The sequence below is a fragment of the Mustela nigripes genome, chromosome 10 (assembly GCF_022355385.1).
Source record: "Mustela nigripes isolate SB6536 chromosome 10, MUSNIG.SB6536, whole genome shotgun sequence".
Classification (NCBI taxonomy): domain Eukaryota; kingdom Metazoa; phylum Chordata; class Mammalia; order Carnivora; family Mustelidae; genus Mustela; species Mustela nigripes.
Window position 1 is genome coordinate 32330573 of NC_081566.1, and position 71808 is coordinate 32402380.

Here is a 71808-nt window from a genome sequence, read left to right on the forward strand (position 1 = left end):
CAAATGCTCCGGAATTTAGAGAGAAAGGGACTTGGGCATTCTGAGCAATGGAATCCTTGGGCAAGATTGGCCCAAGAACCAATGGGAATTGACATCATTTTTGCCAAGATATACCTTAGTATAATCTGTATACTCTGTGATTAGAATACCCTAGATAAGTATATCAGAAATGGTTCTGCTCAGTCCAGGGCCAATAAAATTGTATGCATTCTTTTTTTTTTTTTTTTGGAAGATTTTATTTATTTGACAGACAGAGATCACAAGTAGGCAGAGAGACAGGCAGAGGGAGTTGGAGAAGCAGGCTCCCTGCTGGGCAGAGAGCCCGAAGTGGGGCTCGATCCCAGGACTGTGGGATCATGATCTGAGCCAAAGGCAGATGCGCCCCTGCATTTTTTTTCTTTAAAGATTTATTTATATATTTGAGAAAGAAAGAATGCACATGGGATCTCAAGCAGACTCCCCACTGAGCACGGAGACTAAAATGGGGCTCAACTCCAAGGCCCTGAGACCATGACCCACGCTGAAATCAAGAGTGGGACACTTAACCAACTTAGCCAGCTAAGGGCCACAAAATTGTATGCATTTAAATACTTGCTTCCATCTGTACCAACAATGGAACTGCTTTGCTGGATTTAGGGTCAAACAGACTCCTGACCTTACCATTCACTGGTTTGATGACCTTGGTCAAGCTACTTAATCTCTTCAATCCTCTGTTTCCTCATCTGTAAAGTGGAAAATACTTTCTCTCTTCCTCTCTCTCTCTTTACTGTTTCGTGAGTGTTTTCTATTGCCAGACACTACGCACTCTACATAGAAGATCTTTACTCTTCACCAGCACCCCAAGAAGTAGGTATTCTTACTGTCTTTTGACAGGTGAGAAAAATGAGGCTTAAACATGTTGCCACAATTTGTCCAAGGTCACTTAGCTGGGAAGTGTTAGAACTGGAACAGACACTCGGTGTACCTTCAAGAGCCCACAGTCTCAAAATGGGCGGCTTTGCCCCTCCAACTGTTCTAAATCATGGAGCTGAATGAAGGTGGAGAAACTCCACCCTTCTGTCCCAACGGGATGGAAAGAGCACCCTCCTTCCCCATCACAACCAGATCTGCAAAAAGGAAACTCTCTCTTCTTCCCTTCCTTCTCTTGCTTATTTTTCAGTTACCAAATGGCAAAGGAGATTTCCTTGTTTTTGTTTTTGTTTTTTTCTGCCTTAGTGGTATCGAATGATCCTGAACCTACAGACTGGGAAACACAAATCTCAGCCCCCAGGTCTCGAGTGAGCAGCTTTCGTATAAGGAACTGTCATTTATCAGTTTGCCTCGCTCAGTACCCTCCCCAGGGTGAAGGCATTGACAAAACATGGTCCTTGTTTCTGTGGACTATCAGCCGCTGCAGCCTTGGAATTCAACCTCTCTGGCTTATTAGAACAACAAATTACCCAACATGAGAACTGCAGTGAGCATTCAGATGGAAAACGGTCTCTTTTTTATGAAGTGATTTAATTAGGAGCCATTTTCCCATCAGCTCAGTTGTCAGAGCAAGGCTGGGGCAGCCCCTGAGAAGAGCGTTTGGCCTCTGCCTTCCTGGCTCCCTTCTATCTTGCTGCTGCCATTTGGTAGAGGAGGAAATGGAAACCCCGCTAGGAAGGAGCCGTTGAAGCAGGGAAAGGAGACAGATCAGGCCCGAGGGCCATTTTTTAAGATCTTCAGTGAGTCCACCCACGGTCTCAGTCTCGGGCTGTGATTCCTCAATTTGTAGCCTGAGTCTCCAGTACAAGGATTTTTTTTAAAAAAAAACCTTTTGCTTCTTGTGCTTCTTCCTTCTGCTCCTTGCCCCTAGCTATGACCTCTTGCAGCCCCAGTGGCTAAGAACACAAAATGAATTTCAAAGGTATCCTTGCTGGGAGTGAAGGACTCTGAAGGGTGTTTTGTGGTGGAGGGCTAGCAGGAGGCTGAATCCAGCTGGGGCTGTGCTGTTCAGGGCTGAAGAGTTTCTAAAATTGCACTGGAAATCTAATTATGTATATTTTTTTAAAAGCCTGGGTCCCATTCTGGAGCAGCTTGATTTTGACATTTTGGTTGCAATCCTATTTTTAGCATTCAGATAAACAGAATTTTGATCTGTATGGGTAACATGTCATTCTACACCATACATAGGAGCTTCCATCCCCACTCCTAGATTTGGGACTATCATGGCAAGAGTCCCCCAGGTACCAATAAGAATTTTTTTCCTGGGGTGCCTGGGTGGCTCAGTGGGTTAAAGCCTCTGCCTTTGGCTCAGGTCATGATCCCAGGGTCCTGGGATGGAGCCCCACATCTGGCTCTCTGCTCCACGGGGAGTCTGCTTCATCCTCTCTCTCCTCCTGCTTCTCTGCCTACTTGTGATCTGCATCTGTCAAATAAATAAGTAAAATCTTTAAAAAAAAAAAAAGAATGTTTTCCCTATTTTCCGAGAAGGAAAGGGGTAAGGATGAGGTTTATGATTAGCAATGGAATATATTGCAAAAATGCATATCAGCATTGAGAGGCTCAGAGCTCGATGAGTTGAGACTAGAAAGAATTCATGGAGAAAGTGAGTTCTGAACATGGTTTGAAAATATTTGACAGATCTGTAACTCCCCTAATGCATATTTAAATTGTTTTCTTTTGCCCAAGAAAACCAAATAAATAGCTACAAATTCTTTCATGAAAAGTGGCACAGAAATGTAATCTTTCAAAGGGAAATATTTGTTCACACTGTTGTAAGAAAGCATTTCTGTCCATTTGGTGTATGGTTATGAAGGCAGATGAGTAACACTGTCCCCTTAAAGCAGTGTGTATCACAAACTGAGGTGGGCTGGAATCTGTAGTGGATTGTGAAGTCAATTGAATGGGCCATGACCAGCACTTCAAACGGCTATAATTCAATAGAAGAGTAAAGAACAGAAAACGCCAGTTTGTGATTGTAGGTGTGCTTTTGCACACACACTGAACCACAATGTAAAAGGTAGTCCTTACTGCGGCTCATAGAGCTCTAACTTCGGCATCAGAAGACCTCGGTTCTAATTTGCGTTCTCCCATGAACTATGTAACCTTAAGTAAGTTCTTAATGTCTCTTTTCTAAACTTTCCTTTCATAGCATCTGTAAAATGAAGGGGCCTGGTAAAATCCCAAGCTTCTGTGATTCCACAAAATAAGAAAAATAAAAATTTACTCTTGCAAAACTGTACTATGTCCCAAATCAACTAGAAATGGGTTGAGAGTGTTTTGAATTAACTGCATCCATGTAGCTATTCGAAATTTGACTGAGAAAATCCTCTCCATCCACTAGCCATATGGTCAAAAGGACTTCGTGTTTACTGTAGGTTTTATGGAAAGGGTATATCAAGACATGATGACATTTTAGAAATAAATATGTCAAAGACCAGAAGCTAGGCATAAGGACTTGCTGGTGGTAAAGTATCTCCTCTACCAATCTCCTCATCCTCCTAAAAAAAGTAATCTAACAAGAAATACAAAGCTTTGTGGAGCTTGGGGCCATGCGTGTGAATGTTACAACACGGCTCTCCCTGGCCTTTCCCGTTCACATGGAATGTCCTGTGCCACGTTCCAGAACCAACGCTCTCTTCACCAGTTCTGCTCCACAAGCTACTCCTCACTTCTTTGCATGGGAACAAAAATCTGACTTTATAAAAAATGGCCACCCCTCCATCCTCAAGTGCACTCTGTCACAGCATTGCTCCGTGGACCAGCCCCGGTCTGAGTCAGAACTTCTCTGAGGGGTCACAGCCATCACTCCTCATAGAAATGCACTTTCCGATGGCTCGCCCAGTGTTCTGTATAGCCTACACATGTTACCCCGCAATGTCCTTGACCCTGGTGCTCTCTTGCACTTGAAATGGGGATGTAATGGGACTTAAATCTTAATAATTGATTATGGTACGATCATAGCAGTTATTGTAATGTTTTTGTAATTATGTCATTATTTGCATGCCTCTTTCACTACACCGTGAATGACCTGAGGTATATGATTTAGTCATGAGTATTGTCATGGCATATTCTAGGCCCTCCGTAGATGCTGAAGCTAAATATATCACTGGAGAAGAGAGAAGAAGTGTATCATCTAAAATAATGACTTAACTACCAGTGTTATAATATTTGGGATTTTCTATTTAAAGGTACTGTATGTGTACTATCAAAGAAATTCACTTCTAACCTAAGAAAATTATTGAGACTTTATGGGACTTTGGAGATCATCTAGACCTGGGGTCACAAACTATGGTTTATGGGCCAAATTCAGTCCACTGCCTATTTTTATAAATCAAGCTTTACAGAAACACAGCAATGTATTTTCTATAGCTGCTTCCATGCTACGACGGTAGAGCTGAGTAGTTGTGACACAGACCATATGACCCCACAGAGCCTAAAATATTCACTCTCTGGCCCTTGACAGAAGAGGTTTGCTGACCTCTGATCTAGAGAGAGCACCACTCTGATTTTATATGTAAGGTAAGTGAGGCCAGGAAGAGGAAGTGACTTGCCCAGGCTCATGAATGATACAGCTGAGATGGTACAGTAAGTCCTCACTGTCCTGCTTCTCTTCTTGAATACCATCCTTTCTTCACCTGAATAACAAAAGCTCAGTCTGAAGATTTGATTCAGAAGAGCCAGGAAACCATCTCCTGGGATCCTCTGCTTTGCCAGATCCATCTTCGTGAGCTCCCTGTCAGAGATGATAGGCAACGTCCTGTTTTTCCATGTATGTCCCTTTGAAGGAGGGGCAGGGTCTCAGCTGGGACCTAAGCTTTGTTCCTCTTGCATTCAGGCATCCTGGGGCACGTTTGGAGAATCACAACATGGGCCTCCTAAGGGGCTGTTCCTGTGGGCCTTCAGGAAAGAGTTCACTTAAGGAGCAAAGGGTAGAGTGGCATAGATCTGGGGTCACGGGAGAGGAGCCGAGAAATGCAGGCGGTCCTCCCTCCAGGCAGTAAGTGCCTGAGTCCTAGAGAGGGAGGGCTGCAATCAGGAAAGAGTGAAGACTCAGTGAGTGCAGCAGGGGCATCCACGGTCTAAGACAGCACGGGGGACTTGTGGCCCTGGTGCTGGTGGCTTTGGCACAATGCATGGTGTTCTGTGGTTGCTCCAGAGGACTGCTCGGGCATGTGGGACCTTTCTAATGAACCCAGCCCAGCAAGCTGGGGCAGGACTGGAGATAAACAGCAGATGCGAGTGAAAAGTCAGAAGACTATGCTACACACCCACCCGAAATGCTCGTTGGGGTCCCCTGGAACCAGCAGAGAGGACTCCGAGGGGGCTGGAGGGCTCCCAGTAGCAAATGGGGCTCAACAACAGAAATGTTGTTTGCTTGTTTGTTTGTTTTTCATCCCCAGCTGGAACAGCAGGTAGCATTGACAAGTGCCAATCTTCTCCCCGCCTCTGCCAGTTTGAGAGTGCCACCAAGGCGAGTCTGGGCTCGTCCCCAGCCAAACCCCCAAAGGTGGACAGTTAAGCCTCCAAAGCTCTATTGCTGAGTTTATTAACCCTGGTTCAGTAGGGCAGGGATGTGCTCCAAGTCATTCAGCAAGCAATTCCCTCCCTGTCAGACATCGCCAGCCCATGAATACAGCCGCCATCGTGGATGGCTTTGGCACAGCCAACCTGAACTTGAGTGGGGTCCAGAGAAATAGCTTTTGGTTTCTGAGGGACAACACAAAAAGAAAACAAATGCTTGCTTAACAACTATGATTTGCGTTCACGCTAGGAAATACTGGCTTGTAAATCTAGGGCTTAAAATAAGTCAGAAAGGTAAATCCATCCATTCCATGCAGGTGGTTGTTGCCCCGCAACTCAAGTACGTGGAGGAAGGTTCAAGATGGCGAAGTAGAGCAGGGAGGAAAAGCAAGCGGGGTGTGTGGTTTGGATGAGAGAACTTCTGACAGCCCTCTGCTGGTCTTACACATCATCCTGCATGGCGACTTGGTTACCCGCAAATAGTGGCTCAAAAAGAGTGAAGCCGTGTCTTAAGAAAAATCATCCAAGGGGCACCTTGTCCTAGGATTGAGCCCCGAGTCGGGCTCCCTGCTCAGCGGGGAGTCTGTGTCTCTCCCTGCCACTTCCCTTGCTTATGTTCTTTCTTCCTGTCAAATAAATAAACAAAATCTTAAAAAAAAAAAAAAGAAAGAAAGAAAAGAAAAGGAAGAAAGAAAGAAAAGAAAAGAAAGAGAAAAACATTCAAAACTTGGAAATAAGACCAGAATTACTGTGTGTGCCCTTTGATGTCATGCCAACCCATTGTCTCACAAGCCCACCTGAGTATCACCCACTGTGCCAGGGAGGAACTGGGATTTACTAATTGCTAATGCTGAAAGCCAGGACTCTGGGAACTTAGATGTTACCTGGAGAACACCCAGAGTTGCAGATGACGTTTATTCAGTAGAAATGCAGATGAAATCCATCCAATAGCAAACATAACCCCCAAAGGGTCTGATCTTATCCCTGCTAGGATGTTAACTAGTTTTATCTAACATTCTTTCTTTCAGTGATCATAGAAAAGAATCTCTCCTATTCTCCCTTGATTTGGCCTTGGCATCCTGCTGGTTCCCTCACTAATGAATTGAATAAATCTTTGACTCCGCGTCTGTGTGAGAATCATATTTCTAATGTTTTACAGAAACCCCTCTTCTAAAATTCGCTGTGGGCTTCCCCGTCTGTAGTTGGCTATCTTATTTTCCATGCACCATAATAAACCGGACTCATCTGGCTTTCATTTCTCGGCTGACAGATTAGACAAAGTCTCCGTTTTAAAAAATGAAAGGTCCTTTCATTTCTACTTCGAAGCCAATTCACTTGAGCAAGTTGGCTGATGACCTTTGGGGCCCAGCGTTGTGCTGGTTAGTCCATGAATAACAGAAGAAAGGTCACAGCCCGTGTCCTAACATATCTTCCAGGCCACCTGGGGAGATGAATCACATGCATTTTTTAATAATAGTCATCTGTGTTGAGACACTGCCATGGTATGCTCAGACCGGTTAGCGTACCTGATTTTATTCTAGGATCTAGAAGAAAAGGTAGCAAGAAAGATGACTGTGGCTGGAACAAGTTTCTGCCTCTCTTGGCGCTCACCCAAACTAATCGGCCTGGGAGATTGATTTCCCCTCCAGCCAGCATCTTGTTCAGCATTTCTGCTCATCATGCTTCTGGCATCGCTCCCTCAGAGGACTGTCCATCATTCCTAAACTCTCACCGCCCCTCTTGATAAATTAGCAGACAGATGTTGGGGATGCAGAATGGAAATTCAGAAAATATACCCGATACACAGACTCGTTCCTTTCTTCTTGTTACCTTTTTTCTCATATAAGAGAGAAGCATCGGGCAGTATGGCTGTGAACCAGGAGGAGTGTGTGTGTGTGTGTGTGCATGGGTGTGTGTGTGCGTGTGTGCACACACACGTGTGTCCGTGTGTGCCTGTGTGTGTGGGGGGAGCACCCAGAGTAAAAGGAAGAAGATTCCTGGGATGAGTTTGAGGGGAGAAAGCTCCTAAACAGGCCCATCTTTGAGGAATATTTGGGAGAATAATGCTGATTTTACGGCCTCTTCAAGGTCAGAGGAAAAGGCCAGGGGATACAGTGTTAATAGAAAGAGACAAGGGGGAATGCCAGGGGTTTGGCACCTACATGTTTGTTTGGATAAGAGACTAAGAACTGAGTGGGCTAAAGTGAAGAGGAGGGTCAGAGAAGTCCACCACACTTCTGTGAAACTATTTCACAGATGAAACCCAGTTGGGGTCTCCCAGCCCCTTCATATCCAGATAAGGTTTGTTTGAACTGTCTGGATGATTCAAAAGCTAGAGCCCTCTTCCAAATTTCTGTGAATTAGTAAGGGATCCACATGATCTTGTTCCGCCCTGGCACCAACGTTCTGCCCCTCCTGAGTTCTTGCTCTCTGCGCTGTATCTTATGTCTGTTCCTTTCTTTCCACCCTGGCTTTAACGCAAGCATGGGAGATCTTGATCCCCTTTCCACAAAATAACCATTCACACATGGAGATGGAGGAGATTTATATGAAGCAATAGAAACAATTTAGAATCGAATAGTAGAAATGATGCTGGGAAAACTGGAAAGCTACATGCAAAAGAATGAACCTGGACCACTATCTTACACCATACATAAAAATAAACTCAAAATGGACTAAAGACCTAAATTTAAGACCTAAAATCATAAAATTCCTAGAGGAGAGCACAGGCAGTAACTTCTTTGACATCAGCCATAGCAACTTCTTTCTAGATAGGTCTCCTGAGGCAAGGGAAACAAAAGCAAAAAGAAACTATTGGGCCTACATCAAAATAAAAAGCTTCTGCACAGTAAAGAAAGCAATCAACAAAATTGAAAGACAACCTACAGAATGGAAGAAGATATTTGCAAATGACATAGCCAATAAGGGATTAGTATCCAAAATATATAAAGAACTTTTAAAACTCAACACCCCAAAAACGAATAGTCTAATTAAACAATAGGCAGAAGACATGAACAGACATTTTTCCAAAGAAGACATATAGATGGCAAACAGACACATGAAAAGATCACTTTTCATCAGGAAAATGCAAATCAAAACTACACTGAGAGGCACCTGGGTGGTTCAGTGGGTTAAAGCCTCTGCCTTCGGCTCAGGTCATGATCTCAGGGTCCTGGGATTGAGCCCCACATCAGGCTCTCTGTTCAGTGGGGAGCCTGCTTCCTCCTCTCTCTCTGCCAGCCTCTCTGCCTACTTGTGATCTCACTCTGTCAAATAAATAAATAAAATCTTTAAAAAACAAAAACAAACAAACAAACAAAAAAAACTACACTGAGATATCACTTCACACCTATCAGAATGGCTAAAACCAACAACAAAAGAAACATCAGGAGTGCCTGGGTGGCTGAATGGGTTAAAGCCTCTGCCTTTGGCTCAGGTCATGGTCCCAGGGTCCTGGGATCGAGCCCCGCATCGGGCTCCCTGCTGGGCAGGGAGCCTGCTTCCCTCTCTCTCTCTGCCTGCCTCTCTGCCTACTTGTGAGCTCTGACTGTCAAATAAATAAATAAACTCTTAAAAAAAAAAAAAAAGGTCCTTTGACCACTCTTGGGACACCTGAGTGTCATTAAGCCTCTGCCTTCAGCTCAGGTCCTGATCCTAGGGTCCTGGGATCGAGCCCCACATTGGGCTCCCTGCTCATCAGGAAGCCTGCTTCTCTCTCTCCCACTCCCCCCACTTGTGTTCCATCTCTTGCTGTCTCTCTCTCTGTCAAATAAATAAATAAACCTTTAACAAAGCAAAACAAAATAAAACAAAAGTCCTTTGACCACTCTGCCTCCTGGCTCTGCTCCCGATATCCTCTCGTTGTTTTATACAAAGGCAGGTGGAACAGCACTTAGGAGCGTGGAAGCCAACCCCAGGGTGCGTGTTCTCAGTAAGCCTCCTCAGCTGTAAACCTAAGGTAAGCCACTTCACCTCTCTGTGTCTTATTCTTCTCATCTGTAAAACGGAGGTAATAACCCATGTAGGTCACGAAGTAGCTGTGAGCTTAAATACCCAAGCCAAGAGGCACACTGAAAGCTGTTCAGCACCATTAGTCATGGAGGAGATGCAAATCAGAACCACGAGGAGAGGCCCCTTCCCACCCGCTAGGTTGGCGAGCATAAAAAATTGAGATAATAACAAGTGTTGGTGAGGATGTCAAGAAATCAGAACCCTCCGATTACATTACAGCAGAAATGTAAAATGGTGCAGCTGTTTTGGAAAACAGTCTGGCAGGTCCTCAAATGGCTAAATATAGTTTCCCTATGACTCAGCAGTTCCAGTCCCGGAGACAGGAAAACATATGTCCACATGAAAACTCCTACCTGAATAGTCACAGCAGCACTACTGGGGGCAGCCAGGAGGTAGAAGGGGTCACCTGCCGAATGGGTACGCGAAAGGCCGCCCTCCCATGGCACAGAGCACTACTCAGCCACCAAAAGGAATGGAGTACTGATGACTGCTATCCTGGGGGAGAATCCTGTAAACATTATGCACGACAGAAGCCAGGTGTGAAAGACCGCATGCTACACCAATTGGGCCGTGCGCAATGTCCAGGATGAGGCAACCTATAGAAAGTACATTAGTGGTGGTTAGGGCTGAGGGGCAGCCAAAGGAAATGGAATTTCTTTTTGAAGTGATGAAAATGTTCTAAAATTGACTGTGGTGACATTTGCACATATCTGTGAATATTCTAAAAACAACCGAATTCCGGCACTTGGGTGGCTCAGTCAGTTTAGCGTCTGCCTTCCATTCGGATTACAATCTGAGGGTCGTGGCATGGAGCCCCAGATCAGACTCCCTGCTCCCCGAGGGAGACACAGCCTGCTTCTCCCTCTCCCTCTGCCTGCCGCTGCCCCTGCTAGTGCTCTCTCTCTCTGTCAAGTAAATAAATAAAATCTTTTTTAAAAATTAAATTGTATACTTTAAATTAGTGAATTGTATGATAGATACATTGTATCTTAGTAGAGCTGTGTTTAAAAAACAAAACAAAACAGAAGATTTATAACAATGCCTAGCACATAGGAAAGTTCAGGGTCCTGAGGGGAACAGATGGCATATTTAAATGAGTTGTTAAGGATAGATTAATTAAAGGTGTCTATTCACAAAGGTGTAGGCAGGGTTGGGGAGAACTAACAAGGTGGAATGCCCCAAGGGCAAGGGGAGGGAATCCAAGGAATGGGGTGCAGGAGAAGGGGGGCATGAGAGAAAGCAGCCACGGCCTACCCACACCGAGAGGGAGGAATCAGAATGAATGCCTCCTGGCGATCACTCCTCATCTACCAAGACGCCCCATCATGAGAAACTGGAAAGCCTGAGCCGCCCACTGAGGAAGCATAGATGTAGTCCATACAAGTCAGCCCACTGGGCAGAGGCGATTATTATTCTGTGGGCCGCAAGCCCACCCTATCTACTAGGGCCAGCTTTTCCTACTAAATGGTCTAACAAGGTATTTTCTTAAAGATCATTTGCTTATTCAAAGACTTGGGTGTTTTTATGTTGCAAAACATTTGCAGCCTTTGGCAAAGACACCCCACAAACATCAGAATGTTTCTCCCAGGCTAGTAGGAATGGGCGGGTGGAGACACACAGAGCTGACTTGTGGGACGACACCTTGTCTTCTAGCCGGCCGCTGGAAGTAACAACAGTGCATGTTCAATAGAGATGGATTATTCTGATTCCTCTCTAGTAACCATACCTGCAGCAGCCTGAATTCATTCCTCCAGAAGTTAGTTCCTCCTGCAGGTGTGGCTCCCTCTTGATAAACTGGTAAATCCTTATTTGGATTAAGGTCTGAGCAGAAAGGGAGTATGGCTACCTGCTATGGGCCGAATGCTGGCTTCCCTGCCCCCAAATCATATGGTGAAGTCTTAACCCCCAGGACTCCAGAATGTAATTAATTTGGAGATAAGGCCTTTAAAGAAGTAATTAAAGCAAAATGAGGTCATGAGGGTGGGCCCTAACTCATTATGATTTATGTCTTTGTGAGAGATGAGGACACAGACACAGAGGAGCGACCATGTAGACACAGAGGAAGTGAGCCTTCTGCAAGCCAGAGAGAGAGGTCTCAGAAGAAACCAACTCTGCTGACGTAGTCATCTTGGACTTTTAGCTTCTGGAATTGAAAATAAATTCTGTTTAAGTGACCTAGTTTATGATGCTTTATTATGGCAGCCCTAAGCAAATTAATATACTCCCCATTCCAGAATGTTGTCCCACTTTCTCCTCCAACCCATGCCCTTCTTCCCTTTAGAAAGTTGAGAAAAAAAAAAGCTACTCGAGTCCTACTTGGGGTTTTACTTCCCAGTTCTGACTTATGTTATTCCTGGGATGAGTGTGTGGGTTGTTGTACCAATATTCCGATTCCAATATACATCCTGTTCCCTAAAATCTAGAAGTATCCCCAACATCACATTTCATTTAATTTCTCTACAACAGATTTAATCTGTTCTGAACCTCATCCTTCTCTAGTTGTCCAGAAACTCAATCTCAGTCACAGGTAGGGGTCTCCTTTCCAGATTTGTGCAAAGAAACTGGGGGTCTTATAGAGTTATGATATTTAGGGGGAGGCCGTCTGATCTAGTCTTCAGTTACTCTGGTCTGTTGACCTGCTCATTTCCCAGACTTGTGTGAATGAACTGCTTAAGGAGGGCAGTTCTCTTGCTTTGATACTGTGCTTGGCCTGGTGGGGGGCGGGGGTGGGAGGGGGTCTTTGCAATACCCTTCCCAGTCTGGAAGAAACAAGACCTCAGAATTCTTCCTCTTTGGCTGCTTCTGCCTCTTCTCCTCCAACCCTGGACTCAATATCCTTCACCTCCAGGATAAGTCATCGAAATTCTCTTCCTGGAAAATGCTGCTTCACCTTCCCCTACAAGCTCCCCACAGAAGGGGAACATCAAGGACTGGTTGACTTGGTGGGAGTCTGCAGGAACATCTATAGCAATAAAAACAGAACCTAAATTAGCATCACCCGGCTTTGTTTTGATGAGCATAAGGAAACTACCACACTCCTTTCACTCACAGAGCCGTATTTTTATCATGGTACAGCTGGAATTCTGTCATGGAAGGAGCTAGGACAGGATTCAGCCAGCATTTCCTCTAAGTTCAGATTCCTGTGGCGGACAAAGGCAGGTACCGATGATGGCTGCTGGGCGACCTTCCCTTCCACACCCAAGAGCCTCAAGCTGCTTTTCCAACGAGGGGAGCTAAGTCAGCACAACCAGATTTAGTCTTTGCCTCAGGTTTCATAACAGATAGAACAAAACTGAGATCTCTCCCTGCCCACTCGCTGTGGCTGGGGCGAACCCGGTGACAGCTTCTACACACCCAGCCCTCCTCCTGCTGACCTCTTTGCACCTCGTGTGGCGATGCACAGGGGAAAAAGTCAGAAACTCTAGTTCCAGGCGCAGAGTGGCTACTTTCTGGGAAATGATGAGGATCCCGGGGAGAAGCTGCATTCAGAGTCTGAATAATTAAAAAGCATGAACTTGCCATCATGGTGCCCAAGCAGTGAGTGATGTGGGCGGCGGTAGGGCTCGCCTGGAGCAGGATTCCTGGCAGCCTCACTCAGCCCCCGCCTGCCTTTGATGGACAAGGCCTTCATTCCAGTGGCTCTTAGAAATACAACCGCCTGCAAGAAGCCTTCTTGGGCCTGCTAGAAAATGTAGGTTTTCCCCTCCTAACCACTGCCTTTCATTGCTACCTCTAACACGCACACATACAAACACACACACACACACACACACACAAACACAAACACACACAGTGTGATGTTTCATTCTGTTATTTGTTTGAAAGTTTGTTCATTTGGCCCTACAGAGTTCCAGGATGCCTGCCCAGTCTGGTCCCTCCCTCAGTGCTCACTCTGAGGATTTGCCACTCGGGAACTGGCACATAAGGTAGTTGCTTGGCGTGATGGTGTCAGTGTTCCTCTTCAGAATATCTGAGTAGCTTTCTTGATGGACAGTGGTTTGAAAAATGCAACAACGAACAAGATAAAGTATTGCCCTCAGCCTCACAGACGGATTTGGACAACTTTAGGGAAGTCTACAGGATTAAGTGTGATAGCAAACTGTGATTTCACAAAGATGATCATTTAAAGGGTGGCTTGAAAAAGGAGCAAGAGTTCAGCAGCGGTAGAACTGGGGACTGAGCAGGGGTAGAAGTGGGGACTGGGCATTCCAGGCAAAGGAAACGGGGTGGCCAAAATCTCTATCTTTGCTTCATTTTCTTCCAGCATTTAGCACCATCTGCATTTTTATGTAGCTTCTGATTGTTTACTTCCTGTCTTCGCCATGAATCTCTCAGTGCAAGAAGCATGTCTATCCCATTTATTGTTGTGTCCTAAGTGCCCAGAAGCATTCCTGGCACAGTGTGCATGCTCGTGCATAGCAGTTGAATGACGGGATCCACGGGCAGTCCATGTGAAAGGGAGAGGGGAACTTCTATAAGCTCCACAAATATGCATGTGGTTTCATTTCATCCTTAACAATATCACTCCCCCAAAAAGACATCCTTATCTGCACCCTGCAAATAAAGAAACTGAGGTCAGACAAATGTAAGCAAATTTCTAAAGATCTTACACCCAGAAAAAAGTAAGATAGGGACTAAAGCCTGGGCCTTCAGTTTCCAAAGTCTGGACTATATCAGGAAAAGGGTAATAGAGGCCTGAATGAAGTAAAACTGTGGAAAGGGAAGTAGAGGGGAGAGCTCATGCTCAGGAGGCACTGCACTGAGAAACCTGCCCAGCCCGGGGTCAGACGGAAAGGGAGAAATCCCCGTGCAAATTCCTCTCTGTCCCAGAAGCTGGTCCTGACCGCTCTCCTGCCTGGAGCCGATCACATGGGGAGGACAGAAAAAACATGTGGCTTTGGCCATTTAACTGCTGTTTAACTTTGGGAGAGCTACCTAAATTCTCTGAGTATCTGTCCCCCTCATCCCCCCAAATGGTGATTAATACCAGCTTTAAGGCTGTCATGAGATGGTGTAGGTGAGACACCCAGGACAGCTCCTGGCCCATAGTAAGTGTTCAGTCAGTATCAATTCACTTAGCTTTTCCTGTGGCCTCCGGACGTCATTTGACTTGGGCAATACTGTTCCCAAGAAGACCAAAGGAGGAGGAGGAAGTGTTAAGAGGCCATCTGCCTTGGTGCAGGTGCTGTAATGGACAGTGTCAGGAAGGAAGTGAGGGACAAGCTAGGCCTGGGAGAGGTGGATGGACAACAAACAGGCTAGGGAAGTATGCAGCAGGGAAAACATCCTTCTCTGGGTGGCACTCTGGCCCCTCTTAGATGAGGGTTCAGACAAGCACCCAGAATTCTAAGTCTGTGGCCAGTCTCTTCATGGCTGAAAAGGTGTTGCCAGAGCAGGGTAAAGGAGAACCCGGGGTCTTGGGATCGAGCCCTGCGTCATGCTCCCGGCTCGGCGGAGAGCCTACTTCTCCCTCTGCCTCTGCCTGCTGCTCTGCCTACTTGTGCTCTCTCTCTAACTCTCTGTCAAATAAATAAATACAAGCTTTAAAATAAAAAAAGACAGACCGACCGACCCACCTGGGTCCCTGGGTCTCTCCAGCTCACAGCACAGGCCTGCAGCCACCTAGAGGCAGCCAGAGGGAGGAGGAAGCGCCTGCTACTGCGTTTGTTTACAGCGCCACCTGCTGTTCATAACTCCTAAAAACTCAAGTTGCTTCATCCTTGAGAGCTGAAAATTAGAGTGAAATCCTCACAGCTCTCTTCTGAAGCATTCTTTCTCAAAATCTCTTCTTCATTTACTTGACAAGGATGAGTCTTATAAGCAATAATAATCTAAAGTAACAGTTGATGCCCCACGATTTTCCTTCGTGTTTGTTTAGCTCTGTGATGTGGAAGGGAAGGTCTGAAATGCAAGACTGAGGACTATGCCAGGCTGTGTTCTAGCTGCCCAGCATGGATTAGTAGCTTGGTTACGATAACAACTCTAGAGAAAGGTATTACTGTTATCATGCCCATTTTATGGATTGGCAACTGAGGCACAAAGATTTTAAAGAATTCACCAAAAATCACACAGCTACAAAGTAGGAAAGCAGGGGTGGCCGGGTGGCTCAGTCAGTTAAGTGTCCAGTTCTTGATCTCAGCTCAGGTCTTGATCTCAGGATTGTGAGTTCAAGTCCCGCGTTGGGCTCCATACCCAGGATGGAGCCTCCTTAAAAAAAAAGTATAGTAGCAAAATTTAAACCCCGGCAGGTTTGCTACCATGTCTATGACGTCTATGATTTTAACCACCATTATGCCAGTTTTCCATATAGGTGGGTGTTTCAAGAAAATATATCTTAATTTTTATCTGTCCTGATGTTAAAAATTTAATTTCTCTGTGTAAAGCTTGGTGGACCAAGAAACAGAGCAGCAAAGAAGTTAAAAATATGCCTTCAATAATCATCAGCTATATGAGACATTAAGCTTTCCAGAAGGATAAAGTCCCTTTTAGAATGTCATGTAATCCTGGGATGCCTGGGAGGCTCAGTCGGTTAAGCAGCTGCCTCCGGCTCAGGTCATGGTCCCAGGGTCCTGAGATGGGAGTCCTGCATTGGGCTCCTTGCTCAGTGGGGATCCTGCTTCTCTCTCTGCTTCTGCCTGCCACTCTCCCGGCTTGTGCTCTCTCTCTGACAAATAAATATATAAAATCTTAAAAAAAAAAAAAAAAAAAAAAAAAGAATGTCATGTAACCCAGAAGGATAGAATATGAAACAACTTAATTAATGTTTGTTTATAATAACCTCCTCCCAAGAAAACATAATCCCCTCAGTCCTTTTAAGAATTCAACAATTTACAAGATCTCTCCTTAAGAGTAATAATAATTGGGATACTATTTTTTGAGTGCTCATTTTTCATTTTGGAGAAGCAGTTATCTATAGTCCCTGACCTACAGTGGTCTGACTTACAATTTTTCAGTTACTATGAGTGTGAAAGCCATATATGTTCAGTAAAAACCATACTTCAAATTTTGTATTTTGATCTTTTTCTGAGTTACCGATCTATGGTATGATACCCAGTTGTGATGTGGGGCAGTGGCACCAAGCCACAACTCCCAGTCAGCCACACGATCACAAGGGTAAACAGCCCATATACTTATGGACCATTCTATACCCACACAACTATGCTGCTCTTCAGTACACTACTCAGTTACATGTGACATCCAGCACTTTATTATAAAATGGGCTTTCGGTCACGTGATTTTGCCAATGCAGGCTAATATAAGTGTTCTGAGCACATTTAAGATAGACTATATCTTTGGCTATGATATTTGATAGCGTAAGTGTATTAAATGCATTTTTAATTAAAGAACTTTCAACTTATGATGGGTTTACCAGGATATAACTCCATTCTAAGTCAAGGAAGATCTGTAGTGAAAAACAATGTAAGTTTTGGGATCACACTACCTGGGTTCAGATCCTAGCTGAGTTACTGACTAAGCAAGTCACTTTACATCTCCAAACTCCGAATTCCTTCACAAAACAACAGAGAAGGGGCCTGGGTGGTTTAGTCAGTTAAGCAGCTGCCTTTGGCTTAGGACATGATCCCAGTTTTCTGGGATCCAGCCCCACGTCAGGCTCTCTCCTCAGCGGGAGCCTGCTTCTCCCTCTCCCTCTGCCTGCAACTCCGCCAGCTTATATTCTCTCTCTCACACTGCCAAATAAATAAAATCTTTAAAAAACGACAACGGGGGGCGCCTGGGTGGCTCAGTGGGTTAAGGCCTCTGCCTTTGGCTCGGGTCATGATCTCAGAGTCCTGGGATCGAGCCCTGCATCAGGCTCTCTGCTCAGCGGGGAGCCTGCTTCCCCACCCCTCTCTCTGCCTGACTCTCTGCCTACTTGTGATCTCTGTTAAATAAATAAATAAATAAACATCTTTTAAAAAAATAAAAAAGTAAAAAACAACAACAGGGAAAATAATGGTGCCTACACTTCAAACAGGTATATGAGAATTAACTGAACTTCATACACGAAAAGAGTTTAGAAGAGTTTGGGCAAATAATAAGAGCTCCAAAAAACTGTCACCTTGTAGTATGATATGTCAGGCACTGTGCTAAGCAGATTATAAAAACAAAACAAAAAATAAAAAACCCTTTCAGTGCAAAGGTCACTTTATAGAAACTGCTGGCTATAAATAATCTTTCAGAAAACAATCTAGGAGGAAACATACCAAGGTAGTAATAAGTTATCACCAAGAAGGTATGGTTTTGATTTTATATTGTTTTTCACTGTTCTACCTATTTTTACTGGATTCACATGGGTTTTTGTTTTTTTTTTTAAATCAAAACTGAAAGTACAACACTTTCTTTTGAAGGAAAAAAAAACTATTGAAGGAATGAAGAATGATTTGGAACTACGAAGTCTTGGAGAGGACAAGGCGGATGTCTTCAAATAGAAGATTAACAAGTGGAAGAAAATCTTGTACTGTGTAACACGGAAATGGAACCAGGACTGATGGATGGAAGCTTCATGAATTCTTCTGTTTTGCATCAGAACTCATCATAAAAGCCATAGTGAGAAGTACCTCCTCCTTGAAAGCATTTGCACAGAGGCTGCAGACCGCCTCTCCGAGAAGATAGACAGATGACAAGGCAAGTGGCAGAATGGATCACAAGACCTTTGAGTTCCCACCCAACTGGGGATCTGGATTCGTTACCTCGAAACATGGCAGAACACATAAAAAGCAGATGGTCACCAGCTTTCAGAGAGTTGAAGTCTGATTTCCTGACAATTATTGTTTTGCTACTCTCAGTTTCCACTAAATGCCAGAAGACTCATGTCCTCCTTCATTCTTCTGGACCCAGTGTGGACGGCATGTCACAGCACCCCAGTGCTCTCTCCCCACTGTCATCAATAGTCAGGAATTGACCCTGAAGTACAGATCCTATGTCGGATCCTACAGAGAACAGAAGAAAGAAGGGGCAAAGTCTCTAGACTTGAGGACTCTGTGATCCCATTTTTGTCCTCTGTATCAGTTAGGAATTGCTAATAAAAGAAGAGGCCTGGACTCAGAAGCTTAAACAAATTAGATTTAGGTTTTCACCTAAAAGTGCAAAGGGAGGGGGCACCTGGGTGGCTCAGTGGGTTAAGCCTCTCTCTGCCTTCAGCTCAGGTCATGATCTCAGGGTCCTTGGTTCAAGCCCCAGGGTCCTTGGTTTGAGCCCCGCATCGGGCTCCCTGCTTAGCAGGGGAGCCTGCTTCCCCATCTCTCTCTCTCTGCCTGCCTCTCTGCCTACTTGTGATCTCTCTATTTCTGTCAACTAAATAAATAAATCTTAAAAAAAAAAAAAAAAAGTGGAAAGGGAGGCCACATATGACTGGTACGGCACCTTCAGAGTATGACCAGGAAAGCAGGCCACTCTTTCTCCTCCACCATCATCTGTGCAAAATGCCACCCTCAAGAGCTTCAGCCATCACTTCTGTGTTCCAGGAGGCAAAAGGGAAGATTAAGAGACATTGGGGTGTTCCTCTCAAAGAGCTTTCCTCATGGGGCGCCTGGGTGGCTCATTCGGTTAAGCATCTGCCTTAGGCTCAGGTCATGATCCCAGATTCCCGGCATAGAGCACCCCCCTCATCTACCCCTTCCCTGCTCAGCAGGGAGCCTACTTCTCCCTCTCCCTCTGCCCCTTCTTCTGCTCATGCTCTCCTCATGCTCAAATAAAAATCATTAAAAAAAAAAAAAAAAAAAAAAAAAAAAAACCTCTCCTCAAATGAGCAGTGGTTAGTGCTCATATCCCTGGCCACACCTGCAAGGGGGACTGGGAAATGTCGTTTTAGCCGGTCATTCTGTCACCCCAGTAAAGCTCAGGGTCCTGTTAAGGAGAAGGAGATTTCAGGGCAAACGGCAGCTTCTTCCACTGCCTCTCATTCCCCTGTGTCAGGACAGTGGGATTTATAAAGAGGAGAAGGCTGAAAAGGGGCAGAGGTCCCTTTTCCAGAGGTCCCATGCAAAGCCCCAGTAGGTCAGGGGTGATGCCCGTCTCAGCGTCCCGCTCAGGGCCAGCTTTGAAAAATGAGGGAGAACGCAAAAAGCAGGAACGCATGCATGTCTGTGGGCCAACACCAGCTGTGGGCCCAGGGCCATCTCTCTGCAGGGAGTCCCACTGGCCCGGGAGACGGGCTGCAGGACACTGGTCTACGTGTCATTCCCTGGGTTGGCAAGAGATAGACAGCTTTGGCCCTGGCTCAGTTGGGAGAACAGATGGGCAAGAATTCAGGGCAACTTCCAAATCAGCCAACTGGCAAAACTGCCTTCCCTCTCTCTGTCAGCCGCAGCTGGGTCCCACCTAGTCACAGGCAGCTGCAGAGGCCCAAGACTGAAGACCACGCCCGCTGGTCTTCCAGGAGCAGCCTCGGAATGTGTCATTCCTGGCCTGCGTGAGGGGCTGTCATGAGGACAAGCAAGTGCAGCTGTTCGTCCTCAACAGCGAGGGGGACACCTGGGGAGAGCTGCCCACCAGCAGCGGGTTTCTCTGTGTGGGGCGAATGAGCGCTGACTCCTTTGTGGAGCCCACGGCCCTCACTATTGAGAGGGCCAGCCTGGAGCTCTGTTCTTTCTCGCACCCTCACCTCCCACAGAAATCATGGCGCTGTGGCCAGGGAGGTAGGTAAGAGGAACCCAGGAATTACATTGCAATGCATGCAAGGTGAGCAGAGGAGACTCCTCCTCACATCTGAAGAAAGCAGAGTCCTCACAGAAGGGAAACAGAAACAAAGCAAACTTGATGAGGGGACAGAACCACGTGTTCAGTTTCAGAAACAGGATAGAAAATGCCGAGAATTTTATTGCAACTCTGATTAGAGCATATGGTATAGGAGGAAGAACTGGAAGTTTTTAGAAACACTTTCCTCCGTCAGCCGAACATGGTGGGGTTCACCGGAGAGGGAGTGGACAGGCCCAGAGGAAACGAGAGAGCTCTCCTCTTTCTTTTGCCTTCCGAAGACTGCACTAACTTTGGATTATCTGTGTCTGTACTCCCAATTCACGGACTCGAATTAAAAGCTGACTGAAATTTGCTCACAATTCTATTTAGCTAGGCTTCCAGAAAAGCTTTTTAAAATAAGCTTGGAGCAGAAAACACAATAAAGATCACGACCGTAAGTCTTTAAAGACAGAGAAGTTGGGGAAGAGACTGGAAGGACAGGGGTTGGAAGCAGGGGAGGCTAGCTGCGAAGGCTGTGCCCCCTCAGAGGGTGCGCCCTGAAAGGTGAAGTCGATGCGTTTCCAGTCCTCTTGTCTTTGGCAAGCTGCTGGCCCCTCACGGCCACCTGCAGGTTCCACGACGAAGCTCTTCAGATAAAGAAACTTCCAACTCCTATTCTCTCACCCCAGGCCTTCTCTCATCTTGAGGCCCTCGACTCATCAAATCGGAACTCTGCAGCCCAAATCTGCTCATGTGGCCTTGGGAAGGCTGGGCAGAAGGCAGCCAGCAGGCTCCCGCACCACCTGCCTCGGCCCTCCACCCGCAGCAGCCTAGAGCTCCTCGTTCCCACGAGGGCACGATCAGGGCCAAGAGCCTTCGTGAGCCCCTCTGGCCCTCTGGGGTGCAAGGAGTCAGCAGGGACACACTCCCCATCCCGCCGGGACCATCTGCACCAATTATAAGCCCTTTGGAAGCCAGCAGAGGGCTGTTTAGCTACTTGTTCTCTATGATTAGCTAGTTCTTGTTTTTGAATATTGCATATGGTGCGGCCAGCTGTACGAAGCATTCATGATTCAAAGCTTTTTTTCCCTCAAAAAAAAAAAAAAAGTGCTAATCTAGTTGTTATTACTATAGGGAAGGAAAACTTTTAAGTCTTATTCTGGATAAGTTCCTTTCCCTATCTTATAATTCTACCTCTTCCCAGGATTAGGATCATTTGGATGATTAGGACCATTTCTATAAGCACCAGCTAGGCACTTGCTTACTGTAAATGAGCCTTGTAAATGTAAAGAAATATCAAGATAGGGATGCTTGGGTGGCTCTGTCAGTTAAACATCTGCCTTCAGCTTAGGTCATGATCCCAGTGTCCTGGGATCGAGTCCCCTGTCAGGTTCCTTGGTCAGCAGGAAGCCTGCTTCTCCCTCTGCCTGCTGTTCCCCCTCCTTGTGCTCGCTTGCGCCCTCTGTCTCTTGACAAATGAATGAATAAAATATTGAAGAAAAAGAAAAAAAGAAGTATCAAAATAGTATGTAATTCCAGCTCAGGCATTATTATCCATAGTCCAGTAGACTCTCTTCTCTCCCTTATTTTGTGTATGAGAGCGCCCTGGTGTTAAGGCATCCTCTTAATGAAACCATTCATTCCAGAGAATCAACTTTTTGCAATCAATTCAGAAGCCAGGGCCAACTGCTGAGGCTTACCTTCTTGTGCAGGTGCTAAGCCAAGAACAGAAGCAGTACTTGTTCACATTTGAAATCCTCAGTGTTTTTACAGGCAAGAAGCAGTTGGCTGGCTACAAGCCAGCACTACAATCACCAGGGATGCTAAATACAATGTAGACTTCCTGCGGCTACATCATGGACTTGAAATCCAGGTTCACACCTGTGTACAGATCCAGAGAAGTTGGAGATCTGGGAGTCTCGTGAACAGTTGTAATGAAAGCGATGAAATCAGCTATAATGCACAGGGAAATGAACATGGAAACAAAAGAAGGGGTCCCCTTTTTCCTCCTGTCTCTGAACTAGGCAAGTGAACTCATTTTTCTCATCATCTACAGGCTCTATGGTAAACAAGAGCACAAGTAGGCCAATAAACAAAGGATACTCTATGACTATAAAAAGTCCATGTAGCATGGGTTCAGCCATCTTGACGGTCACCTCAATTTTCAGAACTTTAGGAACCAAGCTGTATATGGAATGAACTTCTATGTGGAGTAAAGAGAGAAATAAAAATGCCTATTTAAATATTCAGCAGGACTACCCCAAAAATGATTTTACTTTTTTAATAAGCAATTTTAAGTAAGTTCAAGTAGAAGAAAATCTGTACCAATTATGGCTTGTTTCACTGAGGATAATGGGAGCCACACGTCTCGCTCTGAGGAGTTACAACTACAGAGAGGGAGAAAGCGAGAAGGTATCTTGTGGTGTCAGACTGGAATCAGAGGTATCATATGAATTCATGATTTTCAGTACGTGGATGCAGAAATAAAATTTAGATGCTGTGTGTGTATACATGTCCACACCAATTGTAATGGATTATAACCCACGGAACAGAAGGCGAAACTACAAGTCCATACTGACATAAATTGATAAAGAGGAAAAGAGGAACTCCATACTGGAAAAGCCTGGCATACACTGCCTTAAACAAGCAGCTGGCTCAGTCGATAGAGGATGCACCTCTTGACACTGGGGTTGTTGAGTTCGAGACCCCCAGTGGATATAGAGATTACTTGAAAATAAAATCTTAAAAAAAAAAAAAAAAAGCAAAAACAAAAGAAAACCCAGTCATCATTAGCATCATGCGTGACGGGGCAAGAGGAATAGTGTGTGCCACCTGAGGAGATGCAGTGAGGACACAGCAGTGCATCAATGTTCCCGTCGATGATGCATAAACTAAAGCTAATCAAAGGGAAACATTATCCAAAATAAACAGCCTGTTGTCTTCAAAAGTGTCAAGGTCAAGAAAGCCAGGGAAAAACTGGGGTACTCTTCCAGATTAAAGGATGCTACAAAGATGTGACAATTAAAGGCCGTATGTAATTCTGAACTGCCTCCTTTTGCTATAGAGGACATTATTGGGGCATTTGGCAAATGGGGTGCGAGGATGAGATGGCTATAGGTATTAATGACAATGTCCAGATCTGATGTTTTTTTGGTTACACAGAAACAGGTCCTTGTTTACAGACAATACACAATAAATTCAGGGGTAACTTTAATGAGTGATAAGGCCCATCAAGTTAGCAACTTACTCTCAAAGGTTTAGGTTCGGTACTTGTAATTTTCTGAGAATATTTCAAGATAAAAATGTTTTTAAGGGGTGCCTAGGTGGCTCAGTGGGTTAAGCCTCTGCCTTCGGCTCAGGTCATGGTATCAGGGTCCTGGGATGGAGCCCTGCATCAGGCTCTCTGCTCAGCAGAGAGTCTGCTTCCTCCCTCTCTCTCTGCCTACTTATGATCTCTCTCTCTCTCTGTCAAATAAATAAATTTTTTAAAAATCTTTTAAAAAAAGTTTTTAAAAGTGCAACTTCCCCATCATTTTAGTTGTTGTATGACCTACAAAATGACTACAGTAAAAATGAATACAGTGATATTAAAGATGACTATTTCAACACCAAGAGTTTCAAAAATTCTTGAAATAGAGTAGAGATTGTTATTTTAAATAATCTGATTTTAAATGTGTGTTTTTTAAAAAATATTTTTATTTATTTGGCAGAGAGAGAGATCACAAGTAGGCTGAGAGGCAAGCAGAGAGAGAGAGAGAGAAGCAGGCTCCTTGCTGAGCAAAGAGTCCAATGTGGGACTCAATCCTAGGACCCTGGGACCATGACCTGAGCTGAAGGCAGAGGCTTAACCCTCTGAGCCACCCAGGTGCCTGAAGTGTATATTTTAAGTAAAACATTTACTGTTAGGAGTTAAAAAAGATTAGTGGATGTACTCTTCTAGGCTGAATTAAAATAAAATGTTTAAGGTTTAAAAAAAGTTTGGCTGGAGAAAAATAATTGTTTTTGCAAAACCTGTGTGATCCAAAATTAAGATGATATTCAGCAGCAAGAAGTATTGCAATTTCTCATAACCAGTTCCCAAGCAATAACATGTATGCCTTACTTTAAGAAAGCGTCAAAAAGAAATAGGCAAATCTGAAAGAATTTACCAAGTGTAATAAATTAGGGAATAAAATAACAATAAAAGAATTTATGGCTTATAAAGAGCTTCAAGTAGAAGTTTTTCCTCTATCAACGTCTCGGAGTTTATCAGCTCCCTCCTGATCTCTGTAAGAGGTGACCAAAATTTAGTTTACAAAATTTAGTTAACTTTTCAGGGACACATGACCTAAAAAGAATCATCCAATATGACGCTGCCTGGTGCTCCTTCCTTATAGCAGTCCTTCTCTCATGTAAGTGATCAGAACTGGGTCCAAGTGGCACAGAAGTAAGCATTATTACCCCACCAACACCATTTCCTGTCCAACAAAGTTTCATCTTTCTCCAGTGATAAACAGGTGGACGTTCTTCTTGGACTGCAGCATCTGTGCGGCCCGCTCCACGCCAACCACAGCAGCCAGCCGCTGGGCATCATACTTGGAGTAGAGGACAGTGCAAGTCCAGGTGGCTTCCTCTCCTCTGCTGGTGGCTCTCAGCATGTTACAGACTTCACTGTAGAAGTGGGGATACGTTGGCAGTTCATAGAAAATCAGATTCCTGATCCCTTTAATGGTATACCTATTAGAAGGGGAAAGAGAAGAGTATCTACTTGAGAAAACGTATGGAAAAGCTACTTAGAAGAGTTCGACAGGGGCAGAGCTTCCTCTTGCTGCTCCATCCTCCAGGAGGAAGACAACGGCACACACAACCAACAGAGCAAAGGTTATTTTGAGTTGGAAGGACTTATTTTGTGACAATACATTTGAATTACTAAAGTTTGGCTTAAGACCATGATAAAGTAAATTTTATCATGATCTGAGGTAGACTAGGACTGAAGATCTGTCACAGAAAGCTTAAAAAGCAAACACTTAACAACTTAACATTACCCTTAATATAATAAGCACAACAGAAAGTTCTATAATGGAGAGGAGGTCAGATCCAGTACGTCAAATAAACTGCAAAAACTGTAAATGCGTTCCCATCAGTCTTTTCTTGTCACTCTGTAGACATGTTAACTCCATGGCAGTTCCAAGTTCATCCATTTACAAAATCCTGCCTGAGGACCCATTAGGCATTACGGAAAAGCAATTAGTTTCAACAGCTTATGCACTTCCTTCCCTGCTGCAGTGCAGCACAGTGGTGGTAGGGGGTGGAGACTCTAGGGACTCACCGTATGGTTCGGGTGGAGGTCAATTATTCCCTCTGGGGCCCCATAACAAAAGATTTTATAGTTGACAAGTTCCAATTTTTCCTGTTATAGCTCTCTCCTACACTGTGATGTAGACTCCCTTGGGAATTTTATTTTATTCACAGAGAATAAGCTTTCCTTGTCTTCTTATCTCAGGATCATCCTGACCTCTGTGACGATCCTTGTCTTCCAAACCAACTGCAAACTGCTACTTGGTTCACCTTTAACATTATTATAAAAAAGAAATTCTAACAGCTAATGACTTGAAGAAACTATTCTACCTCACTAGTTATCAAAATAAGCAAAAATAAACATGGAGGTCCGCTTCTGCTTAGTATAGAGTAAACTCAAGAGCATACTGCTTTTACACTACCAAGAAAAAGCCAGATAACCTATAAAAGCATTCCTTTCCTTGAGCCTAGACAGCTGATGTCACAAGGCAACCAAATGAACTGATTCAATGGTGCACTGGTGAATGCTTAATAACTGGTTCTCACTGGGGAAGAGAGAGTGCTGATTTGAAGCAACTGCCAATTTCTGTGGTGTAAATACTCCTGCCATGGCCAATTTCAAGCGACCAATGTCATGTTGCTAAACTCAGGAGCTGGGAAGAGACATGCAACCAGATCTCAAAAGCCAGACCACCACTGACTGAATTCTGAAGAGTGGCAAAGCCTTCTGCAGACAGACAGAAAACAAGAACTACTTTACTCTTAAAGGAGCACAGGAGTAAGAGAGCAGCTACCAAAAAAGTGGGTAGCAAGAGAACAGCTATACTTTTAACAAATTCTGAAAGGGCAAGGGTGGGCCTGTGTGACGGTTCAGAATCCCTGGGATTTGTGGGTGCTCCTTCTCACACTCACTCATGAGTTCTTTTCCACAGGTCTCCACTGGGAGTCCTTGAGAGAGATGGGAGGCAAGGCAGAATACATGAGAGATCCCTTTGGTGAAACCTCTCACTTCCCACACCCATATCTGTATGAAGCAAAACTCTGAAATTGAGGAGAGGGGAAAGGTTAATTGTTGGCAGGGTGGTAAAGCAAGTCATCTGGGATGGTAAAACCCCACCTCATCCTTCTTCATCATAAGACTTCCACAGAGTAGAAAGTAACAGCTGACTACCCCTGAGGAAAGAGCATGAAATCCGCTCACCCCAAATCCTGCAGTAACATAAGCAGAGGTTTGCCACCACTATGGGAGAAGAAGGAAACTCTTTCCCGCCAAGACCCCTTACAGATACCAGGCAGGGTTCAGCTGCCATGGAGTGTGCTACAGGAATGCTGAGAAGGCCCCACCTCCACAGCTCAGAATGAACAGGGCCTGCCTAAAACCAAGCTGTACCAAGAGAACCCCAACCCCAAGCCTCAAGCCTCACAGGGAGTAACAAGCAAGAGCAGCCTGCTGCTGGGGGAGGGGCTGAGTGGGGAGAGCTCCTTGCTCCGGCACGGGGCTACAAGGCTTGGTGAAAGCTGAGAGAAGATCAGGACACTGAGAAAAGACCCTCTAGCACTCCAGTCCCCACACTAAGCCACTGCGTAGTAGATGAATTTGAAGTCTGTGGAGCGTGGAAGATTAGCTACAGTAATAACCAAATCCTGACTAGATTTACTACATGAGTGGCCTGACAGAGTAAGACATGTGTCTGGGTTAAGTACTACTTATTTCAGCCTCTACATACAATAGACAATTATTAAAAAACACAAAATTGAAAGAAAAAGACATTAAAAAACTGAGGTATCATTTTGGCTATCAAGTCACCAGCAACAAGTGGGGTTTTGCAGAAATAGGCCAATGGAGTACAAATTATCAGGTGTGTGTATTTTGGGGAGGGGGAGACAAAATATGGGGAAGACGGTAGGGAGCAAATAAGCACCAATGTATAGTAAATTTTTCATTGTGTACAGATTTTGAGCTAACGGGTTTCCCTCCCCATATTTATCCTGATGAAATAACAAGCAATGATGCCATCAACTATGCATATGGATATTCTTGGCACTGGTGCACATAATAGCAAAACAATTTTTTAAAAAAACCTATCTACCCATTAAAAGGAAACTCAGCTAATTATATATCCATACAACATAATACTATGTAGCCATTAAAAATGATGCAATAATGTGCTATGGTGAGTGCCGTGAAGTGTGTAAGCCTGATGATTCACAGACCTGTACCCCCGGAGCTAATAATACATTATATGTTAATTTCTTAAAAATGATGCAATACACACCTCATAGATTACTTACTAATAGAAAAGGAACCTTTATAATGGAGAGATCTAGCAGACCCACCTTGACCAAGTGATTACATTTAGCATCTCCAAATACGATATAAACAAACAATATGTGCCAAGACATGGTGGGAAGTATACAATATCCTCTATATAGAGTTTTATCAAAGATATTTAACCTAAGTCCATGATTCCCACTTCACTGTACTTTGAATCACCTGTCTGTGTAGATGAATTATCCATGCTTCATCCCCACCCCCACACACAGGGATTTAATTGGCACTGGGATATGACCTAGGTATCTGAATATTTAAAAGCTCCCCAAGGGGATTCTAATGTATAGCAAAGTTTGGGAACCAATGATCTAAATAGCAATTAAAAAAAAAACACAATTAGACAATCCAGATTCTGGGATATTCTAGAGGAAACTGGAATGAATTCTTAAAAAAAATGTCAAAGAAAGAAAAGGCAAAAGAATTATTCTAGGTCAAGGTTTCTTTTCTTTTTTTTTTTTTTTTAAGATTTTATTTATTTATTTGACAGAGATCACAAGTAGGTAGAGAGGCAGGCAGAGAGAGAGAGAGAGGAGGAAGCAGGCTCCCTGCTGAGCAGAGAGCCCCATGTGGGACTCGATCCCAGGACCCTGAGATCATGACCCGAGCTGACGGCAGAGGCTTAACCCACTGAGCCACCCAGGCGCCCAAGTCAAGGTTTCTTAACCTCGGCACTACTGACATATCGAGCCAGGTAATTCTCTGTTGCAGGGCTATCCTGTGCACTCCAGGATGCCTAGAAGCATCCTTGCCTCAACCCACTAGAATCACTAGACCACCAGAATAACCCTCCAGTCTCGACAACCAAAAATGTCTCCAGAAAAACTGCCCCCAGCTGAGAACTACTAAAATAGACTAAACAAACATTAACCAACTGTAATGTATGATTCTTAACTGAATCCTGGATTAGGGGATGAAACAGCTATAATGGTCAATGCAGAGACAACCAGGAAAATGTGAACACGACTATACATATCAGATGATATTACTACAGTGATAACAGGTGGTATGATAATGGTGTTACAGTAAGATAAAAGTTAGGAACTACACACTGAAAGATTTAGGGGTTCAGTGTCATGAAGCCTCCTGCAGTTTCCTTACACATCGTTCACAGGAAGGAAAAATAACATGTGAACTGACAGAAAGAAGGAAAGAAAGAACAGGGGTATGTGCAAATGTGGGAAAATGCTAGCAGCTGGTGAAGTCCAAGTGAAAGGAGTTATAGAGGTTCACTATTAGTCTTACAATTTCCTTTGAAATGAAGCCTTTCCAAATAAAAAGCTAGGGAAAGGGAGGATATGACAGGGCTATATATATCAACTTTAAAATGGACCCATGATAGACACATATATATGCCAAAGCGTTAACATATTAAAACTGTTTTCAAAGCGCCTGGGTGGCTCAGTGGGTTAAAGCCTCTGCTTTCAGCTCAGGTCATGATCCCAGCGTCCTGGGATCGAGCCCCGTATAGGGCTCTCTCCTCAGCAGGGAGCCTGCTTCCTCCTCTCTCTCTGCCAGCCTCTCTGCCTACTTGTGTTCTCTGTCTGTCAAATAAATAAATAAAAATCTTTAAAAAATAAAAAAAATTTTTTTAAAAAAACCTGTTTTCAGGGGCTGCCTGGGTGGCTCAGTGGGTTAAGCCTCCGCCTTCAGCTCAGGTCATGATCTCAGGGTCCTGGGATCGAGTCCCGCTCTCTGCTAGGCAGGGAGCCTGCTTCCTCCTCTCTCTCTCTCTCTCTCTCCCTCTCTGTGTACTTGTGATCTCTATCAAACAAATAAAAAATCTTTAAAAAAAAAAAAAAGCCGTTTTCAATAAGCACTTAAAACATATAAAAGAAAAAAATCCCAGTAAGTACAGTGTGATCCCAATTAGTATCTTTTAAAAAAAGCCCGTGTGTCTGTGTGCCTATGTACATGTGCACATACTTTTTGCATAAAAAAAGGAAATACACTAAAATGGGTATTAATATCAGAGCAGTGAGATTCCATTTTCTTTTTTTTAACCTAGATTTTCTAAGTTCTCTAAAATAATTGTGTAATACTCTTAGAATCAGAGTACTTACAAAACAAAACAATAAAACCAATTCTGATAAGTGTTATAATTAAAAACCAAGAAAATCTCTCTGTCTTAAAGCTCCCATAGCAGAGACTAAATATCTCCTGCTAATAGTGAACGTGATGAGGACTTTTTCAGAGGGTCAGTTAGTGCTGATTCTCCAGTCTTCAGCACCTTTACCCCTACCTTCCTCCTCCCTTGGTTTAAGCTTTGGGTCTTCAGTGACCCCTACAAAATATGACCAAGGGGTACCTGGGTGCTCAGTCGGTTGAGTGTCCAACTCTAGCTTTCAGCTCAGGTCATGATCTCCGGGGTCTTGGAATTGAGCACCCCCCATAGGGCTCCATGCTCAGCAGAGTCTGCTTGTCCCTCTCTCCCTTTCCTTCTGCTCCTCCCCTTGCTCGTGCTCTCTCAAAAAATTAATAAATAAAAGCTTTAAAAACAAAACACACAAATATGACCAAACAGCTGGATGTACTCAGACTAAGGACATAGGACAGGCCAGATGTCGACCTCACCTGCCAACTGTGAAAGATAAATGAGGCACCCACAACTGATTTGAAAGGCGAGCTCCTCCACCTTATCTATAGAGATGGTCTGCTACTTTTAGAACTGGGATTCTGAATCTGAATTTTGAATTCAGAATTTCAGATCCTGAAATTCTGGGATTACCACAAGGGCTGGGGATACTCGGAACATGCCAGCAGCCTTTTCCAAACCCATAAAACCCACCTCCAGAGTTTCTGACTTGACCCCTGGTTGAGAATCCTCCTGCTGTGACAATCCAGGGACAATGTGCAGGGAAAGAGCTGTGAAGCATCCCAACCTCAAGCAGACCATCATGACCAAAGGCCTGTCCAATCTTAATTCTACCGATTTCATCCCCCAATCCCACAAAACATGACTAATCTTCATGCTGAAAATGTTTTGCTAGCTTGCAAATCAGCAATGATATTTCTAACACTGCCTACTTCCACAGAGAATATAAATAATGAATTTCAGAGCTGGATATTTAAGCTTTACATGTACCTCTCCATAGAGGCGCTGCAGATAAAAGCACCTATCAGCACCCTGGTGACCTCTCAAGCAAAAATATCTATAGTTGGAAACTCTGAGATAATTAGCAGTCACAGAACACTGAAGCACATTATTTCTATTCATCTTAAATACAGAATATACCAATTAACCTGGCCCAGCATAGGAAGTAGGTGGTACATGCTAAGTTTGTCTTTCAGTGATTTGGGGGCAAAAGAATTTGGTAAATTCAGTGATGTAAGACAGGGGACTGTCCTGCCTACTTGAGAAATCATGCCCTCTCCTTGAAAAGCTGCTCTTTGAGAGAGCCTTCATCCCAGCCTAATTCATACTTGCTATAAACAATCACACTGGGAAGTTTTCCAATCCATCCACTTCACTTAAAAGGCTTGCTTTCATGTATCAAGCTGACAGAAAACGAAGGGCTCTTAAAACCTGCTGAGTGCAAACTTCCCCCAAATATCACTTTCCAACATGAATGAAAACAACAACTTATTGGAACAAAGCAAATAATGATGCCAACAAGCAGGCATTCATTAACACTCTTTGGCCAAGCAGCCCTGTGTAGATGGCCAACAGTGGAGCCCAGGAAACACAAGTGCAGCCATTTTTCATCTCTCCACTCTTGGATCACCCAGTCAGCAGAACAGCCAAGGAGGTCATGTCATGTCAGCCTCCTCTGCTGTGGCAGGCTGTTGCATTCCTCCCTCCCCATCGTGGTAACAAGAACATGTCTTAGGGAGCACATCCTAACATCAACATAAACTAAAAGGCAAAGCAGTGCCAACATGTATCACTGAATATCCTCCAAAGCCTGAAAGATTTCTGGCTTTGGTGTCTGGGGTTCTCTAAAAAAAATGTGCCGCTCAGTAGTATATATGACTGAGAGTTAAACAATAAAGGCAAAACATCAATTCTCTGAACATTACTGCACATCAGGAAGGAAAAGATAAAGATGCAACTTCCATCTCTCTACAGGTTAAGGGTTTAAAAAGGGCTTTTTCATTTGGCAGCAGAGACACACTTGGCAAAACAATAAAACACCTGACTTCTGGGGGCACAAGTGGTTGCAAATAGTAACAGAAGGCTTGATATTACTAACGCTCTAATTGGAATGTGTTTCTAAAAAGCAAATCTAATTTGTTTTGTCAAAATCACATAATGGGGAAGCTAAGCAAATACGGAAATCTTTAAATATTCAACCCTAAGCCCCTCACCTTTTGCCTCCCCCAAACATGGGGCCCCTCGGTCCTGGTCTCCTTGTAAGGAAGGGTGTGTGCACCTCCTCAAGACATACCATAACTCTCTGAACATGGACCGTGTGCTCAGCCTCTGAGTCCACAAACCACACGGCCCCTGATACTGTGTCTATGCTTTCACGACAGTTCCCTCTCCCTCCTAGACTCACTCCAGTTGTGCCTACCTCGAAGTGTTCCAACTCAGTAATGTCTTTCTTGAGGTGTAAAACCACAACTACATGAAGTAGTGTGGACACACTCCACACCTACACACAGATTACACTATAGTCACTCATTGGTCCCTACCTTTTCCAAGAATAACCACGTTGGGAAGAGCCCAACCAACCAAGTCGAGTCTATCCAGTTCCAAAACCCTCTGGTTTCTCCACAGAAAGTAGAGTGAAAGAGGACCTTACGGCACCACCAAGCCTGCCATGTACTCAGAAGCAGGCCATGATATTCACGGTTCTCCCCTCCTGAGAGGATGCTCCAAACCCAGCACTGCTTTACCTTTTGTAGAAATGGAAGCGCTCTGTGAGGAGCAAGAACTGCTTCTCTCCTTGAAGGAAGAAGTGTCTGGCCCTGGAGATACTGGACTTCTGAGTGTACTCGCAGATGTGGGTGAAATTCAGTTCCTCCTTCTTGAAGTAATTCCGGAGCCGCACAAAGTCAAAGTAGGAGGGGACGTAGATGAGTGTGTGAGACATCACGGCATCACGGTACTGAGGCAAAATCTTGTTCACAAAAAAGTTAAACCTGATTTGGAAAAGCAAAGGGCAAAGTCAATGATTTGGAGATTAGCCCACAATGTCACCACTAACTAGGTTACCCTGGGCAAGTCACAATCTCCTTCTACTTTCCCCAAAGAGGCCAATCTGACGTCATCACAAAGAGATTATGTAAGGATAAAAAAATAAGTGCTAACTCAATTCACTGTTAATAAATAGATGTGATGTCAGTGTATCCCAGAGAACTATTCTAGAATTAGATAAGCACACTACTCATTCATTCATTCATCCATCCATCCATCCATGGTCAATCAATCACAATTACTGAACACCTCCCACACGCAAAGCATCTTTCTCCTACCATGGGTCTCCCAATGAAACATATTGAAGAGACAAGGAAAATAGAGATTATTAGAAATACTGGAACCTTGGTATTTGTGGGAGGCAAAAGGCGAAGAGCTTAGAGTTGAATATTTAAAGGTTCCAGTGTTTGCTCCTGGGCATTAGTTCTGCCCTAAAGGCCTTATAATTAAGTTGTTGACGTGGAACATGTAGCAGCATTAAACAGTGTAATGTAATTAAGAAATGCCATGATCTTGTGGGAAGAACCCCTGATTTACAGATAATGCTGCCACTAACTAGCTAGGAGAACTAGGACCTCTCCAGGCTTCAGTTTCCTCCTCTGTCAATATGACTGGGTTCAATGATCTCATATCATTTGGTAAACGATTGTCAGTAAAGTCAACATGGAATCGAATTCTAAATTCATATGCTGCAGCTAAATCCCTCTCTGTGACCCCCAGGCGTCTAATGGGACTAGGCAGGGATAGGTACCTGGCATCAATCACTGAAGCTAGGTTTTCAGCTTCCAACCTCTGGAAGACATGTGGAAGCTGCACCAGGACATGGCTGATAGAGCCTGTCATTGGGACATTCCTCACAGCCACCTGCCAGGAGTCAATGAGAATGTTAGGAAGCGAGCCATCCTCCGCTTATGCCTCATGACCCAAAAAGTACACAATGCTTCATGAAGATCCAAAGAAACAAGGAGAAAACCCACCTGGCCTTGCAGATTGACGCAGTACTTGTTGAACACAGAGTTGACTTGGGCATCCTGCAGGGCCCCAAAAAGCAGTGTCTGGCGATAGTACTTAGACCAATTATTGAGGCTCCACATCCTCACTCGAGAGAAATCCACTCCATGTGAATCCAAGGGCAGTAAGTTCATGTGGTTCATCAAATGCTTTGAGTAGAAATAACATTACCATTCATTTTTACTGACAATGTACCTGTTGGGCACACTAAGCATTTTACAAGTCTGTCATCTTACTAACCCCATGGAGTATATGCAGCCAAATTCCAAATTATACCAGAAAAATCAAGGCTCAGATGGGTGTGAATTGCCCGCTTAGGTGAACACCCCTGGACAGGAAGGTAACCTAAAACTAGCTACCTCTTAGACCTTTCAAAACCAATCAAAATGGTACCTACAGGAATATTCCTTTGATAGAACTTCTGAAATGCCATCCTAATCACTCTATGGGTTCCTCAGTCCCTGAGTTGGACAAGAAAGGAAAAGACATGGAAAACAGAGCTGGTGCTCTTCACTGACCTGGTTCTCAAAACATTAGGATATCCCCTGAGCCAGTACATATGCCTTTCCCCCAAATTACAGAATATGACTCAACCATCAACATGCTTTTTCTATCTTAATTATATTATGTTATATATTATATACATATAAAATATATGTTGAAGAATAGCAAGTATTAAAAGATCCTCTTTATTTGCCCCAACCTTCCTAGGTCCCTACAAGCTCTGGGACTGTAGAAGTAAGTTCTCAAATGCTTTAAGAAACCAAACCTATGGTTCTATGACAAGGATTGTTCCAAAGCACAGCTGTTCAATCCTAAAATGTACAACACTGCAGAGTATGTGGGGAAGGAGGAAAAAAATTATAGCCACAAGCTACACTAAGAGGATAAGGACATACTACATTTCTCTGTAAGATAAGATCACACATTCAGAAATCCTGAGCAATGTTTCCACTGAAGGCCAAAGAGAAGAAAATGAGGATAAACTGTAGGAGGAATTATATTAGGTAAAGACATTCCTGGTCAGGAGCAACCAATCTACCAACCAGCCACACTGAAGTGGTCTATTAGCAGAGATGACCTTAAGGAGGAAGAAACCTTTTCTGGAGATCTGAAATATTGGTAAAAATTTTTGCTCCTCTACGTAATTATTGTCAACCTGTGGGTAGAAGAGGGCATAAGGGTGTTTTCAAGTTGGAAAATGTAAAATATTCCCATTTCCAAACTGAGTATTCATTTGGCATTAAATAACCCTTAAAGACTTAAATTATTGAGCTGCTTCTCTCTCTAAATGTGAATGACCATCATTACCAGGACATGCTCCCAGTTCTGCATCAGGTAAATGTCAGCTTGATCAATGATGAGCAGCTCAATTGAAGACAGAAAGTCAAAATCTCTCTTCTTCTCTCCTTCTGCACCAATGATGGTCCTCAAGCCCAGCGGGGAGGCAATGAGGATGTCAGAGGAGTAAAAGGGGGCATAGAGTCGGATGCTTCTCTGAAGTATTGCCACTCCTACAGGAAACAGCCAAGTACACACCCGCTGATTAGTTCCTGCCGAGCCATTAGCTTCAGTACTAGAAGTTCAGCACCTTTCACTCACTCACGGAGCATGCTGCACCTTCACATCTTTCCCCTTAGTAAATGACCATGCTCCAGCGGTTTCCCTTCCTAAAATAATCATCTCCCTTTGCCTCTGTGGTCCTGTCTAGCTCTCATTCTCTTCCTTTTGGCTCAAACTTTTCCAGAGAATGGTCACCCACCATTTAGAAATTTCCTACTCATTCCTCAGTGCATCACAATCTGGCTTGATTCTCAGGACTCCACTGAAAGGACTCCTGCCAAGGTCACCAATTTAAGGATACTCACAAATGCATAAAGAAATATATTGAGCACATCCTCCTTGAAATATTCTTTTCCTCACTGGGGGTTTCCATTTCTTTAACACTCACTTCTGTTTCTAACCCTGTCCCAGACTATAAGCTATCTTTCAGGATCTAAACTGCTCTTCCACAAGTCCCTGATTCAGCTAAGCTCTAAGTTCCACTCACATCCTATATAAGTTTATGGTAATAAATGGATAAATTTATTCACTAACCACAGCTTAACACCACCTCCACAAAGATCTGTATTTCCAGCCCATATCTGTTTCCAAAGCCCAAAACTGACCTATCAGCAGCTTGCAGGACACCTGCATGTTTAAAACTAAACATCTACTCTCGTCCCTTTGCACCTGACACCCCAGCCACGCTGAAGCCTATGTAGCTCTTAGGTCATTCTCAGCTTATTCAACCCGATGCCTCTGCATGTGCGGTTTCCTGTCTGAACCCTTTTCCTCCATTCTGACCACCCCTCTTTGTAACAGACTAAACCCTAATCAGGTCTCAACCTTCCATAAATGGCGCTGCCACCAGGACACCTTCCCGAACTATCCTGTCCCTGTTTTGAGTACAGAAATTGCTTTAAACACTCCCAGAACATCACTGCATCCTCTAATCGGCACTTATCATTCTGTACTGTTTTCCCATTATGCTGGATTTCCTTAACAGCAGGAAGCATAACTTTTATTTCTGTATCCTCAGCTTCTTAGCAGTACCTGGCACACATTAGATGCTTAATAAATGTTTTTCAAATGAGCCTGTGACTAAAAGACATTTTCCCAAAACTTTATCAATATAAAACCAACCAAGTATATAGGAGTTGAATAAGAGACAAGCAAAGATGTGACAAGTTGGGTGGCACTTGTGAGTGGAGACAACTCAGGGGCAGGCATGCTACATGGCCGGTAGGAGGGAGGTCCACCATTATATATAGATACTGTCTACTCAACCTCCCCAGTGACCCACTCAGCCCCTGTCACTTCCAACTCCCCCTGTAGCAGCAGCTACTAGCTACGGGTATGCAAGGACACTTTTGCCGTCAATGCGCACGTGTCTTTACATACAGCTTCAGAGGTGATCCACCCTGAGCCAAGTGTCCACCCCATCAGCCAAGCAAGACTCTCTCCCCTGGCAGACACCATGTCCCAAATACACCCCGGTCCTGTTAGGAAGATATCTCACCCCACTGAGAGAATGCCTAATTCCAGGTTTCTAGCTTGCAGCCATGTGAACCTCACATTATAGATCCTTCAGAGTTTGAGTTCTGACGGAAGGAATTACCGATCCGAAAGTGATCATCGATGTTGCCGACAAACACAGCTTCGTAATCCTCGGGCCTCTTGAGGTTGGGTGGTCTCTCCTCAGGATCTGAGCCATACTCTCCCTTAAACCTCTTTTTGTTGCTCACAATTATTTTCTTCTTGCTGTCACCCTCGAGGAGGCTGATGAAGAGCTGTACCACTCGCAGAGCAGCTTCCCGGAAGGGTACAACTATTAGCACCTGGGAAGAAGCCACGGCAGCCTCGATGAGCCCAGGGGAAGGACTGACAGCTGCATGTCAGCCTGCTGGGGACATGGAGCTAAATAACTCTCCATAGAGCAGCAGGCCCCAAAAGGGCTCACATCTCGGTCACCCCCTTAGCCAGGACCTGGCTCAGTACTAGAAGTTCAGCACCTCTCATACCCAGCACTATGTCCTATGGACCTTAATCTCATGACTCCACAGGAGGCAACTCTCAAACAGAATGTGGAAATAGCTTTCAGGATATTTGACAGGTATCCACTATCAAAAATCCAATATAAACATAAAAGTGGCATGAAATGTTACTCATTTCTGTCTCCCACAGAATTTAGTACAGTATTTTTATGCATAAGCCCCAAGGGATAAATATATGCTAAATAAATAAATAAATTAGGGAAAATTTTTTAAAAATAAAACAAAAAGTAAATGAATTAGCTATAGTAAGTTGAGAACAAATAAAGCTGGTAAGGAAAAGACAGGATTAAGCTGGTAAGGAAAAGAAAGGATTAATGCATCACTACTTTTCTAGTATGCTCCCTAGCACATTTTTCAGAAATGATGAGAAAGCATTTCTGAAATAAGATCATATCTCAATGGGAAATGTAGGACTCAGTTTTCCAAACATTTCCAAATATGCTTGAAGTTACAACTGGTGAAAATGAAAATAGAATATGCTTAACAATGATAAATTTCTAACTACCCTTCTATAAATATCAACAATGCAAAAAACCTCTGTCAGATTCCACAATTCATCAAATTCTAAATGTGCTTCAAGGGTAATCTGACTTATTCTTTTCTACAACTCTAAAAAGAAACAGATAACTTACAATCCTTATGTTCAAGACTCTGAGATAGTTTCCCAGAAAGCAAACCAGCACAGCTGGAGACGTGCAGTGAGTCAGCCTGGTATAGTGCATCACTGAGGGCCCAAGACTGAAGAGGACCAAGTTACTGTCCCAGCTCCAACACAAAGTGTCTAGGCTTCGTGTTCCCCAGCTATCACATAGGGGTCTGGACCAAGAAATGTCTAAGAGCCACAACAGTACTAAACCCTAGAATCCTACGAGACTTCTTCAATACGGAGGGATACAGGCTAAGGGGGAATGGGGAAAGGATGACACAAAATGCAGCCACATTAACATGAATAATGCGGGCACAATTAAAAGACATTTTCTACCAAAGCTCCAAACCCATTGGAATTTAAGCTTATGAGCCCAAATAAATGTAATCATCACTTTAATCAATAGTTAACTGTATAATGGAAAAATGGGAACTTCTGTTTCTCCAGGTTTACTTATGTGTGTGGCTCAGTAAAGAGAACCCTTGGCTCTATTCCCACCTCTGCTATTCCTTCCCTGGGGCTCTTTAGCAAGGTCCTCTACGAATCTGGGTCTCTGTCCATAGCTGTAATATTTAGGGACTGGATAAAAGGCTTGCTAAGGTTCCATCCATTTCTGACAATCAACAAGAAGAGATTTACAATGGAGTTGTCATTTAGTATGTTCAGGGTTATCTTTAAACAGCGTTATCACAGAGGTACCTCTGATTCACAAGCTTCCAATTCCACAGTTAGAAACAGTCCACTAAGCTGTCTGCTGCACTGCTCTGGCACTATCTGGCCCATTCTAACCTGCTCACTCTAGACTCATTCATTATTCCAGTATTCATATCATTAAAATACCTGAGTACCTGCCAAGTGCCAGGCACCTATATGGCAGTGACTTGTAGCCTCCTGGAGGACAAAGCTCTCCTGCTGCCACTCACCTTGGGCCTTGTTAGCCCTTGGTCTCTGAAGTCATCATCGTCACCCACCCCAAGTTTCTGGCTGCGGCGTCTGCTATTGTTACCAAGCACCCGGGCATTGGCTTTGAGGACATGATTTATTACATGTAGGCAGTACACGTGGCGGATCTCCTCCCCATTCTTCAGGGCGGTCCTTTCTGGGTAGAACAGGTCCCGGTAAGAATTCATAATTAAGAAGAGCTCTTTCTGGAGGGGGGTGAAGGGGCCACTTGATTTGGGGGGACCAGAGAGGAACTGGCTGTTGGTCTTGGTCCAGGTGGATTCCAGAGGCTTCTGGAGATGAAGTGACTTTAAATCAATGTCCTTTGAAGGTTTAAAAGTTTCCAACTTCTGAAACTTGGAGGAGAAGACAAGCTGGCCTAATATTGGCCACTAGGAAAGAGACAGATCAAGACCTAAGTTAGAAGTGCATTATAAGTGGCGCCTGGGTGGTTCAGTTGGTTGCGCCGCTGCCTTCGGCTCGGGTCATGATCTCAGGGTCCTGGGATCAAGTCCCGCATCGGGCTCTCTGCTCAGCAGGGAGCCTGCTTCCCTCTCTCTCTCTCTCTGCCTGCCTCTCCATCTACTTGTGATTCCTCTCTGTCAAATAAATAAATAAAAAACCTTAAAAAAAAAAAAAGTGCATTATAAGGGGCGCCTGGGTGGCTCAGTGGGTTAAGCCTCTGCCTTTGGCTCAGGTCATGATATTAGGGTCCTGGGATCGAGGCCCACATCAGGCTCTCTGCTAGGCGGGGAGCCTGCTTCCCATTCTCTCTCTGCCTACTTGCGATCTAATCTGTCAAATAAATAAATAAAATCTTTAAAAAGAAAAAAAGAAATGCATTATAATACATTGCATTCACAGTAATTTCTAATTTACCAAGCTGTCTGTGATTTACCAGATCACCTAATTTAATCCTCACCAACAACCTGCAAGGCAGACAATATAATGCTCATTTTACAGTTCAGGAAAGCAGAGGTTCAGAGAGATTATAGGATTCAGACAGTCTTGATGACCCAGGAGAGAAGAGAGCTGAGAGCTAGGGCCCAAGGTTTCTGACTTCCAACCTGAGCTCTTCACTATGTCAGTGTGTCCCAAACTATTTTGTGGATTGTGTTCTAGAATATCAAAATTCATTCTAGGAAAAAAAAAAGGGCTCCACAGTCAATAACTTTAGTAAACATCACAAAATCTAATCCCCCTCAGGGAGAATCACAATGTATATTAGATACAAAACGTTTTGATGAGTCCTATGATAAGGGCTCTATTTTACTGCATTTCTCAAGTTTTCCAAATTTACTTGGGCATGGAATACATTTTTTGAGATACTGTTATTAAAATCATAAAGTATGTTTTTGTGAAATACCAGTTTGGGAATTTTTGTGTTCTAACAAAATTGCTTATCTCAGGAGGGAAAAAAAGGATGAACTCAGCAATAAAAAGAAATGAATTACTGGGGCGCCTGAGTGGCTCAATGGGTTAAAGCCTCTGCCTTCGGCTCAGGTCATGATCCCAGAGTCCTGGGATTGAGCCCCACATCAGGGTCTCTGCTCGGTGGGGAGCCTGTTTTCTCCTCTCTTTCTGCCTGCCTCTCTGCCTACCTGTGATCTCTGTCTGTCAAATAAATAAATAAAATCTTTAAAAAAAGAAAAGAAAAGAAATGAATTACTGATGTGCCCCCAAGAACTGGGGGTGGATCTCCAGGGAATTATGACTTTGGTGGTAGATAAGGGGAACCTCCACCCGATAAAACAGTTATAGAACTAAACACACACACACAAGAAGAGGAGCAAAACTGAGGAAAGCTGAATAAGTCAGAAGGGTGAGTCAATGTCAACTTCCTGGCCCTGATACTGCAGCATAGTTTCACCGAGATGCTACCGTTGGGGGGAAACTAGGCAAAGGGCATAAGGGACGTCTTTGTGTTATTACTTAAAAATTCAGCTATAATTTTTATTTTAATAAAATTTTCAATTAAAAAAGGATGACCAACTCTTAAAAAGAGGACCTGCTGGTAAAAAACAAAAAAACACAAAAAAGCAAAAACGGCACCACATCTGAGTAACTTAGTTGTGAACCTATCTCAGATATTTCAGACAAACTAAAGCAGCAATAGCTAGTGTTTTACTCAATACTTTCTATGTATCAGTCAGTAAGCTAAATCACTTCATTTTGAGGTAAGCGTTACTGCCCCCTTCGAACAAATGAGAACAAGATTTAAAAAGGTAGATTAACTTGCCTTGGGTCATGTAAACAGCACCTCTCAGATGCTGGTCTAAACCCTGGTGTTCCTGTCTCCAAGCCATTCTTCCCTGGCTTCTACACTCCAGCTTCCCACGGCCTTTCCTGGCTACATCTGTGCCCTTCTAGGCTCTTCCGGCCTTTCTACACTGTGCCCCCCTATCAACTCACCTACCACTGGTGGCTATCATACATTCAAGGAGACTGCTGAAACCCAACACCATTGCTTTATGTGGAGCTTCACTTTGTTTGTGATGGGAATGACCAAGCAATACTTACTTTTAGCTGGTGTGTAGTTTTAGGATTTGTGGCAACAGCTTGAATTTCTTCTTCCTTCAGTTCTTTGCTCATATGTTGTAGAAATGGATCTAATTAAGAAATCAAGAATATCAGAACACTTTTGGTCTTCCCTCTAAATGAAACACTCTTTTTCACAATGTTAACTCATCCTTCCTCCCATCTACTTTCCCCATCCTCTCTCTGAGCTCAAAAAGTTTCTAACAGGTTCTCTTTCCTAAAGCATTTCTCTAATCACATTACTTCTCAGCTCAAAAACCTTGAAGAAACTTCTCTGTTTGAAATTTGGGGCACTCTAGGATGTATACTTCCAATCAACCTCTCAAATGTAATTTTTCAATTATATGGCCCTCAAATTCTTCTGCCTCTGTGGATTTCCTTCCTTCATTTAAAAATTCTATCCTTCCTTTCACCTCATTTCTGTATGTCCAAATACTATCAGTTTAATGTTATCTCCTGACCTATAATAAATATTTCCCTGGAGCCCACTCTGCCAGGCACAGTGCTGATTCCACTAAAAGGCTATCCCCGGATCCCTCCAGACAGTTCTCTACCCTGCCTCCACCCACCCACTGCAACACTATAAGATCCCTGAGAGCAGGTTCCATGCCTGAATGCACTGCAGGACACACAGAAATGCTCAAAACTCAACTCGGGTGAACAATGATCCAAATGGTAGTACCTACACTCAGGGTTATCTTCAGTCCTTTGAGCTGGCCACACAACCCTCCTTCCAGTCCCATCATTAAGGAGAGAAAAGTTAAATGGCCTACACAAGGATCCGAATGGTAAAACTTCAAATGCAGTGCACTTTGTACTAAACACCTGAGAGTGGACAACAGGATATAAGAATTCTAGGTGCTGATATATCTACACAGGCAAAACCACCAGAAGAATTTTAGGATAATCAAGTACTGTTTTCTCCATGGTTCTGATTTTTTAATTTCTTTTTTTTTTTTAGAGAGGGAAGGAGGGAGAGAGAGAGTGTGAGGGGTGGGGAAGGGCAGAGGAAGAGGGAGAGAATCTGAAGCACGCTCCATGCTCAGCAGCAGAGCCCGACACAGGCTCACACAATCTGAGATCATGACCTAAACAGAAATCAACAATCAGATGCTTAACGAACTGAGCCACCCAGGCACCCCTCCTCAAAGGTTACTTAAGTTTTAATGGTTTGGAATGGCTTTGGTGCCCAAATTCTATCTGCTACTTCTCTTTCTCCAGCATAACAGCCAACAGAACCAAACGAATCAAATAAGGATTAAAATTTCAGCTTCTTTAACGGTACAGCTAGGGTAAAGATGGACAATGGGGTCAAAAATAGTAGTAAGAATACAAAACAAGACTAACCTGACTTAGCCTCCAGGCACAGGCTGAGAAAGTGGACCTAAGAGAGCAGAGACCTGCCTACACCTACCATACAGAGGCAGGCCTTGTACAAGCCACTGCAAATGGAAGAGAGGCAGGACCAAGAAGCTCAGAGAGACTGGAGAGACAGAATGGTGCTTTCAGGCTTCAAAGGTGCTCCCTGGTAATGAGGACCAATGAAATTAGCCAGTCCTGGGGCACCTGGCTGGCTCAGGGGGTTAAGCCTCTGCCTTCGGTTCAGATCATGATCTCAGGGTTCTGGGATCGAGCCCCGCATTGGGCTCTCTTCTCAGCAGGGAGCCTGCCTCCCCCTCTCTCTCTGCCTGCCTCTCTGCCTACATGTGACTTCTGTCAAATAAATAAATAAAATCTTAAAAAAGAAAAAAAAAAAAGAAATTAGCCAGTCCTGAGTCTTACAAATCTGGAAAAATTCCTACTGTAATAATAAAGAGCAAATGAAGGTAGAAAGAAAAATATAAAATGTTTTTCTCCTATCTCTTCCTTCCCTGCTTGGGGAGAAAATCAGAAGTCTTCTCCTGACCCCAAATGTGGAAACATGAAGTGTGGGAAAATGGCCTTCCCTACTATCACTCTTTGGTTATTTGTCCTACTAAATAGTCTCCTGACTCCCAGCACACCCTAACCACTGAAAATCACAAAACAGCTCTGAGAATTATTTCTTCCCAGCTCTAGATATAGCTTCTAAACAGTTTCTATTGTTGCTCATTCCAGTAATAGGAGATTTAATGCATATTAGCGCACAAGTCCCCATACTAAGCACCTGGTGAATGCAAACACACACTGCTCTGACCTTGTGACACTTTCAGAGAGCCTGTGCCTCCACTTTCCTCTTCAAGAAAATTGGTTTCCAGGCTGAAAAGTGACTCATGTTTTGCATCTGTGAACTCCTCAAGGGATTCTTGTGATGTGCCAAGTGGTCCATCCCCACCTTTTCCTTCAGGGTCACCAGGTAAATCCGTACCTGTGATTTTGAGAAACACTATGTAAAATTATTTATGCACAAATATCATTATATTTCTGTGGACAAGTAAAATTTAATTCCTTAGCCTAAATCAACACTGATGTTCACTGCTATTATTTACCTTTAAGCAAATTCAGGTAGAAGACTTAAATTTCAAAATTAAGCCTGATGGTTGACCCAGGCTTAATTTTCTAGAAACTTATTTTATGATGATAACTAGACAAAGTACACTAAGAGGTACATGTAAGGATGTTCAAAGCAGCAATGATTATGATAAGAAATAAATGGAAAAATTGATTTCATCCTTTTCTATCAATGGAGTACTAAATTACCACATGTCATTTACAATGAAACGCCACATAATTAGGAAGCTAATATGAATCCATGATTATTAACATGGAAAAGATCTACTATTAAAGAAAAAGTAAGTTACAGAAGTGTATGAGCTCATTATGCACACACACACATCCATATATGTATATATATGTATATTTACATGTAATATCCTTGCACTCACACGTGTATCCATAAAAAGTAAGTAATGGAAGGTTCTATAGAATGTTCAAGGTGTTCATCCCAAGGTGGTGGAGATATAGGTTAACTACACTACCCTCTTAAAATTTTATAGTAAGTATATATCACTTTAATAATTAAAAGAAAAAAACTTTTCACTTCTAAAAATCTAAAACAGGAAATAGAAAACAAACAAACAAAAAACCCTAAGTCTGAGGCAATGAACTTTTATCCCAGTAAAACTGATGAATTAAAATACTAAGAATGATGTATAACACCTTAAAGTATAGAGAAAAAAATGCAGCTACAAGGAAAACAGGCATTAAAATAGTAAGGTAAAAATAATTACTCAGACACATTGACAATGAGATATGGCTCCAGGAATATAAAGTCATGAATTACTAATTCATGAACAACACAAATCAGTCACAAAAAACATGAGGAGCCAAAGAAGTCAGACACAAAAAGGTGCGTATTTTACACTTCCATTTATATGAATTTCTAGAATAGGCAGAATTAATCTTTAGTGAAAGAAAGCAGATCAGTGGTTGCCTCATGCCAGAGGGGGAAAACTGACTCTAAAAGGACAAGAAGACACCTTCTGGCAGTACTGGAAATGTTCTGAATCTTGATTTCGGTGATAACAACATAGATGTATGTGTCAAACTCACTGAATTGTATACTTAAAACAGGTACACTACATTGCATGTAAATCATACCTCTATAAAGTTAGTTTTAAAGTTAAAAAAGTCCCCTAGAAGTCCCAGTGAGATACATTCCTTTAAGCGTTCAATCTCAGCTGTTCTCTGAAGCTCCCCTCCCCCCATTTACTCTGGCAACCAGGTGGAATCTCTTCAATGCCTTACAACTAGCTATTCCATACAAATCTGCTGTTGAAAATTTTTTTATATTTTGTCTGTCTTCCATTAAACTTGGTTTCTCTAAGGAAAGGAGAGTGATCTCTTTAACTGAGACTGTCCCAGAAACAGCATTATGTTCCCTTTCCTCTGAATCAATTACCTACGATTGATGAAGCCCTGGAAATCATAAACAAAAATATTACTTCTGTTTTTGTCTGGCTATAGGGTCTGGTTTCATCAGATTCTCAAAGATATCACTGAACCAACAAGGTTAAGAGTCTCTGCTTTGGATCCATGTGCTTTCCTCCAACTCACACAGTATAGGGCACTGTGCTCATAGGAAAATCTGTCCTGACAAAGATGATGAGCCCACACCAAAGACACTTACTCTCCTGCACTTTGGTAGACCCTCCTGTTGTTTCTTTCTCCACACTGACATCACTATCACCATCTTCACTGTTCATTTCCGCCTCATCTACAGCACTGTCTTCTTCTTCGTCTTCCTCTTCTTCTTCATTCTCTTCATCCTCCTCATCTTCTTCTACAGCATTCTTTAATGTGGCAAGAAGTTTGTGGTACCCAGAAACTTGTTCTGGTTCACTCTCTGCTTCACTTTCAGAACCTGAAGTATCTGAACTCTCTGACTAAAAGGAAAATGGGAAATTTGATTTCTTTTTAAAGATTTTACTTATTTATCTGAGCGAGAAAGAGAGAGCATGTGTGGGAGAAGGGGCAGAGAGAGAAGGAGAAGCAGACTCTCCACTGAGCAGGGAACTCTACATGGGGCTTGATCCACAACCCTGACCTGAGCCAAAGACAGACACTTAACCAACTGAGCGACCCAAGCGCCTTGGAAAATGGGAAATTTTAAAACGGAAACGTATTATTCTTGTTTCTACCCTATGATTATCATGAGGCCAAAAATATAACTGGTTCCAACTTTCATAAATAAAAATTAGCTTTTCTATAAATATACAATCTTATCTATTCAATGATGCCCAGCAACAAAGTTATTTTAAAAAGCTAGTCTAGGGAGATGCTTGAGTGGCTCAGTCAGTTAAGTGTCTGACTTTTGATTTGGGCTCAGGTCATGATCTCAGGGTCGTGGGATCCAGCCCCAGGTTGGGCTCTATGCTCGGTGTGGAGCCTGCTTAAAATTCTCTCTCCCCCTCCCAGCCCTGTGCATGTATGTGTCTTTCTCTCTCAAAAAACCAAAAAACAACCCCCCCAAAACAAAAAAAAGCTAGTCTAGCTATGATTCTAGAATATTTTTGTCTTCTTTGAACTGCTAATGTTCTATATGGGAAGAAAGTGGACTAAAAACAGGGCTTTTGGTTATAAGGAGATCTAATCTGTGTGTCAGATACTTTGCATGCTGAAAGGAGCAATAGGAAAACTGCAATACAACAAAAGAACGTAGGGTTGTTGTTGTTGTTCTTTTCCCAGTTTGTTGTAATGAGTTAGGACCTTTGTTCAGTCTGTACTGTTTGTGGCTCCTTTTATGTTAAGTAAACAAGATACACCTTTAGGATTTACCAAGAGCCCTCTGGTAAGCCTCCTTGATAGGTTCTAATAGGCTAATCTCTCAGGAGAGTTTGAAACTCTGGTTACTATATTAGTTATCACAATGGCATTATAACAGACATCTGCATTCAACAGTAAGCAGTATTACTAATAGCTTACATCTAAAATTGAAAGGAGTGGAAATGTAGCCAGGCTTTATTACTGTTATATATAATCTTAAAATTAAAAACCAACAACCAACTCTAATTTAAAAAGGTATAAGGTATTACCAGTTGATAAATCTGTGGTTTTGCCTCCTTTCCAGAAACCCTGAGAAGAAAGAAGTAATATTAAACTCTAACTACTAGCATGTAGCAATTAATAAAAAAAGTCTAATGATAACTTTAAATGAAAAAGGAAGGGCATTCCATTATAAATGCATTATAACTATAGCCATGTAAAAGCCACATATGCACTTGGACAGGGATTTTAAGAATATAACAAACGGATAACTGACAAAGGAAAAGTTTAACAAGGTCACACGACAGTTAACTGGCTCTCATCGGAAAGAAGTATCACTTTAGCAAGTAAAAGACATTTTCTAGCACATTTCTTAATTATAATGCATCTAATTGCTGATGAAGCGGCCCAAAGGGGAGTGGCGGGCGAGCACTAAGACCATAACTGAGAGTCTGGACGCTTAGAGAGGACCCCACAATTACGGATACACAGGTTTCCTCACTGTAACTGGATAAAACAGCGGTATCTGAGGGCCGAGACAATTCTTTAAAAACACACAAAACCACAGAAACAATCTTAGAAAACTGGCGGTAGAAAAACCAGCATCCCACCTCCGCAAGGGGCGTTCGGTCTAACTTGAAGATAAGGGCTCAACAAAAGCAAGAGGACCCACAAAGAACCCCATCTCGGGCGGGATGCCACCGGCATCCTCCCAAGCCCAGCGAGCTGGAGAAGGGCGGGAAGAGTGGTGAGCAGCCCCGTCCCGATCCCCAGGGAGACCGGTGGCCCCAACCCGGGAAAAGCCACGGGCCCCGCTGGCCCCGGCAGTGCCCCTCCATACTTGTCATAGAATGGATGCTCCTCGCCAAAATCCCGAAGATGCTTCTTCTGCTTCTTAGTGAGGGTGGTGAGCAGCTCGCTCTGGCTCCGGCTCCCGCGTTTGCCCATAGCAAAAAACGTCAAAGTCTCCCACCTCCAAGAGACGCGTTTCCCACCACCAAGTTGTCTAGTCAACTCACTCACGCGGGTCGCCCACAGCGCTTCGCGACGGAACCAGGTTGCCATAAAGCAGAGCCGTTTTACGTCGTGCCTGTGCGACAGGCCTTAGAACTTCCTGGTCTCGCTTCTGCTCTCTAGTGAGGCTCTTTGGAAGCGCATGCACGTGTATCTGTGGGTTCTCTGAGGTGCGGGCCGTCGGCGGGCACGCTTGGGGCTTTCGGGGTGCGCGTACTTTGTGCTTCCGTTTGGGTGTTGGGAATCCTCCCGCGTAAGCGTGTCGTCGTGGAGTTGAATGACCCCACTTTATTTTGTGATATAATAAAAATACCAACCAATATTTAAGCGTGCTGACACATCTCACGTCATTGTCCCACACAAAGAGGCCCTGTTCGTAAGCCCAGTATTGCAGAAGAGGAAGCTGATGCTTAGAAAGCATTGCACACTAAAAAAAAAAAGAAGGAAAGAAAGAAAAGGAAAACGTTACACACTAGCCAAGAGAGGATGGGAAACCTTGATGCCACCAAGGTCTTTCACTTGCTAGGGTGGGTCACCTGCGTGTGCTATATCAAGAACGAGGACACAAGGCTGACACACCCGCCCTCACCCCCCCCCCCCATTTTCTGAAAGTAATGGAAGACCCCCCCCCCCCCCAGAAACAAATCTATTCTTACACTCATCAAGTTATAGGAGCAGGAACTCATCCAGAGAAGGAAAGTGAGTTTCCCCAAATCACCCAGAGTCAAGGTTAGAGAATGCCATAAAACTGAATTAAGTGTCTCAAAACTGCACTTGGGCAAAGGGGGATGGGAAAACTTTTTAAGGTGGTGTCACAGTTCCAGATCTTGCTGGTGGCAGTGGTTTCCCCTTGCACACCACTACCAAAATTAAACTGTACATTTAAAATTGGTGAATTTTAATGTACAGAAATAACCTCAACACATAAAGAAGAGAAAGCACAAAACAAAATTAGACTCAGTATTTCAGGGACATGTACCGGTGTGTGGGGCTTCTTGAGTCCATGAGATAAACACAGCGAATTTTTTCACCAATAATAGCATAATATCATGTTCTATAAAAACAAACTGCTAAATCATAGATTGCAGAATTCATCTGAACATTTAAGGTAGAACAGGAGCCCTCTTTGGCTCTGCTGTTAGGGGTGCTTCTTTGGGAAAATCTGAGCTTGGACCAATGCCATGTCACTCACGGAGAACTTATACTAGAACTACTTGAATCCTATTCCTGTTGGCTCTAGTGACCCAATCTGCACCTAATTAGATTCTGGGAGCTTGGGGTGGGGTCGGGAATGCAGGGGAAGGACTGTCAAGAAAATATGCAAATAGCTGGTGGTGTCAGCACCTGGCCCAGCCAAGGAAACCATACAAACACACATCTGTCTTCCGTGTAATTTCAAGATAAAAGGTACACTTATGTCAACAAAAGGCTGTTTGCAAAATGTCATCATATATTTTAAGGCACTAACCACAGTATAATCTGGCTGAAACAATAAAGCCATACTTTATTTTTCCTCCCACCCTGTCCCAAGTGCTCCAGCTTCTCTCCCCAGAGGCAACCAGTATCTTGGTGTTCTTCCAGAGATCTTCTATAAAAAGCTATACTCTTGAGCACTCGAGATGACTCCTTACTCTCTCCTGGTTTCCACATCCTTGCAGTCTTGTGGACAGGTCTAGACGGTTCTCAGGCTCAAGCAAAACCGTGCCTAGCCCCACCCCAGCGGTCTCATCATTGGCTCACTATAAATGAAAAAGGAGTCCTTCTCCTCCTAAAAGTATTTATATTAGTCTTTAACAACACAAAAGGAAACCCTTTGTGAAATTTTAACCTGAGAATCCAGAATTTAAACGTTTTTTTCATGCCTCCAGAGAAAGTTCTCTCAGTAAAACACACACAAAGAAGATGCATGTGCCAACTAGTGAAAGCCCTGGGAAAATTGTCATGAAGGCCAAATTCATTCTTCCTTTCTTCTTCTCACACCCAGCCCTTACTTTTCCCTCCTCCAAGGGTTTCTTTCACTTTTATCCTCAGGCACTCAGTATTCTCAGAAGTAAAGATGGCCCAGGAAATAATCTTTTAACTAGTGTGCAAAGATATTAATGAATTAATGTAACTTTTCCTAGGATATTTGCAATTCCCCGGAGAGTCCCTTGGATAATGATCTCAAAAGATGGGAGAGAAATGGTTGTGCCCTAGGACAAGAATATCAGAATATTAAGGAAGTGTTAATAATTTAAAAGAAAAAATCTTTTTCTTTGGAAAATGTCAAGAAGTAGAGAAGTAGATAATATGGAGTAATGCACTCCCCTGTACCCATTACTCCTCTTCAGCAATTGCCAACGCAAGGCCATCTGGTTTCATGTATACACACCCACCCATTGCCCTGACCTCCCCTATCCCACATTATTTTTGACGCAAATCCCAAACCTTATATGATTTCATCTGTACATATTTTAGCACACATTTCAACACGATAAGGACTCTTTCTTGAAAATAGCCACAGTGGCATTATTTCTCCTAAAAAATGTTAAGTTGCTTAATAACATCATGTATCTAATTGATATTCACAATTTCTCATTGTTTCATAAATCTCATCTTTGTTTTCTTTACACTTTGATGGTTTCATGTCTTCTCTTTTCTATATTGTTACAAATAGGTTGCTGGATCTAGAGCTTTGATCAGACTTCATTATAACTGGTATTTTGTACTTCCTACAGGAGTTGTATAATGTCTGATTGTCTTTTATTTGTGATGTTATCAGCCACTGATGCTTAATGTCTAAATTCATCAATTCACTAGAGGTTGTGTTCTAATTGGGTCACAAGAGTGATCTCCTAACTATTATTTTGTCTTCACTCACTTACTGAACTATTTCTATGAAGACAAACTTCTCCTTTATTTAAATTTGAACTACCCAGTAATATAATTTATATAGGGAAGGCAGAATAAATGCTTGATTCTCTCCCTTCATTTACACATTTTCAACACAAGGAGTCAATTTGCTATCTTGTAATGGTGATTAATCAAGTTTTTGTTTTGTTTTTCATATCATCATGAACTCATGGAGTTATACAAATTGATATGTTTTCATTCCTTGCAAATATTATGGTGTATATGTTTGAAAGAGTTGATTTGATGTATAGAAAAGATGAATAAATATACCACTTTGAAAAGTGAATAAATATACCACTTTCCAACGCAAACTGCAAAAAGTTAGCAGGAGTCTATCTCAGATTTGCAACAGAGGGGGAGGCCCGGGGGGGTTGGGCAAGGGGGTATGTGGGGAGGTGGTGGTGTACAACTTGAGGCTACAGATCAGATACTGAAGATATTTGAATTCTGAAACTAATGTGATAACTTACATAATAACAAGGTTACATGGGTTCAAGATACGTTGACAGGGAGCCTTATGTAATCCAAAGTTATGACTGTCTAATAATGGAAGTTTGGACTCCTCAGCTACTGTTCTGGAGAAGGTTCTTATATTCACACCCATGCATTTGTCTGCTCTCCTCCAGACGTCTTAAATCAGACAGTTTCCACATCCAAGACCAACTCCCCCACCACGTGTGTACACACGTGTTTCTATACACCCCAAAGTAATTCAGCTCCTCCCTGAGAATGCTGATAGAAATAGGTTATCTCCAGATCCCTTGCTGGCTCAGTTGGTTAATGGTCTGCCTTCAGCTCAGTTCATGATTCCAGGGTCTTGGGATCGGTATCAGGCTTCTTGCTCAGCGGGGAGCCTGCTTCTCCGTCTGCCTACCTTTCCCCCCACTTGTGGTCTCTCTCTCTGAAAAATGAATAAATAAAATCTTTAAAAAAAAAAAAGGAATCAGTATGTCATTACCCTTATAACGAAATGAGTATTTATTCATTAAAAAATGCATATACTAAACACTGTGTACCAGGTGCTAGGCTAGCAGCTGAGGCTAGGAGAAAGAACAAGACCCATGCTGGCCTCTTAAAGGAGTTTGCCATCTTGTTTAGGTAGGCACAAGTATGCAGATTCTTGTAATACACTGGAATAAGTGCAGAAACTGTAAATGCTAATGCTAAGGAAGCAGCCAGAATGGTTGTTTTGGGGCTTGGGTGGGTGGGGGGTACTACTGCCCTTGAGGATTCATCAGTCAGTCACTTTCATTGAACATGAGGACTGAATTCCAAATTAATCTAGATTCTAGATCTTTGGCTGTATGAGTTGTTTTAGCTGACTTCATGAACAGCATGTGTTTGTGTGTTCAAGACAGGATATGAGAGATATAGGACAACAGGAAATTAGAAAGCTGTGTAGTCATCAGATTCCATTGCATTTATTGTGTAAGGGGCAATAGATTTTTAAGGGGGAGCACATTTTAGAAAATGAGACTCTGTGGGGCACCTGGTTGGCTCAGTGGGTTAAAGACTCTGCCTTTGGCTCAGGTCATGATCCCAGGGTCCTGGGATCGAGTCCCACATCGTGCTCTCTGCTCAGCAGGGAGCCTGCTTCCCCTCCCCCCTGCCTGCCTCTCTGCCTACTTTTGATCTATGTCTGTTAAATAAGTAAATAAAATCTTTAAAAAAAGAAAATGAGACTCTGAGAAAAGAAAGGCTTCGTAATGCACTTCAGTGCACTCTATATAACTTAGAAATGTAAAATATCAGTATATATAGTTCCTACCCTTTTTGTTCATCTGGACCCACAAGAAGCACTCATTGTCAAAGAGTCTGGCATATAGTGACTTTTAATAAATACATTTTCTTCAGGTTTATCAGAGATTGATTTACATTAGGTCAAGCCTAAAAATGAAATCGTTTATCAAATTATATTAATCTGATTGAGATGGAGCTTAAAATGCTTTGCCAGAGGGGGCAAAGCTTTACATTCCTCTCTCCAGTGGACTATTGGTATAATTATACTCTACTTTTCATATTTTGGGGCAGGGCTCAGTATGCCTACATTCATTCATTTATCAAACAATTACTAAACAGTCACTGTGTTCCAGGCATGACACTAAGCATTAAGGATTTTTAAAGCTTCAATTTTAGGCTTTTCCCTTGAAGATCTCATACTCTAATTGGGGAGGCAAAGCAAGTAATAAATAATAACAATGTCATGGGCTAAAAATCTCTATTTGGGAATGCCTGGCTGGCTTGGTTGGAAGAGTATGTGACTCTTGATCTCGGGTCATGAGTTTGAGCCCCACGCTGGATTTGGAGATTACTTAAATAAGTAAAGCTTTAAAAATATAAAACAAAACAAAACAAAATATGTATTAGAAGAATGCACAAGAGGTTCTTGGAACACAGAGTATAAAGAAACTCATTCTTCTGTGGACGGGAGGGTGAGGGTCATAGGGAACTACACAGAGGATATGCCAAGTCAGGGTTTCCCAAGTGAACAGTAGGGAAAGAATATTCCATGGAGAGGGAATAGCATGAGCAAAAGTGTAAAGACGTGTTTGGAGAAGAGCAAGTCCATGTTGCTGGGGTGGACAGATGAGAGAGGAGGGGTTGGAGAGTCCAACAAGTGAAAAGGCTGTCAGCTGAAGGCCTTGTGTGCCTTGCTGGATGGGGGGGCGGCAGGTGTTGGTTCAACCCTAACCCCTCATGAGGTGAGAAACTACTAAAGAATTTTGGGCCAGGGATGCCTGGGTGGTTCAGCTGGTGAGCGTCTGCCTTCGGCTTGGATCGTGATCCCAGGGTCCTGGGATCGAGCCCCACATTGGGCTCTCCGCTGGCAGGAGGACTGCTTCTTCCTCTCCCACTCCCCCTGCTTGTGTTCCCTCTTGCTGTGTCTCTCTCTGTCAAACAAATAAATAAAGGTCTGAAAAAAATGAATTTGGGGCCATAGGGTTACACGATCAGATGTAGACTTTAGAGAAATCCTAATGATATCTGGTCTAGGAGACAAAGCTATTGAATCTCCCTTTTTAATGCCTCCCCTGAATATTTAGTTGGTACCCATGCTGCCCACGAAGACTTCAGAGACTTTTTTTTTTTTTAAAGATTTTATTTATTTATTTGACAGACATAAATCTGTAGGCACAGAGGCAGGCAGAGAGAGAGGTAGAAGCAGGCTCCCTGCTGAGCAGAGAGCCCGATGAGGGGCTCGGGACCCTGGGATCATGACCTGAGCTGAAGGCAGAGGCTTTAACCCACTGAGCCACCCAGGTGCCCCCCAGAGACTTTTTCATATTTTTACCAAATGCTTTCTTCTACTTCTCAACATTTTTGAAACTAGCATCTCAAGTGTTGCTGAGAGAATCATCCTAAGTAGAGACTACGGTGAATTCAGTTTATGAAATCCATACCCACCATACTGGTCCTTGTGCATGATTGACCAACCTAAGGGACTTGCTTCCTAAGCTGTTAACTACTTCTGTCCTGCCTTTCTGTCCTCAGAGATCCTGCATCCATCTGCCTAGCAAAAAAGGTAATTTGATTCACATGAGCTTAAGAATTCTATTAGACACCCAAGGAGAGAGATCCAAGAGATAGTCAGAGATGTGTGCACATCTGGGCTTCGGGGGAGAGTGTCTAGAGTGGTCATCTGGGAGTGGTCAGCATATAAATAAGACATGATGAGATCACCTAGTATAAATACAGAGAGGAGATCTGAGAACTGAGCCCTGGGGCCCTGCAAATTTAGGAGGCTGGGGGGTAGGGAGCGGTTGAGGGAGAACCAGCAAGGTGACTGAGAAGGAACAGATATTGGGGGAGCAGGAAAGTGATTATTTTCTTCCACTTACCGACCGATCCTTCTCAGGAAGGTAGGTTAACAAAGAGGTTAAGAGGGAGGGTACTCGACTCGGATCCGGATTCAAATCTCCATCCCACATTAAGTACTGAAGGAGTTTACACTTCCTATGGGCCACTGGGTCCAGTCTAGGACCAGGAGGGTATTTGCTGTTTGAGTAATCACTAATTGTGCACCACTGATTGTACTCTGGGCATATCTTGAGTGCCAAGGGCATTCATGCAAAAGAATCAAAGGCCCTCGGCTCAGGGAACTCACAGTCCAGAGGGAAGAGGCAGCGCTAGAAGCCCATGATTCTCTGTGACATCGCGTCATGATCAATTCTTTTTTTTTTTTTTAAAGATTTTATTTATTCACTTGACAGAAAGAGACACAGTGAGAGAGGGAACATAATCAGGGAGAGTGGGAGAGGGAGAAGCAGCCTTCCTGCTGAGCAGGAAGCCCAATGAGAGGCTCGATCCCAAGACCCTGGGATCATGACCTGAGCTGGAGGCAGATGCTTAATGACTGAGCCACCCAGGCACCCCCATGATCAATTTTTTAATAAACGTATGAGCCATGTGCTGAGAGAGCAGAAAGGGGGAGTGATTCATCCAGGCTCTGATGGCCTGACTTAAAGATGATGCATTTTTCCCTCATTTGTCTTTAACATGTCATGTTGCCCAAGAAAACTGTGACTCTTCTGAGTGCCACCAACCAATCTATGTAACCACTTATGAGAATTTTTTTTTTCTTTTGGAGAAAAGTAGTATAGATAATGAGTATAGATTGTGGTCCTACGTTTTGAAAAATGAAGAATTATGGTCTTGAATAAAATTGGATCCATAATTTCCTTTTAACCCAAATCAACAGCAGCTGCTCTTACATTCTCCCACATTTGATTATTACCAAATCAGTCCCCAGTGTAGCCCCCATGCTGCAGGCCAAGCCAGAGAGCCTGTCACATCAGTGTGGTAGGCTTCAGTGAGCTGACTTTTTTTGCTTGGGCAATAATTTACCTTCCATTTGCTGGGGGCAGATTTTTTTCTTCAAATAGGGAAGCCCCAGTAAGCATCAGCCTTTCTGAGATTCTGAGATTTCTGAGATATATTTCTCATGAATAAGATTTCTCACATCTTCTTGTGTGTTTTATTTCTCTTTGCTTTCTTCTCAATGCATTCATCCTGGCTAGACCTGGAAATTTTAGATGTAAAATTTGTAACTAAAGATGTCCTTTTGTGAGTTTATTATGAAGTCTTGCACTGAAAATCCCACAAGGGCAGATCGCAGAGTTGTTTGGAGCTCCGTATGGAGAACCATGGGGTATTCTACCCCGATTCCACAAATCGAACCTTCTCTAGTTCTGCCTGAAGACAAGGCCAGGAGTTTGGGATTCTGAAGAATGTTTGGATCACTATGTCCTCCAATCTTAAAGTAACTGTAACAGCCGTCCTTTTAGTGGCTGGTGTGGATGATGGTGACTTGAGACAAGGCAGGTCTCAGTGGAAAGGGAAAGGAGGGTAGTTTGGGTAAGGGTTGAACATTGGCAGCTGGGATCCAAGGAGGAAATTTTTTTCAATCATCCAGGAATATACCCTGAAATCAGTCTTTTCTCTTCAGAAAACAAAAGGACCTTGAAAATATTAAAAGATAAAGAAGTTGAAGAACTATGTATTCCTGATTTTAGAATAAAGAAAACTCTACCCTTCCTTCTCAGAGAAGATACATTTGTTTCCCAAGTAGAGTACATTACTTGAAGAATAGTCATTCTTCACAGTTAACCCTGTGCTTTGGCTTTAACTAAAAAGAATGAGTTTCTTTTAATATAGGAATCCCAATGATGCTGAGTATAATGGATTGAGTGTATGTGTCCTCCCCGCAAATTCATATGCTGAAATCCTAGCCCCTAAGGTAGTAGTATTTAGAAGAGGGACCTCGGGAAGTATTAGGTCATAAAGGTGGAGCTCTCATGAGTGGAATCTGTGCCCTCATAAAAGGGACTCCAGAGAGCTCCCTCATCTCTTTCACTATGCATGAACACAGCAAGAAGATGGCCTTCCAGGAACCAGGAAGCAGGCTGACATCACACTCCCTATTGCCAACACCATGATCTTGGACTTCCCAGTCTCAGAACTGTGAGAAACAAATTTCTATTGTTTATAAGCCACCCAGTTTATAGTATTCTGCTATAACACCCCAAATGGACTAAGACATCAAGCTTCCACATGCATGCATTAACCAGAAGTACAGCCTTCCCCTGTTTTGACCAAATCTCTCAACAGTGCTGGCACAGTCCAAAGGGTCAGTCTTGGTTACGCTCATGTTAAACAATCACTGCTGAAGACTGGCTGTGTTCTGGGGGCAAGAGCAGACATTCTCCCCTTCACTCCTTTCCCCCTCTCTTAGCTCCCCCAATTTGTCACACTCAGCCTCAGGCGTGCCAAGGCAGATCTGTGTTCCACTGGTGCCATCCTTCAGTTGACAACCATTTCCCCAGACACTCCCACAGTGTCAAGTTGCATGGGTCGGAAGGAGGCTCCAGCATCAGTCTCATGCTGTTTCCAGAGTTCCAGCTCAACCTCTGATGAGCTCGAGGCCCTTGGACACCCGTCCAGATTCTCCCCTGTCTTGTGATGAAGGTCATTTCAGCAGCCTAGTCCCAACTGTCTGTCACTGAGCCTCTGTTAGGAAGCCCCAAGTTCACCTGACATGTTTGAGTAACTCTGAATCTCAGAAAGACTAGGTCAATAATAATATGAGCTGTTACAGCTGTCATACGTTATTTATTCTCGAAGTATAAATTCATGTTAAATTTAACTGAATGAAACAGGAAGGGTGATGAGAAGTTGGCTCTGTGGCTTCCAGATGAATACGTGCATATGTGTGTGTGCATGTGCGTGTGTGTGCATGCATGTATGTGGGGAAAGGAGCAGGCTGTGAGGACCAGGTCCGGAGGACATATTCTGGGGTCCAGGACTCTAGTTTGTTGTGATTTCCTAACAGAACCTAGGGTAAGACCAATATGAAGATTTAGGAGTCAGGGAAATTTTATAACATCTTACTAATTGGCCATCATCTGTCTACAGTCTAAATTCTTGAGGCGTGCCCAGGTGGCTCAGTTGTTAAGCGTCTGCCTTTGGCTCAGGTCATAATCCCAGGGTCCTGGGACTAAGACCCACATGGGGCCCCCCCACTCGGCGGTAAGTCTTTCTCTCCTTCTCCCATTCCCCTATATGTATTGTATTCCCTCTCTCGCGGTGTCTCTGTCAAATGAATTTTTAAAAAGTTTTTAAAAGAATAAAAAAATAAAATGGTTGAACTTTTGGCCAGCTGGGGCAGTTGGCAGTCTGCACTGTCAACAGTAACCACATCAGACATTTCTGTAAGTTTTGACAATCATATAACAGGCCAGGTACAAGTCATACTCTAGGTATGCCAGGAAACCCCAAAGCTGTTTAGAGCCCTGGGAATCCAGAGAAAGAGAGAGAGATGCTTCTTTGGCCTATGACAAACAGATTAATTTGGCACAATTAGTAACGCTAAGCATCTCCTCTCTGCTAAACCTTTAGGGAAAGAAATGCTGTGCCTCTTTCTGTGAAAAGAGTCGATCACCTCCCTGGGGACAGCAGAAGGATGCAATTCTAGAAAGAATGAAGACAGCAGACTCTGCACAGGGCCTCTGGGCATGACCTTTAGCTGCCCTCGCTACCATTGTGTGACCAGCTACCTCCAGAAAGAAGTGCTTCCGTGTCTCCCACGTGGTCACTCTGCAGGGCGGCCACTGACTCTTGGAATCGGGGAAGAGTTTGCTCCCAGGAATTAGGGCACTTGGGTCGAGAGGTGGAATGGCAGCAGCTGGCATCCCTTATGTCTGGTTCAGGGGTGGGGTTGAAATGGTACCTCGAGGCTTTACCATTCACCAGGTGTTTTCAAGCCAGGAAAGGATGCACAGACATGTCCCGGGAGAGGGTGGCGGTTCCTGTGCCCAGAGATCTGGATGCTTTGTCATGGTGCTGAATCATCTGAAAAGGTAAAACCAAAACCAAAACCAAGTCTAAGTCAAGGTGGGTGGGAAGGGAGACTGGGGCTGGCAGGGACATCTACCTTAGGGTTGGATGAGAAGAGATTGGCCGTCTCCGGAGAGAGCGGGGTAGGTGTTTCTCACAAGAAGTGAAGTCCCCTAGTTTTCTACAGGGCTATGGGAAAAATTGCTTATAATTATGTTAATTACAACAACAGAGCCCTTCACGTCTCAGGAGGGCTTTTCATCTTCAAAGGGGCTCCAGGATGGGACATTAACACTTGACATGAAAGTCTTTGGAGTTTCAGAACTGAAGGGCGGGGCGGGGGGGGGGGCTAGCTTTGCAGGCTGGGGCACCGGCACAGGCCTGCAAGGCCAATGCCCAAGGAATTCTCTTGCTTTTGGGTGGGGAAAGCAAGGTCAAAAGCAGGGATGTGTTCCAGAAACTGACCCTTACCTCACTGAAATTGGAAGGACAGAGGGATGGAAGCATCAGCCTCACTCTGGTTCTCCTGAGCCCTGCCCCCCTATATTGGAACACCATGATAAATCTGAATTTCAGATAAACAATAAGCACACAAATGCACTACACAATCTGCTTACACACACCCACACGCAGCCTGTGAGCAATCAGAGGCTGAGCTTCCTACCTGATCGACTGCTACCAGAGAGGTCAGCAAATTGGGGCGTGTTCCCCCAGGGCCACAGGGAACAAGGGCTCTTCAGACCTGCCCAGACCCAGCCTCTTTCCCAGCCCGGTGTGGGAATGCCAGCTCTCTGTCAGGGCTAGAACTCAGGGCCGGGCTGCTGGGTGCACTCCGGCCTCCCCAGTCCCTTATTTACCTTGGATTTGGGGGATGAAACAGCCTCAGGAATGAAGGTCTAACGCTTCCCTTCGCTCCCTCCCATCGCTCCTTCTCTGCAAACTGACCTGCCCTCCACCGCTCTGTGATTCAAGGGAGACATCTATGGCCACCCACCACTACCTCCCCAAACGGCCAGACTAGAAATTCCTCTGCGACAAAAACCAGAGAGAAGTGGTCACTGGGCTGAGAGGAGATTCCAGCTGCGGCAGTGGAATCCAGGCTGCCAGGACGGGTCTGGGCCTGAACTAGGAACGCCGCCGGGTTCCCGGGCTGGGCGGGAAGGCAAGACAAGCTGGCACTTGCCACAGCACAGAATAGTAACTGGGAGGGGGTGATGCTGGCTGTGAAACAGAGCGAAACTCTCAGGGCCTCCAGACTCCGACATACTGAGAGAGGTTCCCAGACCCCGAAAGCTCCAGAGCCAGCCCCTGGGCTCAGTCAGTCAGGGTCAAGGACAGAGTGTGCTGACTTCTTCACGCCCCCAGGACAGACAGATGGTCCCACACATCTACATCCTGGGATATGACTTCAGGCCTGTGGGCAAGATTAACATTCCGAAGCTTTTCGTTCCCCTTCGTGACCTAATGGAAAGGGCACGGGGTCAGTCATGTGGGGTGGGGTTAGCTTCCCACGCACCACGAACCAGCTGAGTGAACTTGGGGAAGAGACTTTTCTACAGATTAAATTTTAAAAGTTTCCGTCTATGCTTGAAAATGAAGTCATTTAAAGAGAATAGATGTGGGTAAGAGGAACCTGGCTGGCTGGTCGGCAACACTGCAGGGATCTCCTGGACTGAGGGCAGGAGCACAGAACCTCAGCCATTCCTCAGATTCCAGAAAGGCTAATCTTAGGAAATTATTCTTAGAATTGTATTGGGGAAGAGCAACTTTCTCCTGTGAATTATAATAGTGGGTTAAGACAGGCTAATGTTTCCTTCTCTCCTTATCCTTTCTTCCTGAATTAAAAGAGCAAAATATATGAATGAAGCGTGACACACTCAGTTCATGGGCATCATTCAAATCATTACCTGCAGTTACGGAAGTATGTTGAACACTGAACAATGAATGTTTATTGACTGACTAACTAACCTACTGTCCCATTAGAGGAAGAAAGGCCAGAGCAAGGATTGATTTTGCGTCAACCGAGTAGATCTTATTAGAAATCCTGCATCTTATTTTAGAAGCCTCAAAGTCCAGTATTTTTTCTCCCCAAATCCCCATTCACTGGTTCTGCTGTTTTCCTTCTTCTTTCCATTTTTATTTATGCAGCAGTTATGCCCAGCTCTGCCCATAATGTTTTGTAACTAGTGAACCAGAGCAGCTACTTGGCTTCACCAAGGGATTTGTCAGCCAGGCTCCAGGCCAGCGAAGGCCCTGTGGGTCCTTCCTTGGGTCTGAAAGACCCAGGGGAAAGTGCTGCTGCTAGCAGCTCCACACTACACAGATGTCACAGGGCAGGGGAGGGGCAGGTGGTGTGTGGGCTGCCTCATCTCTAATACCTAGGTCTGAGCAAAACAAAGGAGAAAAAACAGCCCGATAGAGTAGGATCAGAAGTATCCCAGGGGAGTTAAAACCAGGGGAGCCTCACACAAGATTTTGGTAACAAGTGGAAACAGCCCTGGGGTAGCAGGTGGTGCAAAGGTCAGATGAAGAACAGTTTCTACTCATAATCTGTTTCTCTTGGGAGTCATTTTGTCTCATTTCAAGTTCAAAGATTTGATCTTGAACAAGAGTATGGGCACTTGCTGGGTGATCTATTATCCTGTGTGAGTCTCTGTTTCCCCAAGTGTAACTAGAAATATGAATTACTAACCCATATGTATGTACTGAACACTTACTGTGTGCCAGGCCCTGTGCCACACCCTGAGAGGACAGTGAGAACAAGACAAAGCCCCTGTCTTCTTGGAGATCCTTTATACTCCGGGGCAAAAGCCCCCAAACGACAGCTCCTGGGGGGTGTTCTATCTGGCTCACATAATTAAAATTTCTTAAAATGTGTGCAAACTATGTGAAAACATAGAAAAAGTTTTACATAAAAGTCTAGATTTCCCAGTGGCAAACCTAGGCCCGTTTTCCTGGATGGCAACCATCAGCCAGAGCTCTGTGTCTGCTTCTTTTAAAAGGAAAGCATTCTCTCTCTCTCCATGTCTCCAGAGTCTGAGCATTTCCAGACACTCTTATCTTGCTCAAGCTTTAACAAGATTTTTGTTTGTTTGTGTACTTTCCATGAAAGTTTGTGTACTTCATGACTATAAAAAGGAGAAAGCCCAACTCTTTAACATGGCATTCAAGGCCTTCTAGGTCTATTTCCTGACTGATGTGTCCCTACAAATACTAAAGTTCCAGCAAACTGCAGTTTCCCACGTGGTACCGCTGAACATCTGCAATATCATTTTCTTTGCCCAACATGTCTTTTGCCTCTATTTTTTCTATTTGGAAAATTGATATTGATTTTTTAGGTTTAGACATTTTTTAGAAATGTCTTCAACATTTCTCTTTCTATTTGTTCAGACTTCCAGTGAGGAAATGCCCAGAAAAGTCACATCTTCATCAAAGATGGAAAAGCTACTTTTGAGATCCAAGGGCAGCAATTTTTCTATATCTTGTGGTTGGGCCCAGGAACCTTCCAACTGGTGACATTTTGTAAAAACCCTCAGCTTTCCTAATACATAGGACAAAATATCAACATTAAATGAAATAGTGACTATGAGAGAAATTAGATAAAACTTTAAAAAACACACATTTGACTGGAGTTATGGAAGCTTAGGGAGTAGCAGCTATTATTCTCATTGTATTATTATTAATATTCCAAGTGGAAGCAACTTCATCAAGAATGGGAGGCCAGAAACAACAGTGTATGTTCTGGAAAAAGTCTATTAGGGCTATAAGGTAAGATACGTGATTGGAAAAAGCAGGCTAGGGTGAGAGAGGGGCCTTCCAACTAGTCTCCCTACTTGGCCTTTTCCTCACTTCTTTCTATCTTAAACACAGCAGCAGAGTGATGCTGCAAAATGAGCCACCCCATGTTGCTCTTATACCCTAAAGCTCCTAGTGGCTCCCTATCTCCCTCAGAGTAAAAGCCAAAGTCATCATCTCTCCTCATATCCCAACACTTTCCCCTTGCTCCTTGTTCTTTTCAGCCACTGAACTCCGTTCTGACCTCCCTGTCCATCCTTTAATGGGCAAGCATGTGCTCACCTCAGGGCCTTTGCACTTGCCAGTCCCTCCTTCTGGAATAATCTTCCCTCTGCTATCTACAGGGCTCCATCCATTACTGTCTTAGATCTTAACTCAAATGTCATCTTCTCCCTGGCTAGTCTGTGTAAAATTTTACTTCTCCCCGCCCCCTCCCCTCCTTAATCTCTGTTGACTTATTGTTCTTGGAACTTATCACCAACTAACGTGCTTCACTTGTTTTGCTTATTTATCTTGGTTATTGTCTGTCTCCCCCACTAAAATATAAGCACTCTGAAAGCAGAAGTTCTTTCCTGTCTTTCTTACTGCTGTATCCCCCAGAATCTAGAGCAGAGCCTGGCACATAGTAGATATACAATAAATATCTACTAGATGAATGTTTCTTGATTCAAGAAACCTTGGGACATCACAGAATGTTTTGAGCAGGAGAATGAATGGATCAGAGCTCACAGAGGGCTGTAGGATAGATTAGAATGGGGCTGGAACTTAGCAGAGAGGAGGTAGTCACAATAGCAGAAGGTGAAAGTTTAAACACAGGATTTCAGTACCAATAGAAGAAGACAATAGGGGGCGGTAAGTTTCATGAGGGTGGAGAATTTGTCTGGCATATAGTAGGTGTTCAATAAATATTTACCGATTGATGAATGAAGAAGTGATGCTTGTGTTTTTCACATGGGATGGGCTCAGGCCTCTGGTCTGAGTCTGTCTTCGGAAAGACCTAAACCTTGTTTGCTCTTGACTCTGGGATTCTCCTGGCCAGGAGATACATGAGGTCAACACTGAACTCTTACATTTGTAGGTACATCTTCCCTTCTTTCCTTGGCTGGGCTAACCCTCCATGGCATGCAGTCACCTTTTAGGCCTCGGCTTAGCTCAGACAAATGGGGGTTCAGACTGTAGGAATTGAGGTGGGGCTCAGGCTGCAGGTTTCTAGGGGGCAGGGACCTGATCAAATGACCTTTTTGAATACTGTACAACTAAAGTTTTAGGTGTTGCGGAGAAATTAGTGTAGAAGGGAGCTGGTAGTGTGGAAATGAGTGTGCCAGTCCAGAACCCCTCAAGAATGTGGAAATCCCTCTGCATGTCATCTTTACCTTTCCTGAAGAACCACTGGTTAATGGATAGGAGGCTGATCTAGGTTGAGGCTGGGTATGTGGACCATGTTAAGAGAAAGTCCCACAGTGGAAGGGGGGGGCGGGATACGAGGTGGGGTGCCTGCTTGGTCAAAGAACCTCTTATATATACTATCCTCCCTGGTCTGCCCTTTCCCTAGTGACATCTCCTCAAAGGAATTATTCATTAGGTTCTGAGATCCACACTGGGACCTGGCCCCTAATCCAATCAATAGAAATGAAGTGCTTTATTACCTCCTGACCCCAAGAATGAATATATAGTAGCTCATTTCTGAATTCTCTAGGTTTCTATTAAGCAAATGCCTGGTACCCAGAACTGCACCAGATCCTTGCTTAAAGATGGTGGAGAAAAATAACATTTGCATAAGCTTATTACTGTTTTAGTTATTTGATTTGATCTTCTTGCCAATCCTGGTGAAACCGTCAGTATCCTCATGCAGGACAGGAGTAAGCTGAAATCCAGCTAGTTAACATAACTAGAAATCAAGAGAAGGGAAATTCAAGACAAATTTTGACGAATTCCAAAGCATAGGTTGGTTTTCTGAGGCCATCAGTGCTACCTCTAGAATTTAATCCCTGAACTAGGAATTGTTAGAACTAGATGGTGATTGCAGAATTCGTTTGGCTCCTTCCAATGAGGGGTTCAGGCTCAGAGAGCAGCAGCGACAAGCTGGCAAGCTTGGCAGTCACCCAATGCCAAAGAAAGGTCTGACGCTCAGGTCTCCTGGCTCCCCAGTGCTTTTCCTTTTGTCTTTGAAAGTACATGATGATAATATCTTTCTTAAATATTATGTTTACCTGCTTTAAAAATCAAAGAGTACTGAAAGCTTTATAACCCAAACATCAGCTATCCCCACTCCTTATTTTTGTTGAAATAATATTTCATCTCCTAATATTTCTGTTGCAATCTTTCATCCCTTCTTATCCCCACCCCCCACCCCCGCCCACCACCACCATGCTTTTTGTTCTCTCTTGACCTTGTGCTTGTTCTAGAATGGTTGGAGGAGGGGAAAGAGATAAACCCATTTGGTCAATCAGTCCTATTGGACAGAAGTCCAATGTCTTAACCACGCTGTCCTCCATAAGATTCTGTATCCCCAGACAACTCATTTTTCTGAAGTCAACACATGTCCAGTGCTCACGTAGCTTACCCTGAGCCTGACCTGTGCTAGCAGCTCCTGGCTCACAAGAGCGCCTGTCTGGCCTGTGCCTTGCTGTGCTAAAGGACTTGACTGAAGCCAGAGAATGATTTACATGAGAAAACAAAGAGCAGATAAGTGCAGAGACGACCCCTCCCATCCACACTTGGCCAATTTCAGAAAGCTTTCATATCCACAATCTCATTTGACAGCAGCATATAATCACAGGATACGTTGTTGGGTGCTGACCGTGGAGTTAATATCAGACACTGCTCTGTCCTGACAGGGCTGCATATTTAAAACCAGGACTGTGAATCTTCACATTCGAGGTGGTTTCTTATTTGGGTCTTTGGTCTGCAGGGCCAATGGAAGCTGCTTTCTCCAGGGCAGGTGGAAGTGGACTCCGGGATTTGGAGAGAGCTTACTTCTAAGAGATTTACTGAGCCTTCTTTTTTCCCCCTACTCGTCCTCCCCATAGATCCAAGTTTGGAATAAAGTAAACTGCTTCTTTGAGAATGCTTACCAGTGCTTGGCTCAGTTCAAGGATAAAAAGAGAGTCAGAAACTAATAATTCTGGGGCGCCTGGGTGGCTCAGTGCATTAAGCCTCTGCCTTCGGCTCAGGTCATGGTCTCAGGGTCCTGGGACTCTGAACCTGTATAGGGCTCTCTGCTCAGCAGGGAGCCTGCTTTCCCCTCTCTCTCTGCCTGCCTCTTTGCCTACCTATGATCTCTCTCTGTCAAATAAATAAATAAAATTTAGAGAAAAAAAGAGAAACTAATAATTCTGAGCACTTTAGTGAGGAATCCACCCAAAATCCCAAACTGAAGTCAGTTTCATTGCCTGGGCTGGAAAGAGAGATTCATTTATAAATTTATTTCTGCTGCAGCTTCCATTGTAGAAATCTCATTGAACCTCAAATCTGGATCACACTCTGGGGTGCCTCTATAGGGAGTAAGGGGACAGAGGAAGGACAACAATTCAGGCTGCAGTTTAGGCAATGTGTTAGGTTCACCTATAACCCTAGGACCTTGAAACACTTGGATGGAGCTAGACATAAATCAGGGTAGGATTTAGGGTAGTCACGATGGGCTCCAAAATGCCTTCTAGAAGGCTGGATGGGGTCTGAGCTCCTCTGAGAGAGCACAGAATTAGACTGTTCAGCCTCTTCTATGGCCCCACCAACAAGTAGCCCAGTCTAGTGCTATTACTGACACCAGGGACACTAAGTTCCCCACTGTACTAAACCACTGGGAGCAGTCCCAGTTGCCACACCCTCTGCTCTGCCAAGACAAGTGGGATTTGGGTCACATGGCTTTATTGCCATATGATTGATGCTGTAGAGATGAAAGCCTCTGGGTGGTAAGAGAGACCCATCTTCACAAAGTAAGAGCTGCCTGCGAGCAGGAGGGAGAAATTCCCAGATTCCTTGTAGCTATAAGTCAGTGCCCCTGTGTTGAAACAACATCTCACTGCCTGAAACTCAGACTCACAAGTGAGTCAGCAATGCCTTACGTGAATGGGGATGGAAGGCAAAACAATGGGAATATCACAGGCCCAAGCCACATTGACAATCTCTGAATCTTAAGAGTGCCCTTTGGAGAACATAGAACTGATTCCTCCTGAGCCTTTGGAGGGGCTCGCAAGATGTTCTTATTCCCCAGACCAAGCAGATGAGGTTTATCTCAAGCCAAAGAAGACTTCAGGGTGGCTATTGCCAGATCTCAGCATTGAAAGAGTCTGGAAGTTCTTCCTGATCTCTACTATAATTCCTCCTGCTTTATTCTCTTTCATTGATTCTTCAGTAGAGTGACCCCAGAGTTGGGACTTTGTTTTCTTCACCATAGTATCAACAGTGCCTAGATACATGGGTGATTAAAAAAAAAAAAATTAACAACTAGTGCAGCACCAGTCAGAATAGACTCTTGCTGGGATGCCGAACAGGGTTCAAGTGGAAGGGTTTGGGATCTAGTCTTGGCTTTGTGCCTAATTTGCTACGTGACCTGGAGCAAATCACTGGACCTTCTTAGACCTCAGTTTTCTCATCATTGGAAAGGGGGAATTTGGACTAGGCGTCGCAAACTCATATGCCTCCAGGGTCAGGTAGTTAAAGTAAATGAGTGAATCCTATAGGGTGCGGTTGTCCTGATTTTAACATGTGGATTCCACCTAAATGAGCAGCTGGTGTCAGATGGAACTACTGAGCCAGGATGTCCAGAGCATCTGACTCTTGGAGAGATGCTGAAAATCTGGATGTTTATGTGAAATCTCCTGGTGTTTAAAATACTGTGTGGGTCAAACAAACATCTCTAAGCCAGTTTTACCCTCAGACTAGAGGATTAGAAGGGCCCTCCCAGCTTGAATTTTCTGATTCTCAAGTATGTCTTCTAAAGAAAATCTTTAAGAAATCACCTTAGTTATGGGGATTTCTGCCAGCGCACAGTGAATGCCTGTGTGTGGGCTCATGCTTGTATGACGGGCTTTTGACTCCCATTAAAATGATGCTCTCCTGGTGGTCTTCCCCCCACCCCTCACACACACCTGCAGTGGACTGTTTGCTTGGTCTCCAGAGCCAAACCCTGAGCCAAATGGGACAAGTTGCCTGTCCAGTGAGCAGTAAAGAGCAGGCTGTATTGATTAAATAGTCCTTCCCCTCATGAAGGCAAGAGTGGCCACCAGCCGTGGCTGAGCCAGAAGTTGGCTAAGTCAGGCTTGGAAACTTGATATCTTCACAGACCTTTGCTCGATATGTCCCTAAGCTGAACTGGCACTGGGAATCAAGTTCACATGATTACCAGTCTGGAGTTCTCCAACATACTTGCATTAGCCTGCTCGGGCTAATGGAACTAAGTACCACAGTCTGGGTAGCTTTTTTTTTTTTTTTTAATATTTTATTTATTTATTTGAGAGAAAGAGAGAATAAGTGGTAGGGAAGGGCAGAAGGAGAGAGAGAAGTAGACTTTCCACTGAGCAGGGAGCCCGACGCAGAATTCGATCCCAGGACCTGGAGATCATGACCTGAGCTGAAGGCAGACGTTTAACCGACTGAGCCACCCAGGTGCCCCAGGTAACTTAAGCAACAGAAATGTCTTGTCTCACAGTTCTGCAGGCTGGAAGTCCAAAATCAAGGTGTCAGTAAGGTTGGATCCTTCTGAAGGCTCTGAGGGAAGGGTCTGTTCCAGGCCTCTCTCGTGGTTTGTAGATGGTCATCTTCTCCCTGTGTCTCTTCACATCACCTTCCCTCTGTGTCTGTCAACCTCTATGTCCAACTTTCCCTTTTTAAAAAATATAAGGACACTAGTCCTAGTTGATTAGGGCCCACCCTAATGACCTCATTTTAACGGGATCACCTCTGTCAAGACTCTATGTCCAACTAAGGTCACAGTCGGAGGTATTGGGGGGACATCATAATTTAGGGGGGGACACAGTTCAACCATAACACTACTCATTCCTGGTCTCTCACTTATTGCTTTAAACTCCCAAACCCAAGTACCCCACTTATGCCCCTTCCTACCCGTGCCAGCTCGGTGCTTCAGGGTCTCCGTACTGTTTCAGAGCTCCCTGTAAGCATGTACTCTGTAAGGACTGGGATTCACTCGAGTGGGAAAGGAGAGGGGACTCCCATCAAACACCTGTTAGGGGACATATAGGCCTTGAATGTCAGGTAATAACAGGAGACGTCACCTCATTTTGTCTGTGAGGCATTGTCTATATACTTTGGATCCATATACAAAAACTTCAAGTATTTAAATATCGCTCAATAAGTGCCAAAGTGCTGCTCCAAATGCTTTTTATGAAGCAACCTATTGAACCCCCACGACACCCCTTTGAGGTGGGTACTTTTATTTACCTCACTGTACCAATAAGGAATTGAGGACCAGAGAGCTTAGGAAATGTTCCCAAGTCTTAGTAACTGATGGAGTTAGGGTTTGAATCCTAATAGTTAGCTCCAGAGGCCATGCTTTTAGTCATTACTGGATAGTGACTGGAAAAGGCAGCAAATATTCTTCTTGAATAGATGAGAAAAGTGAAACCAAGAAGCCGAGTAATTTACAGTCACTCAGGTAAGGGGCACAATAAAGGCAGAATTCCTGCTCTGGAAGCCACAAGGCTTCTCTCTCCAAGGGACTAAGTGTCCTGAGTCTCTTTTCCATATCCCACTCGCTTACACAGGCCCAAAGGGAGTAGGGCCAACCCAGAATCTCTAAACCCTTTTTTGTGGTTAACTGTCTCCATACGGCGGGGTAACTATGGGACAAGAGGAAAGGGGAGGCACCCTCTCCTCTTTAGATGTGACCTCCCAGTTTCCAAGACCACCAGCCCGGAGGCATGAGATCGAGACACGAGCCTGGGAATTTTCTCAGCCGGGGTTAGAAGCGGGAGAGTGAGGTGTGGAAGGGGCTGGGCTGCTCTGGGCCGCCAGGAACACAGAGGATCCTATTTCTCTCAACCCGCCAATGCCGAACGCGAGAGGGCGTGGTCATACCTGGGAGGCGGGGCCGGACGGCGGAGGGGCGGCGGCGTCCCAGGGCGAGGCGCTGACGTGAGTTCGGCGCACCTGGGTTGGGCAGGTAAGGGCCGGTGCGGGACGCGGAGCCGAGCTCCAAGACTCTACCTGCGCAAAGCCAGGTGTGCTTGCCGGACCGATCAAGGAGAGCGGTGGCGACGGGGGATCTTAACTGGGGACGTGGTTCGGAGGGACGTCCGCTTCTTGTCGCCGGACTGAGAATAGGTGAGGACGCTAACTTCTGAACACTAGCTGTGGAAGGGGGTGGGGGTGGGGTTTGGGGACACACCCGCCCCAGAGTTTGTGCGGTTAGGAACCTTGCTTGAGAACATCTGTTTGTTTGGGGAGACCTTCTGGGGCTGGGTGCCTGTCGCCCTGCTTTAGGTAGCTTCTGGGCGGTCCTAGCCCTGGAGCACGCGGGGCCCCTCCCGACCCCACACTTCTCTCTACTCTCTTTCTCTCCCTGCACTACCGGAGTGTGCCTATCTCGGCCTCTACCCACCCACCACGGGATAGAGCTACGGCGCCTCCGCCCCTCCGGTCTTACCAGCTCGCTGAGCCGCTGGCCCGAGTCCCAAAGAGGGGGATTTCCTAGGCCTGCGGGCCTTTGGTCCTGGTAGATGTTTGGGGGAAATGGGGATGGGGCTGCCAGGATTTTAGCCAGTTTGTTTTTCCTCCTTGAATTTGTTTGGCAGTCAGGCCCCTATGTGGGGCCTGGGAGACACCCATGGATTTCCAAGTAGCCAAGCTTGGTGTTGGGCAGGGTGGCACTGGGTGTGGTCGCTCTGGGGGTGAGGCCCTCTTCCCCCGAAGGGGATGGAGGGTGGCTGTGGAAAAATGGAGAAAGTCTCCCACCCCTGCCTGGAAAGGAGGCCCGGGGTGTCACTCTTTACACGGAGCCTGCTTTGTAGTAAAAGGGTCATCTCCGTCCCAAACCTGCTTTCCTAGTGGATATCAAAAGTGGAATCCAGGGAAGGGAGAGGGAGAAGGTGCTCCAGTAGGAGTTAGTGAAGGTTGGTGCTGACCCAGGAGAGTAGTTTAGGGTTAGATGTATGCATAATGCATGACAGCAGCTCCCAATACCCTGAAGCTCCCTCTCACCGCCCCCAACTTCAATCCAGCAAAGAAGAAGGGCATGGGAATTATGGCGAGACGCACAGAATTTACCCCTAAGCAGGGCTAAACTAAATGGAGGGAAGGTTGGAGAACTTGGAACTACCTGGCAAGTGTGTTCTACTCTAAGCCAAACCGCTGGCCCAATCTCGAAGCTCGGCTTTGGGGTCGTGGTGCCCCTGGAAACTAGTCTGGGCAGGGGCTGCAACTAGTGGGGGTGGGGGTTGTTTATAGAGGACCAGCTCCCTGGAATGGGTGTGTGAGAGAGGACGGTTATGTCTTGGAGAGGTTGGAAGATCCCTGCTTAGTGCCCAGTGTGAGGGGAGTGGACAGGTGAGCATCTTTGTTCTTTGGCTGGGTAAGTACCTGTTGGAGACACAGGCTTTGAATTTCACTGTGATGGCAGCTAGAGATACCAGGGCTGAATCCAGCTAGGCCAAGGTTCTGTGGGCATTGGGATTTGGGTGGTGTGTGTGTTTTGAACGAGAACTCTGATTCAGGTGTGTTTGGGGGTGGGTGTCATGGAATCTCCTCCCTAACCACTTCCTTGGCCTTTCATGCTGCTGGGATCTTGTCAGTATTTTGGTTTACTTTCTTAGTGTGCGGAAGGAGGGATTTGGAAAGCAGGGCATTGTGGCAGGATTCAGTGCTATGATGTACTCTGACTCAGGAGTATTGGGTCCAAGCCCCAGATGAAGCAGTTTTCTGTGTCTCAGTTAATCCAGCTATAAAATGGGGATAATAATAGTACTACTTCCAGATCATGAGGATGAAATCATACATGTTAAATGAAAGTGCATGTAAAAAACTCTAAAGCCTATGTAGGTATGAAGGACTGTTGGTATCATAGTCTCAGCAGCTATGAAGATGAAAAGATGAAGGGCATCATCTGTTATACCTTCCAGTGGCCAAGAAATGTCTTCGCTTCCTGTGGTTAAAGGAAATACTATGTGTAGGTGTTTTTCACTTTTTAAAGAAGATTTAT

General features: G+C 44.2%; 2 protein-coding genes across 3 annotated transcripts in view; one reads left to right on the top strand and one right to left on the bottom strand.

Annotated features, from left to right (window-relative positions):
• Nucleotides 1-24313: 24313 nt before the first annotated feature.
• On the bottom strand, nt 24314-48183 carry UTP25 (UTP25 small subunit processome component). 2 transcript variants are annotated; one of them, XM_059412961.1, is made up of 12 exons: nt 47962-48183; nt 47171-47210; nt 45766-46021; nt 43834-44004; nt 41640-41728; nt 39101-39511; nt 37096-37315; nt 35247-35449; nt 33902-34084; nt 33676-33788; nt 32624-32869; nt 24314-24894 (listed from the first exon to the last, which is right to left on the bottom strand). In XM_059412961.1, exons 1-12 carry the CDS (start codon nt 48066-48068, stop codon nt 24651-24653), a joined length of 2283 nt encoding a protein of 760 aa, XP_059268944.1. In that variant the 5' UTR covers nt 48069-48183; the 3' UTR covers nt 24314-24650. The 2 variants fall into 2 exon arrangements, with proteins under 2 accessions (XP_059268944.1, XP_059268945.1); XM_059412962.1 differs by lacking the exons at nt 35247-35449; nt 37096-37315.
• A 21519-nt stretch (nt 48184-69702) lies between these two features.
• The window catches only part of IRF6 (interferon regulatory factor 6), a 19446-nt gene continuing 17340 nt past the window's right edge, over nt 69703-71808 (top strand). Inside the window, exon 1 of the mRNA XM_059412963.1 lies at nt 69703-69935. The gene's annotated coding sequence lies outside the window, so the exon portion shown is untranslated. The remainder of the gene's footprint in view (nt 69936-71808) is intronic.

Excerpts from the sequence above, each read along its gene's own strand:
- UTP25 (XM_059412961.1), bottom strand. The coding sequence starts at position 48,068 with ATGGGCAAACGCGGGAGCCGGAGCCAGAGCGAGCTGCTCACCACCCTC. Across the intron at positions 35,450-37,095 it reads CGATGATCACTTTCGGATCG|GAGTGGCAATACTTCAGAGA; the intron begins GTAATTCCTTCC and ends TGTTTCCTGTAG. Across the intron at positions 32,870-33,675 it reads GCTTCAGTGATTGATGCCAG|GTTTAACTTTTTTGTGAACA; the intron begins GTACCTATCCCT and ends TTTCCAAATCAG.